Source organism: Oryctolagus cuniculus, chromosome 18 (assembly GCF_051225735.1).
Source record: "Oryctolagus cuniculus isolate XC-2025 breed Fujian yellow rabbit chromosome 18, ASM5122573v1, whole genome shotgun sequence".
NCBI lineage: Eukaryota > Metazoa > Chordata > Mammalia > Lagomorpha > Leporidae > Oryctolagus > Oryctolagus cuniculus.
The window spans coordinates 29,734,453-29,803,958 of record NC_142884.1 but is presented as its reverse complement, the minus strand read 5'-3'; the positions used below and the strand labels follow the sequence as shown (position 1 = coordinate 29,803,958).

Genomic DNA, 69,506 nt, shown 5'->3' with positions numbered 1-69,506 from the left:
AGTGACCCGAGGACTCCGAGGCAGAGGCAGGGGCAGGGGCAGGGGCAGGGGCAGGGGCAGGCGCAGGGGCAGGGGCAGAGGCAGAGGCAGAGGCAGAGGCAGAGGCGGGCTCAGTGCTGAGGGGCAGGTTCCAAAGCCCTGAGGTGAGAACGGGCAGAAGGCACATAGGGGAGCTGTGAGGGGCCATGTTGGAGCCAGACTTGGAGCCAGAGGGCGAGGGAGCTCCTCTGAGCCTCAGATGGGTGGCAAGCACCCGGAAGGTTTTAACTGAGAGATGGTTGCACAGGAAGCCCCGGGTCAAGGAGGCCTTCTGCCGCTCTGGCTTCTGGGGCAGGGCCCAGATGGAAGACGTACATGGAAGGTGCTGGAATGAGTGGAACGAAGGAAAGAACAAATGCACTGGCAGACGGACACACACAGAGGGCACCAGACGCGGCTCCCAACGGCCCAGGTTCTAGGCCCAGGCCCCGGGCGCTGTGACCTTGGGGACATCCCCGCCCTGACACGCAGGGCCCGGAACCCGGCGTCTCAGGGGCGGGGAAGACGTGCCAGGCGGGACGGTGCGCGCGCGGCAGCGGCGGCGGCGCGCGGAAGCCCCGGGGACAGCGGGTGCTGTGGGCCGCACGCTCTCCCGCATCGGCCACGCCAGACGCGCTGGGCCCGAACCCGGCCGCTCGCCGTGTTTACATTCCACCCGCGCCCGCCACGCGGCTTGCTGCCACTCCGGCGCCGCTCGGCCCCGCCCCTCCGCGGCGCTCGCGCCAGACTTCTCCCGCGTTGCGCCCGGCGCGGCCCCGCCCTTCTCCGCGCGCGCCGGCCCGCTCTCCCGCGTCCCGCCCCGCGCAGGCCCCGCCACGGCCCTCTGGCTCCGCCCACCACGTCCCGCGTCCTGTCCGTCTGGCGCGCAGGCCCTGTCACTTGGCCCCGCCCCTCGCGGCATCTGCGCGAGGCCCCGCCCCGCGGCCCGCCCCCGGCGGTAGCCCCGCCCCCGCGGCCCGTGCACCTCGCTGGCCGGCGCGGCGGCGGAGGCGGTTCTGAGGGCAGCCGCTGGGCGGGCCCGCGCCCTTGGGCTGGCTCTGAGGGGCTCGGAGCCGGGACGGGGCGGGGCGGAGGCTGCGGGGAGGCGCGAGGGCGGGCCGGGGCCGGTTCCGCGCGCAGGGATTTTTAAATGTCCCGCTCTAAGCCGGGCGCAGGAGCAGCCGGCTCGGCCGCCAGCGCGGTGTAGGGGGCAGGCGCGGATCCCGCCACCGCCGCGCGCTCGGCCCGCCGCCGCCTCCCGGCTTTCCGCTCGCCTGCCGCTTCCAGCCTCCTGGCTCCTGCCCCGGCTCGTGCGCCGCTGTCTGCCGCCGGGACGGCTTCGGGTAAGCGCCCCGCCGCGGGCTGCTGGGACGGGCGCCGCGGGGCGACTTCGCGAGCGCCCGACCCGGGCCGGGGTGGGGGTGGGGGTGGGAGTGGGGGTGGGGCGGGTCGCCGGGTCCCGGGGGCATCAGCGCGGGGTGCCCCGGGGCAGGGTGGCCCGGAGATGGGGTAGGGAGAGGTGTTGAGGGGAGGCTGAGGCAGCCCCGGCCCCTAGGGAGGTGATGGGTTGGCGAGGGGGGGGGGTCTCGGGATATCCAGGGCCTTCCCCATCCCGGGCTCGGACCCGGGATCGCAGGCTGCGGGCGGCGCGGCGGGTGACAGGCCACCCCGGGCCCATCGGCCATTTTCCCGGCCGGCCCGGGAGGCTCCCGCCGCCGCCGCCACCCGCGCGGGAGGGGGAGGGGTGCCCGGGGCCAGCCCTTAGGCTCTGGCCCCCGCGGCCTGCGGCGCTCACCTCGCTGCCCACTTGGTGCCCCCAGGCCCGAGGTGCTAGCTGGAGCCCCGCGCCATGCCGAGGGAGAGGAAAGAGAGGTGAGTGGCCCGGCCGCAGTGGGACAGGGAGGGTGTGCGGCGGTGGGGGAGGGGCGGCCGGGGTCGGGGGAGGGCTCACCCCTGCCTCGGTGCCACCCTGGCTCTGCAGGGATGCGAAGGAACGGGGCACCATGAAAGACGACGGCGGCAGCGACTTCTCTGTCCGGTCCAGGAAAAGGAAGGCAAATGTGGCCGTTGTGAGTACAAAGGAGACAGGTTGGGGAGAAGTCCTAACCCCTCCATCTTACCTGGGTACCAGGCTGGGGTTTGCCCCGGATTTGCTGCAGGGGGTTGAGGGTGTGGGTGGGCTCTTTGGGGCAGAAACGGTGCTCACACTCTAATCGACTATCCCCCCTTTTCTCTGTGTGTTTTTGTCTTTGGGTTGTTTGGTGTGCGTCCTTGGGGGGTGGGGGTGGTTCTGTGTTAGTTTTTGCAGGATCCAGATGAGGAAATTGCCAAGATTGACAGGACTGTGAGAGGCCAGTGCGGCAGTCAGGTAGGTGTGCTGGAGGCTTGGGCCTGCCTGGAGGGCCTCCCACGACCCTGAGTCCAGAGGCCTTCCCAGGTCTCCTCTCCTGCTGAGGACCCTGGCTTAGAGTTCTTCCCTGTGCGTACCCACAGTGTGCCCGAGCATGCGCTGGTCTTGGGATTCCTGGCTGGTCCTCTCTGAGGGCGCATGGTGTGCCGGGAAGACCCAGAGTGGACCTGGAGTCCTCTCTGTCCTCTCCTGTGGCCCAGGAGGAAGCAGAGTCCTGTGCGGGGGCAGTGTTGGGCCCACCACCTATTCCCCACAGCCAGTGAATTCTGTGTGTGTGAGCAGCCACCGCTCCTCTGTCCACACCTGTGGCTTATGGTCATGGTGCTTTAGGACTTCTCCCATCCCCTTTAGGTCAGGTTACAAACTGCTTCCCTTTCTGGCCCCAGGAATTCTCGCAGCCCATCTAGCGAGGACCTACATGGATCCGTGCTGCCCGGGCCTTGCCCTGGCTGCAGCAGGAGTGTGATGTGTGTGTCTCAACGCTTTCCTTATTGACGACTGCATTTGTCTTTCCCCTCCTCAGGGAGTTCCTGCCAACTTCCCTGCATGCAGCGTGATATCGTTGTAATATCAGAAGTTCCGTGCAGAAAAAGCTTGCATTATCTCTTTACCTCCAGAAATGGCTGGAGACTGTAGTTACGGCCCCAGTGTGGGAAGGAGCCTATCTCCAAGCTAGCTGGCCAGGCCTTCTGACTCTGCCACTGATAAAAGCTGAGCGGGACGCGCTTTGACCTGAGTGCACTGGCCCCAGCTAGCTTAGCAGTGGGCAGCACCTCGCTTTGTTGAGATCAGGAGCCATGCGCCTGGTTTCAGGCATGAAGGGCTTCGAAGGGTGGGCCATGTTGTTGCAATGGCATTTGTCACTGTGCTAAGACTCCACTAAGCACTTCTGGGGAGGACCCAAAGACTATTGAAAAGGGGTGGATTTCCTTGTCTGTTGGAAATACTTAACTCTAGCAAAGGAAACAAGACAGCACATCCCCAAATATTCTCCTTTTTCCCCCCATTAAAAAAAATAAACTTTTAATCAAGCAGGTTGATTTTGTGGGTGTTGTAAAATGAATCTGTACTTGGTGAAATTCAAGGTAAACCCCAGGGGTGTTTTGAAGAGAAGACAAATTTGCAAGTGAAGATGAAGCAGAGCCATCCATGCTGAGTTCTTGGAGTTTTGTTAGAGCTGTGTCTGTTCTCAAGGATAACCTGAGCAGCCCTGGGGTGCCCGAGACAGGGCTGGCTCTGCCCTGGATGTTAGGGAGGTGATACCTGCGACACAGGGATAACCAGGCCATCTCCATGAGAAGGCGGGTTCATGGTTGTGCATGCTCATGTTAGCAGGTTTCTGCACACTTTATGGAGAAGACAGCTTGAAAATTATCCATGTGTCTTTGGTATTTGTGAAAACTCGTAGAGCTGGAGTTTGGGGTTACAACAGAGCCTATTGCCTGTTTACGCAGAATTTCGCTGTGGAGATTCACAGTTCAGCCAACTATTAACAACCTTGAGCCGCTAAGAGCTAGCGTGCTGAATTGAGTGTGTCTGCTCCATGGCCACATGCAGCCTTTGACCGTTGTCATTTTAGGTTGTTCTGAAGATCCTTTTGTCACATCTCCTTAGCATGTCTGTTTTGTTAAGTTGTACGTGAGGCCCAGCTCTTGTATCTGAAGCAGAATCTAGACTATTAGTTCCTTCTCCGAAGCTTCTGCGTGAGGAACAGCGGCACTGAGAGATGGGGTTGGTCAGGAACTCGCAGCGGGGCTCTTGCTGTTAGCCCGTCCCTTCCTAAGTGCAGTCAGAGGGGTTGTGCTTCCTGTGAAACTTGGTGTAGACCTAGTTACAGAACACCGACTTCATTATCCTCAGCCACTGGTTCCGAGAAAGGCCAGCTTCAGAAACCATGACTGCTTGAGGTCCACCTCGCTTGTCTTTGGGCCTTGCTTCGTTAATCTCCAAAGCCTTGTTCTCAGAGGTGCCATCTTGCTGGGGGCAGTGGTGCCCAGCTCGTACCTTCCAAACTGAAACTCCTTGGCTGAAGAGCAACTTCTAGCAGGTGTAACGTGAGCCTCTTCGAGTCCAGGAAATGCTACCAGCACAGGATGCTGGAACTGAAAGGAGTGGCCTTTCTCACACAGCTGTTGGCAGGGGCTGTCATGGATAATTTGCATGCTCAATTCTTTGTACGCTGGCTAGGGGAAGAGCTTTATCCAGCTTAGCTCCTCTCGCTGAAGTGCTGGGGCTGCCTCTGAAGGTGGGGGTGTGCTGTGGTGCGAGCAGGCATTGTCTTTAGGGCCCAGGTGTCCTCTTTCGTGGGTAGTCACCCCAGCTGTCTGCTTTGTAAACTAGTCGACAGTCAGGGTCTCTGCTTTCAGAAAAAATGACAGGGGTCAGACTTTCCCAGTGGGATCAGCTCCCTAGTTACTCTTTTCTAAGTGTCACAAGTAAAACTTTGGGTTCTTTGCAGAGTAGGATGGCAAACAGTAGCTTTAAAAAGAAAATACTGTAAGTGACAACATGACCTTGGTCTTTTCCAAATGTTGATGGTTACAACTGGGCATTTGAAATCTTGCAGAGAAGCCCAGTGCTTCGGTCTTTAATGATGAGTTATGTATCTGATGTGTGAGTGGGGCTCTGGGGTAGGACTTAGGTTTTCCAGGGCACCCAAGTGCTATCTGCATGGACTTGGTATGACCTGTGCCCGTCACATGATGTGATTTTAGCCAGGTGGACGTGCATTTTGTCTTGTCAAGAGTTAAGGAAAACAAAAGGTCTCCATTGTTGAATGTATTCGGCTGGTCCCGTAACTAAAGGAAGATGGCGCATTGGACAGATTTGTTTTTAAAATGAAGATGCTGTATTAAAGATGACAGCCAATTTGTATTTTTGATCTTTTTTAATGTGTGAATATGGGGTGCTATGTAAATATCTTTATTGAAAATTCTGTTTCACTTTTAAGACCTTTTAGATTAGTTGTGTCTGTAAAAGGGCAAGTTTTTGGAGCAGGCATTTAACCTAGTGGTTACGAGGCCCACATTGCACCCTGGAGCGCCTGAGTCCGAGCCCAGGCTCTCTCTTCTGATTCCAGTTTCCCACTGATGCTACTGGGAGGCAGTATTGGGTTCCTGTCATCTGTGTGATAGACCTGGACAGTGCTCCTGGCTTCTAGCTCTGGTCATTGTGAGCATTTGAGGAATGAACCAGCAGAAGAGAGCTCTCTGTCTCTCAAAAAAAGAAAAAAATCTCTAAATTTGGACCAGATAATCCCACAGTGCATCTTTTAAGCACTTGGGAAGTCATGCTCAGTATCTGAGCTGCAAATTCATTTGTGCTTTTTGTTTTTGTAAAATAAGAGCTGCTTACACTTGTATTTTGCTCTCCTGTGTCCATTTTGCTTGCAGAAGAACCTCATTTTTATCCTGATATGGAGGCTAAGATGCTCCTGGTTGCCTGGTTTTCTTGGGAATTCACTGCCTAGACTCTGGAGTTAGTGACAGAGATGAAAGCCTGGAGTCATCCTGCGGCTTGTACTTCCCATGTCATCTCCAGTTTCAACTTCGAACCTCTGGGGAGGGTGACGGAGATATTTTTTGAAGTGCTCGCTAATATAAAACTAGCTGGTTGACATGAAACATTCTACACTTTGCTTTCCCCTGGCAGCCGTGGGACAGCGATGCAGTATGTGCAGACCCCTGCTCCTCGATCCCCACACCCGACAAGGAAGAGGATGAGCCGGTCTACGCCAACTCCACGTTTGATCCTCATAGCTTGGCACCAGCCAGAGCTTCGCCGCTGCCTGTTCTGAAGTGAGTGTTGGGTTTGCCACGTGGCTTCAGGCCTCTCACTCCACGTTGTTAGTCCGTACTGACAGCTGTGTGGTTTGTGTTTGTTTGTTTGTTTGTGGTAGCTGGGCAAATAGAGAGGAGGTCTGGAAAATCATGTTAAACAAGGAAAAGAAGTACTTAAGGGATCAGCACTTTCTGCAGCGACACCCTCTTCTGCAGCCTAAAATGCGAGCGATTCTTCTGGACTGGCTAATGGAGGTAAGCTTGCAGCTTCCCGTTCACTGGAAGCATTGACCATTTCTAGATTTTTCTTTGCTGTTCTGATTCTGTGTGTGTTTGATTCCATTGAGACACTCTGTATCCCTGAAGCTATGTGACCTTTTTTGGTCTACCTTAAAAGAATTTCTTCTTTTTTCCTTTTAAAGATTTATTCATTTGAAAGGCAGAGTTACAAAGAAAGGGAGAAACAGAGACTGAGATATCTTCCATCCACTGATTCACTCCCCAAGTGACCACATGGCCAGGGCATGGCCAGGCCAAAGTCAGAGCCTGGAACTCCATCTGGGTCTACCATGTGGATGTCAGGGGCCCAAGCAGTTGGGCCATCTTCTCCTGCTTTCCCAGGCCATAGCTGAGAGCTGGATCAGAAGTGGAGCAGTGAGGACTTGAACCAGCACTCAAGGGATGCCAGCATTGCAGACAGTGGCTTAATATGCCACATCACAGTGCCGGCCCCTTAAAAGAATTTCTAAAATATCTTTACCCTTTAGATATTTTAAAGTTGGCATCTACTTTTTTTCCATCAAGTTCAAGTAGTTGCAAAGGTATTTCCAATAAATTGTAAATATTGATATTTGAACTTTGTTCATTAAGTTGCTTTTGACTGTATCTGCTGGAATGTGAATATCAGCTGTTTGATAGTGCTATCATAAATTGTAAAAATGTGTGAACACCCTTATCTTTCAAAGTCCGATCTGGCATTGTTCCTCTGTGACTGCTGGGAGTGCATTTCCCTTTCCCTACAGAATGGTATCCTTACAAAAAAGCTCACATCTTTTATTGATCATACTGTTGTCCTTCTGCAACAGTTGATCAAAAGAACAAGTTATTACAGATTACTAAGAGGCTTGTTAAACATACAAAGTGAAATCTTATCAGCAGTGCACCTGTTCCTGGGATGGACTGTGAGTGACTTACAGACAGTGCCTGGAGTAAGGGCTGGGGGGAGCTCCGTGGATACCCCTGTAAGGTGGGTGGGTGAAGTGGAAGGACAGCTCAGGCAGGTCCCTGGAGGAGAGAACACTTGTGCAGATGATGAGGGTCTGGCTTCCTGGAAGTGACCCATGCCATGTGCCCCTTTGCAGTCGGCCATTTCCAGGGCTGTGTGCCCCGCTGTGCTAGTCCTACAGTTGAATCCCCTGCTGCCCCTTGCCTTCAGTGTGCCCTCATCAGGCCAGTCAGTCACTTTGTGGTATTTGCCAGCCATATTTTCTTGGCAGCATTTGTGTGGACTAGAAGCAGAAGAGTTCAGCATTCCTCATACTTTGTAGGAATGTTTCTATGAAGAGCTAAATGTGGTTGGGGCTGGCGCTGTGGCACAGCAGGTTAATCCACCACCTATGACACTGGAGACCCTTATCAAAGCTCTGGGTCCAGTCCTCGCTGCTGTACTTCCAGTTCAGCTCCCTGCTGATGTGCCTGGGTAAGCAGCAGCAGATGACCCAAGTACCTGGACCTCTGCCACCCCTGTGGGAGACCCGTATGGAGTTCTAGGCTCCTGGGTTCAGCTTGGCCCACCGCCACCATTGCATCTCTGTCCATCTCTCCTCTCTCTGTCACTCTGCCTTTTAAAAAAAAAAAAAAGAAGCTAAATATGGTCTCGCCTGGACCTTAGAAATAGGCCTAGGTGATTGATAGAATTTTGTTCTTAATTTTTAAAAAATTTATTTTTATTATGTATTAAGGACAGAATAATGGAGAGAAGAGAGAAAAACAGATCTTCATCTACTGGTCTATTCCCCAGATGGTTGCAATGGCTAGGGCTGGGCTGGGCTGAAGCCAGGAGTTCCATGCAGTCTCCCACGTAGGCAGCAGGGATCCAAGTTCAAGCACTTGGGTCCTCATCTGTGTGAAACACAGCAGCAGGGACTTGAACCAGTGTTCCAGTAGCATTGCAGACAGCCGCTTAACACACTGTGCCATGATGCCTGGCCCCTTGTGGGGTTTCCTGGCAGTATTCTGAGTATGGTTTTTCTGGCTCCTCTTCTGCATGTTCACTCCGTGATCTGCACTTCCATGAGGTAGCTTGGAGAGGAGTGACAACGGTGGTGTCACATGGAGCTCTATACGCATAACCAGGCATTCGATGGTGGGGAACTGAGGTCTGATATTTTCTCCGTCCATTCAATCCCATCGCATGTGCTTTTGCACCAGGCTCTTGTGAGGCGGGCAAGGCAAGCATTGTCCTAGTTTTGAAGTTTGAGAAATCTGAAGTGCAATCCAAGTGAGAGCCAAATCTAAAGCCTGGGTCTCTGGGTCACTTGTTATAGTGCTTTCTAGAAAAGCTTTTGCCTCCTGGGATTTATAGTGGTTTGGGCATGCTGTTGTCCTTACGTACATTTGCATTGCCGCTGTTCGACATTCTTATTGGTATTGCTCAGGTGGGAGGAAATGTCTCCACGTCATAATGAAATTTATAATCCAGGGCGGCGGCGGCGGTGGGGGGCAGCATTCTTTGAGAACCTGCAGTTCCGTTCTGTTTTGGTTCTTTTCCATGACAATTCTGTGGCCCATGAATGTTTGTTCTGTGGTTACATGATCACAGAACACTTTGTCCTTATATCCGAGTTCCAGGTTCTTTGTCATCTCTCGTGATTGGTTATACCAAGTTGTTTTTGCTGTTGTTCAAGTACCTGTTCTGAAACGCACTGAATATTTTTCAGGTGTGTGAAGTCTATAAGCTTCACAGGGAGACATTTTACTTGGCACAGGATTTCTTTGATCGGTACATGGCCACACAAGAAAATATTGTAAAAACACTTCTACAACTTATTGGGATCTCATCTTTATTTATTGCTGCCAAACTCGAGGTAAATCATTTTCAGTATTTGTTCTATAACAATGTGTTTCATGAGCATTGCTAAGATTAGGGCACAAGATCAACCACTTGTCTATTATGTAGGATATGTATTATACATATCCTACATTTTTCTAATTTGAGACACATGCCCAGAGGGCTGGAAACCAGCTGAGCAGAGAGGTGGAGTGAGTATATGGAATACTTAGGTTGATGCAGCTACCTTAACCACAAAATTGTGAAAAGACAGAGAAAAGTGAGCTTTGAACCACCAGGAGCCAGTTTTGAGGGTCAGGCGTTCGGCCTAGCAATTAAGATGCCAGCTGAGGCCCCCACATTGCACACTGGAGCACCCAGATTTGATGCCGATTCTGGCTGCTGACCCCAGCATCCTGCTGGTGCAAACCCTGGGATTTGTAAATGGGTTCCTGCCACCCACGCGGGGGACTCCAGTTTGGCCCTGGCCCGGCCCTAGCTGTTGTGGGCATATGGGGATTGAACAAGCAGATAAGAGCTTTTTTTCTCTCTCTGCCTCTCAGATAAATAAAAATGTAAATAATAACTGACCCTCATGGAAAAAAAAAAGTAAATTTTTGGGTGATTACAGAAGAGGCTATGGGCCAAACTTTCAGACATGTAGTTCAAAAAGATACTGAGAAGATGAGAATTTCAAACTCCAGTCATGAGGACAGCTCGGGTTTATGCGGAGAGAGTGTCCCTTCCTTTGCAGTGAGCGGATTGTGAGGCACCGGCGGGACCCCTGAACTGGTCCCACAGGGAGCCCTCTCCTTCCGGGCCAGGCGGGTGCGGCGGAGGCCGAAGCTGTTTTGGAGATGGGCCTTTTGCTCACCGTCCCGTCCTTTCGTCCTCTTCTAGGAAATCTACCCTCCGAAGCTGCACCAGTTTGCTTATGTCACTGATGGGGCTTGTTCAGGGGACGAGATTCTTACCATGGAATTAGTGATTATGAAGGTAGGTTACAGGTTAAGTTTTCGGCCATTTCTTAAACACACACGTAATGTCTTTTCCTCGTGAGAGGGGCGTGCCTCTGGTGGGTGCTCGCCGGCTGGCCACACTGTGGCATGAAACGTGGCTGTATTTTGAATTTCTTTTCTCAACTGTGGGTCTCCTTTCTGTTTCCCTCTAGGCCCTTAAGTGGCATTTAAGTCCCCTGACCATTGTGTCCTGGCTGAACGTCTACATGCAGGTTGCGTACCTGAATGATGTGTGTGAGGTGCTACTGCCACAGTATCCCCAGCAAATCTTCACACAGATTGCAGAGGTAGGCGGCCACCCCGCAGCCAGGGCGAGGCCCCGCAGGGGCGCGTGCCGGCCGCCCACCTGCCACAGCGGTCTTTTCTTCTCCTTCTCTGTAGCTTTTAGATCTCTGTGTCCTGGATGTCGGCTGCCTAGAATTTTCCTATGGTGTCCTCGCTGCCTCCGCCTTGTACCATTTCTCGTCATCCGAGTTGATGCAGAAGGTGTCAGGTATGTTTGCCTCGCGGTGAGCTCGCAGGCAGGCTGTGTTGAACTTAGCACGCTCGGGCTGAGCCTGCGCCTTCTCTCCATTGCAGGGTATCAGTGGTGTGACATCGAGAAGTGTGTCAAGTGGATGGTTCCATTTGCCATGGTTATAAGAGAGACAGGAAGCTCCAAACTGAAGCACTTCAGGGGGGTTCCCGCCGAAGACGCGCACAACATACAGACCCACATCAACAGCTTGGATTTGCTGGTCAGTGCTCTCCCTGCTTAGTCTCCCACTCACTGTCCTCCAGGCAGGCTCCAGATGCCCCACAGAAACGTCTGTTCTTCTCAGTCCTTGAAAAAGAGAAACTCGGAGCAATAGGCGCTGTGTTCCATGCTGCTCGACCCCTCGCCCACCTCGGGAGAGGCTTCTGGTTGCTGCCACCTGGCCCCGTGCTCCCACTCTGACACTTCTGCCTTTGGTTCTTGTCCACAGGACAAAGCCCAAGCAAAGAAAGCCATATTGTCGGAACAGAATAGGATGTCGCCTCTCCCCACTGGGGTCCTCACCCCCCCACCGAGCAGTAAGAAGCAGAACAGTGAGCAGGGAACAGTGTGACCACCCCAGCATCCTGCACCAAAGACAGCCGTGCGGAAGTGCCTGCTGCGGGTTCTTCGTCTGCTGCCGCAGAGGCGCGCGTTAGCTTTTACAGAGATTTAAATGGAGGAGCACAGCTCTTCCACAGCAGAAGTATTTCTGTGGATGACATTGGACAGGGAGAAGTGGTTTTTATTGAATGCTTAGGTTTTTTTTTTTTTTTACTGAGTGGGTCAAGTACACCAGCCACCTCCAGAACACCAATGAGTGCTCCCGATGCTGCTACGGAGGGTGATACTTGACTTGACTGTTCTCGTGGCGATAAAGGCTTGAAGTTGAGGAGCACCGCTGTTGCAGCTGGGCTCCCCCTGGGTGTTCTGGGTGCATCGTGTGAAGTGGAGCAGGTGGCTGTGAGCTAGCACGGTGACGCTGAGCCCACGGCCAGCCAGGCTGGGGCTTGCCCCCTTCACACTATCAGTCGACAGCGTACAATGCCTCTTATGAACTTGTTTTCTAAGTGCTGCTATGTCTCTCCGTTTTTTAATAAAGAAAATACTGTCTTTGAGACAGCTGGTTTTATGAGCTATGTCTGGTAATTTAAGTAAGAAGTCAAACATTTAGTGTGCCTGTAATCAAATTCTGATTCTTGGCTTCATGCTTCTTGAAGCTCAAGTCTTTGAAGCAAACACATTGGAAAGAAAACCTTGGGAGTGAGCTTCTGGGGTGGCCCTGACTGCCTTCTGAGGCCCCCGGGCTGGGAGCGAGGCTCCTATGTGGTCTTCCTCTCACGGTAGCCTGCTCATCCTGGTCACTGGGCCTCGGTAGCAGCAGTGCTGAGTCATGTCCACATCCGACAGGATCCGTGGGTTTGATTTCTTCCCTGGGACTGCTTAAAGGTCTGCAAGAATCTGTAATTAGTATTATTTAATAACCTTTCGCCCTGGCCCAGATCCTCACCTGAAGAATTGATTGAGTTTTGTTGGAGAACTTGTTAGCACAGTAGCCTGAAAGTATGCTCTTAAGCAGAAGATGCCGAGTGACGTTGCGTGTGGCTCAAGGTCATGATGTCTGCGTTTAGTCTGCGCCCCGGCCGTCGATGAGGTCGCCAAGTGCCTTGCTAGCGGTCCCTGTCCACTTGAAGTGAACAGCTCGCCTTGCTCCTTGTTGGACAGCCCCCGTGGGCTTGTCTACAGTGTGCTGCACTCCAGAGTGCTCTGGTGTGCTTGGGGGGGAGGGTGGGTGAGCAAATAAATACCACTTATTTCCAATTTGTTCTTTTATCTTTGTGAAAATCTGTAAAAAGAGAAGGACGTTTACACCTGTCCAATATTTGTATGAGATTGGAAAGAGCCTATTTTTGACATGGATGTTGTAGTTGTGGCAAATTTTGATACTGTTTTCCTAATAAATGCATTCTAAATCTACCCGCAATGGTATTTAGTCAGATGATACAATTCCGAGTGTTACTTCATCTTGGGTGGTGAATTTGCATTTGGTGTTTCCTATGCAAAAGTGTGGCACTGAAAACATTTCCCAAGTCGTATGATACGCTTGAGAGCTTGACAAACATGAGCTAGCAGCAGTTCAGTCACATCTGAGGTGAGTAGCCACAGAACACTGGGCGAGCCATGACGCTGAAGTCGGAATGTCTCGCGTGTAGCTTGTTGGAAGATCAGAATTTCTGAATTGTGTTGCCACAGGCAGCTGTCAGTCATCTGAGTCCTGGATGGTAAATGAAATCCGTAGTGATCAGTAATTTCCATGGTTCCGTCAAAGGCCGAGAGCTGCTAGTCAGTAAAAGCTGATTCTCCCCTCTTAGAGGAGCCACTTGGACTTACTCATCAGTTTGTGGCTAACTTTGGCCGTTCAACGGTGGGCTCCATGCTCCCATTTCCCAAGTCATTTTCGTTGTGCTATTCAGCTAAAACCAGATGAGACTGGGGGTGAAAGTGGCAGCGAGGTCAGCTTGGGTGAGTTTATGGTTTGAAGCAAAATGCACCTGCAGGAACGACTTGGGGTGGAGATGCTGGGAGCCCCCTTGCTCTAACTTAGGTTAAAGGGGGAGGAATGGAGTGGCCCAGTGGCGGGCCATGGAGACGGATTGGATTGCTGTAAGGAATACCACATCAGTGTGCCCCGCCCTGGCTCTCAGAATTTACTTGACACAACCAGAGCTGGTGTCACTCTGGGTCTTAGGTGGTGGCTGTTGAAATGGTCCCGGAACTTGGGCAGCTTATGGTTTTATGGAGGTTCTTTCATAACTGTTGGGTGAACAAATGATGCTGAGGTTCACGCCGAGTCCCTGAGGCGGATAAGGAAAGCTTTAAGATTAGGAGCCTAGTGCCTGATCTGCTTCTAACCTCTACTCTGACACAAACAAGACTGGAGTTTATTTGGGCAAAATCAGGCTGCGGCTCAGAGCAAGGATGCAAAGAAGAATCAAATCTGATCATGTCTAGTCGTATTTACCCAACCGTGCATTCGCCTACCACACGCTCGACATTTTGAAATTCAAATCACATTTATACCTTGGACATTGTTAGAAGACTATTTTTATCCCTGCTGTAATCATCTAATTTGCTGATTACAGGTCTCAAATTGCCACAGAGAACTCAATTTTTGAAGGAATTGTCCTATTTGATCAAATATGTTATTCAAGCAATGCAGTCATTTGTTCCACCAGGTTACCTGCCAGGCAGAGTTAACCAGGAGTAATAGCATTAGGAGCCTATACTTAAAATCAAGCATTAGCTAATCTGCCTGTGACAATAGAGCCTTAAATATAATTTGCTGCAGATACTTCAGCTCCTGCACTGACAGACAATTGCATTTTGTATTCAATAAGCATAGATTTTTTTTCCTACCCTGTCCTAATTCCAAATGTAACACCAGAAGACTCAGACGGGCTCAGTTTCACAGCTTTGCCAGGTCCCAGTCCCCAGAAGCCTCAGCCAGGGAGTCAACACTACCCTTTATCAAATAAACACTCCCACCCTGCGCCTTCATCATGTTCCTGATGAAGTCTAATGCTGATGCGCCAGACGCCCTCCTGTTGTGTGCCGGGCCTCCCCACTGCAGGAGCCAGAGGCACGGAGGGTGTGGTCCAGGAGTCAGGTGCACCTGCAGGTAGCAGATACACATGAGGGCCATGTGTGAAAGGCCGCCCCTCGGGAGGCGGGCGGTGGAGTCCTCCGCAGCGGTCACGGAGAAGCACCACTGGAGTGGAGGAAGAGGCAGAAGGGACCACAGCGCAAGGAGCTTTTGCCGGTTACACTGCGGAAGGACGTGGTCTCACCAGCCGCAGGAAGCCCAAGATTCCAGGGAGGGGAGAGGGGCCGCGCTCAGGGCCAGCCTTGAGGGAACAAGTCCGGGGCTATGTCTCTGCCACAAGAAAAGCACTGGGCAGGACATGGGGAAGCAGAAGGCAGGCAGTGGGGACACTGGTTAAAAAATCAGCCACATCAGCCCTGATCTCGAAATCGGCCCTGCGTGAGGGGCTGCCCACGTCCCTGCCCCTGCACTGCTGCCCCCACCTGCCTGCGGTGCATCCCACGTGGATCTCTTTGCTGCCACACAGGCTTCAGAACCTTCAAGGGAAGTTCCTTTTCCCTTCCGTTGTTAATAGTCTCATGAAAAACTGGCAGAACACACGGAACATATATGAACGCTCAGTTTGAAAGTCATCAGTGAAACACGAAATAAAGCCGTGAGGTTGTTTCACACCCGTCGAGTTGGCAAAAATTCTAAAATGCTGAGAATAATACAAATGAGTACATGTGGATCCATCATTCAGGTTTGCTAAATGGACTTCACGTCACTTTTTTTTTCCCCAAGGAATATGTTCCAGACACAGTCTGGGGTCCCTTCCCAAGTGCATGCTCTTTCCTTCTCCTAGCAAATAACCACCTCAGGCCTCTGTGTGCATGATTCCCACATTCATTTTTCAGACTTTTATCCTTTATATTTGAATCTATATGCAAAAAAGTGAACTTGCATTGAACACTGCTCTGGATGTTTAAAAAAACTAAAAGAAATGTAATCAAGCCCTATATATCACAATAGCACTTACTATTTTCTTCCCATATTATCTTCAAGGTTTATCCATGTTGATTCACGGACAGTTTAATTTATTATTTTTAGCTGTGGTAGTCTTCTCTTGTGAATATACTACAATGCAACAGGTCTTCAGAGGGTTAACGGAAAATGAGTATGATGAAAAAATTATGCATGGTTTTCAAATTTTTTTGCACCAGAAAAAACTTATCTGTTATTCCATTTTTTCCATGCATCTTTTGAAGTGCCTTCAAACACATATTCCCTCCCGTTCTGCTCCACAAATGGGTTTCCAGATTTTCTCACCGTCGCCAATGGTGCGGTAGTGACCCCCGAGCATGTGCGTGCCATGCGTGTGAATTCCTCCAGGGCACACCCCTGGACGTGGAGTTTCCACATCAAAGGGCATGTGCCTTGGCACCTACTCTAGCCTTTCAGGGAGGCTGAGAGCCCCCCACATCTACTCCAGTGTTTGGGGTTGTGGACTTTAATTTCCATTAAAATTATTTCTGGGCAGGCATTTTGCCCAACAGTTAAGACACTGGTTAAGCTGTGGGTGTCTCGCATCAGAGGACCTGGGTCATCCTGATACCATCTTGCGTATTAATATTTTTTCAGTATCAATAAGCATGTGGGTTCTTGCCACCTATTCAGAGACGAATCCTGAATACTGGCTCGAATAGACCGGACAACATGGTAAGTTTTAAGAATTTTATTCAGTGAAAGAAATGCATAGGAGAGCGAGGGCTTTATCTAGGAGAGAAAGAAAAGTCTAGAAGCTAAGTTGTGGTCCATCCCAAGCAGAGAGCAGGCCAGGAGCAAGCCACGTGGAGCAAGTGTTTTGTTATGAGCAGCCACAAGTAGCTTAGCATGACTAGTGAAGTGAAGGCAGGGAGAGCGATTTTGGGGCTCCTTGCCTTTTATATGCCTTCCAAGGGGGAGTAGTTGCATAGTCTGATGGGCAGGTGGGCAGTCAGGTGAGATCACACAGGGGGCATGGTGGAGGTCTCCAGCTCACAGACCTAATAGGTTTTATTCTATCTGCCTGCCTATATCGATCCATCTACTTGTTCACTTCCCAGAATGGAAGAAATGAGTGGGACTGGGCCAGGCTCAGGCCAGGATCCCAGAACTCCATCCAGGTCTCCCTCATGGAGCAGGGACCCAAGCACTTGGGCCATCTTCCACTGCTTTCCAAGACCCATTAGCAGGGAGCTGGATGAGAAGTGGAGCAGCGGGGACAGGAGCCGGTGCCCACATGGGATGCCGGCTTCTCAGGCAGTGGCTTCACCTCCTACACAATGCTTCCCCCTCCATATTGTTTTCTAAAAGTAGCATCAAAAACTGAGACACGGATTGGAATGAATCAAGCTCCCATCTAGGCTCTGGTTGATTTCTGAGCAAAGCAGTCACACATCATCAAATTCCAGCTCCTGGGAGAGTCGCAAGGGTGGGACTGTGAGGAACAATCCCAGTGGTCCCATCCCTTTCTTAAAAACAGCCCAAAGCTAATGTATTCCAGCAGGCCCAGTTTGAGTCACCCAGAACGTTCTCTGCATCCCTTTTGCTGAGCACCGGCATGTTCAGTCTCTGCAGGATGGAGACCGCTGAAGGCCTGCACCGCCTGCCTCCCTGAGGCTGGCGAGGATTGGATGTGCTTGGTTGCTAAGGGGTTTGACAAGCAAAATGCGGGTCCTGATCCTGGGGCAGCCCTGCAGGCAGGAGGGGCAGTCATGGTCCCGCCAGAGCCCCAGGACTCTGGCCCAGCTCTCCTGCTCCCCTGCTCCCCGGCCGGCCACTTGGTTTTGTGAGCACTGCTTGCACGTCTCCTGCATGATGGCCGGGAAAACCTATTTCTATCCAGATCATCTGACCGTGGTCACTGCATGGTGCACAACGCCTGGACCCTGTTCCTTCGCCTACCTGGCTTGCTCAGGCATGGAGTCTCACTCTAACCCCAAGGTCTGTGGCGGCTGCCTGCTGCTCACTGACCTAATCTGGGCCTCAGTAACCTCATTTGCCTGGTGGGGCTGCAAGCCTCCAGCCAGCAGGCGCAGTGAGAGGCCAGGAGGCCCGGGCAGGTCTCTCTGCACCCAGAGGGGAGGGAGCCTGGCCTTGCAGGGGTTAACAGCTTCTTTCTGCTTCTGCTCTGTCTTCCAGGTGGTGATGAAACACTAGTTTGGGGAGCTTTCTTGGGTTTGCAATCACACCTCTGTGGGGCTGGGGGGGCACTCCACTGCTTCCTTCCATGCAAAGGAGTTTCCTTTCTGTAAATGTCAGAGTGGGTGGGGTGAGGGCCAACAGGGCACAGGGCAGCATCCCACTGGCAAGCAGGGGGCCCACCCCGAGCCTCCAGGCCTCCCAGTGATCCACGGGTGACCTTTGGCCCTAGGCCAGCTAAGGCACCTCAAGGCCAGAGGTGGGGCGGGTGAGATTCCAGAGCTGCAGCCAGAGAGACTGGTCCTCCCACCCCTGACCCAAGATTGTTGCCTGAAGGGTCACTGGCTGCCTGGCCAGGGGCCCTGCCTGCACGGGAATCTGGGCTGGGGGCCTTGGGCCTCCCTCAGAGACCTCCCCTGCGGGGTGGGCTTTGTTCTTCCTCATGTGGACACCCGCACCGTGCCGCTGGGCCCTCTTCTGTCCGATTCTGCCCCTGTGATGCGGAAAACGCACTGGGAAAAGGGCCCAGCCCCTGGGAGTGATTTCTGCTCGGTTCATTTTAGCCATGTCCAGGGCGGCTGGAAGCGTGGCCCGTCTGTGGGATGAGATAGATGCACACGTCAATGAGGAAGCACAAAGGGCGGCGGGGTGGGTTTAATTAATGCCATTTCTTTTATCTTCTTAACAATGGCGTGTCAGGAACCTACACTGAATGTGCCCAATTGATACTAATGATTTCATCCTTTTGTTTCTGCTAAGAAGGAAAAAAAGGCTGTCTGCCCAAGCTCACAGCCCCAGCACGAGCCTGGGACTGGGCGAGGCCCTGGAAACCATGTTGAAGCCCTGTCCCAGACTGCCAGTGCCGGCTGGCCACGTCCCCAGCCCCTGCCCACTCTCTCCTCCGCTCTGCTCTGCTGTAATCCCACACATAGGTCCTCCGACATCGGCACCGAGTCCCTGTGAAGTGGAGTGACTGCAGGCTGTGTGTGCACGTGTGTGTCTGTTGGGGCAGTATTTTTGGACTCGGGACCCCTCTTGCTGAATGCCCCCCCCCAATTGCATTCCTCACATATAGGTTTATTTCGAAGATAGAAAAAAAGAATAAGTTTTGCCTTGCTGTCTTCCCCCAGTCTTGTCTGTAGTTAGAGTCCACCGCTATTTGGCATAAGTTAGAAAGGGGCAGGTGTGGCACCGGCACTGTGGCTCAGCAGGTTAAGCTACTGCATCCCATACAGGTGCCAGTTCAAGTCCCAGACGCGCTACTTCTGATCCAGCTTTCTGCTGTGGCCTGGGAGAGCAGTAGAAGATGGCCCAAGTTCTTGGGCCCCTGCACCCATGTGGGAGCCAAAATGAAGCTCCTGGTTCCTGGCTTCACATAGGCCCAGCTCTGGCTGTTGTGGCCATTTGGTGAGTGAACCAGCAGATGGAAGACCTCTCTCTGTAACTTTGCCTTCCAAATAAATAAATAAATCTTCAGAAAAAGAGAAAAGGGAAGGTGTGTTGAGAGGCACAGTCATGACCACAAGACTCTCAAGTCACTTCTCACTGTGGCCCTCATCCTCTCCAAAGACTGTCCATAGTGACAGGTGTCAAACGCCGTGGCCTTTTCTCCTCCTCCTGGTCCCAGGGCCAACCACACATCTGGCCCAGGAGAGAGGCCCTGAGGGAAGCGTGCAGCCAGGGCGAAAGCTTTCTGCTACAGATGAAAGACAAATGCACACGCCTGACACCCATGTTGTTGGAATGATACTCCGTCAGCACATGCTGGGTGGGCTGTGGCGCCAGCTTTGGACAGCTGTTAAGATGCCAGAAGGAACTTTGAGAATGGGGTCTTGGTGGCTTCCAGCCACCTCCAGGGTGGCCCTGGCTATTGCGAGAAGACCCCAGCTTGGCCATCTCTACCTGCAGCACACACGGGGCAGTTCTGGGATTTCCAGGCAGGGGCTGGAGGGTGAGCCGCTGTTCACAGCGAGGGCCGTGAGCACGTTCTGAGGGTGCGTGTGCACCTGCATGCTCATTATGGTCATTGGGAGGGACTGATGGCCACAATGGGGGTGTCAGAGCCTCCCGCACCCCCATCTCTGACACAGCCTCCAGACACAGCAGGTGGTCCTCAGTCCTCCTGGCATCCTCGGTGAAGCCAAGGCTGCGTGGAGCCTTGCTGAGGTGGCTGACGGCTTCTGGTGCAGCCCCGCATGCACACTCACCCCACACGGCTGCTGGACCCTGGCATGCTATAAATATATCAGCGTTGCCACCCCAGCTCCTGGAGGAGGTCTCAGCATGACAGCCTGCAAAGCCACCCCGCATCTGACTCTCCTCGACAAATCCGGCTTGCTCCAGACAAGCACAAACCTGCACAGATGGCCCCTCACACCAAAAAAGTAAAAATAACAAAGCTTGCGATTCTGGGCCTCCCTGTTTCTCTGGGCAGATGTGCCGGCTGCTCATTTTGGGAGGCGCACAGCCTGCATCCTGGCAGCCAGCGCACTCCTCCTGTGCGTTCTCTCACCCCTTCTGGCATACTGGTACTCTTGCAAGTGTTTGGGATGGGGGACCCAGAGGGGCGGCTTGGTGTGGACAACACATCCCTTACACAACTTGCCAAGACTGGCCACACGGCCATCCAGAAGACAGCCAGGGAAGGGGCTCCAGGGTGGAGCCAGGAAGAAGAGGGGGCAAGGGGCTGCCTCACAGAGGCCAGGATGTGCTAAGGGCAAGTGGCTGACTGGGACAGGATGCTCTAGACGCACAGGTATGTTTGAACCGCCCAGATCCCAGGCAGCTGGAGGAGCCTCGGTGGCACATGAATTCTTTTGATTGCTGATTGCTGAGAGCTTCCTGTCCAGGCCCTGGGTATGGTTACGGACAAGACAGACCGAAAGAGCAGAGGCCCAGAGCACACACAGTCACAGCCTCTGTGGACTGGGTGGCCACAAACTCAACAGTCAGGAAAGCCAGAGCAGGTGAGGAGAGAGGCAGAGCAGGCTGGGGACCCTGGCAGAGCCACTCACAGGCTGGTTCCCCCTCTGATGAGCCCTGGAACTCCCAGGCTCCTCCAGAAGTGGCAGCCACAGCTGGATGAGATAAGGGCATCCAGCTGCGAGTGGAACACAATTCAAACCTCTAGGGGATAAAAAAAAAAGGCATTTCTGGATTCAGAGGTGTCCCTGGCCTCTGGCGAGGCTTCTCAGGGGTCCAGCTCGTGTCACAAGTGTATCCCTTCTCTGATCACTGCGGCCAAGGCAGTGCCGGGCTCTGAGCGGCCAAGCACCTGTCGTGGGCCAATCCTCGGGGCTGCGCTGGAGTCAGCCCAACAGAACTGCCTGGCTCCCCTGAAAAGGGAAGGACACTGGACTGGCACAACCAGCAAGTACAGGAACAACAAAGACGCGCCCAGACGAGTGACAGCAGAGGCAGGCGTGCTATGAAACAGCTGCAAACATCCTGCTTCCAAGAGCGGGGCTCCTCTGGCTGCAATGGGGCATCTACCCCCGTTAACCCGCTCAACGATCCGAACTGCACAGAGCCGGCCTCTGTGCCAGGCCAGAATGCAAGGAGGGCTCTGGACGCCCCTGTGAGGAGGTCAATCTACCACCTTGTTTCAGGGGTGGGAGGTGCCGGTCTCCCCCTCAGCACATGCAGTAGGGCGAGTCCCTGAAGGAATCCGCCTGGGACCTCCCAGAAAACAAACCTTGAGGGAAGCACCGGCGGCAGGGGTGGGGTGGGGGTGCTTGGAGAGCAGGAAAGTGCGGTCCCCGACCACGTGGGCTCCTCCCCAGCAGCGAGGGGCCAGGGACAGTGCAGGGCCCTCCGTCAGCGCTTTTCTCCTTTTGAGTCACTTCGTGCTCCCACAGTCCTACAGGCCCCACGTCAGAGTGGAAACCGAGAGAGAAACAAGGGGGAGGTTCAACAGCTTGCCCAAGGTCACAGGCAGGAAGCCTGGCTTCACCGCCCGCGGTTAGCCAGCCCCGCGCCCTTCCAGCGGGATGCCCCATAAGGAGCTCCTGTAGACCCCAACACTAACCCTCCCTGGAGTCTGGCAGCCCAGCTCCTGCCGGGGCCATGCGCTTCTATAAATCTCTATGCGCTCTAGTTCCCCTCCTAGGCCACCCCACCCCGCCTCCCCCCACTAAAGGCCTCCAGGCCCCAGCCAGTCCGGGCGGACAACTCGGCTAGGCCCCAAGCCGATTCTGCGTGCGGCGCCTCCGGGTCAGTCACGCGGCACGAACGGAGGAGGAGGAGGGGAGAGCAGGGAGGCCTGCCCGGGAGAACGCCGCTCCGGGAAAGAGCTGCGAGTACCCTGGGCGCCGCCTCGGCGGGGGCGCTGCCGACCCCCGGCCCCAGAGCAGTCAAGGGAGGAGGCGCTGTCTGGTTTACCGCGAGGTGGGGCCAGAGGTTCCGGCCCTCTCCATCCCCGCCACGCCTGGGCCTCCTCTGGGGGCGCCACCTGTGCGACCCGGGCCTTACCGGGGAGTCCCAGGCCAGGCCCAGCCCCGAGGCGCGGTAGCGGAACCCCCAGGGCCCCAGCGCCAGGAGCCGGGCTGCCTGTGGTCGCGCCGCTTGGTCGCCACGTGGCTTTAGACAAGGAAAATGGGATAGCAGCTCCCACCTCGCATGGCTATCGCAGGGCTATTACGTTGCCCAGGACAGGACCTGGCAGGATTGCCACGGCTATTATGGGCTTAGCAGAACCTGGAGAACTGACGATGGGTCTGGGGCCCGGCCGCCGCCGCCCAACCCGGCCTCCAAGCGGGCTCAAGCGCTGCGAGCCGCAGCCGGCCCCGCCCCTCCGCGCGCAGGCTGCGCTCCACGTGCTGCGTGTTTACCCACGTGATGCAGCCCCGCCCCCGAAAGGCTCCACCCCCGGCCCGCCCCCTCCGCCGGCGTCACGGCGGCGGTCCGGCTGCCACCTGGCCCTGGCTACACATGGGGCTGCGCCGCGCTGAGCTGAGAGAGCACGGCCTCATGTCGCCCCGACGTCCGCCTGGGCGACTGGAGCTGGCCGCTCACTCCCCAGGCGGGCCAGGGCAAGAAAGGCTTTGCTTGGAGACCCGCTGCTCCGGAGCGCGACCCAGTCAGGCCCAGCGCAGGGCCGCTTGGGGGCGCGCACCATGGAAGGGGCGTGGCCAGAACAGCTGTGGGCGTGGCCGGGCGTGCGCAGGCTCTCCAGCGGCTTCCCCGGCCACCGATTCAGCCACGTGTTCCGTGGTGGCTGGGAGCAGGTGCGCGGGCCGTCTGGGGCTGGCCTTGGCTCTGCCAGACAACCGGATGAAACTCGAAAAGGTACGCGCCCAGATTCCTCGGCAGAGCCACTGCCTCGGCCTTGGTCCTTGCCTTCTGTCTTCCTGGGGCCACCCTCCTGCTGTCTCACGTCCCAGGTTCCTGCTGCCCAGGGCTCAGGCCTCGGGAGCTCTGGATTCCGGGCTTCTGGAACATATCTATCCTTTTAAAAAATTTTAAAAAAGATTTTAAAGGATTTATTTATTTATTTAAAAGGCGAATCAGAGAGAGAGACAGAGATCTTTGGTTTAACTTAGGTGTACCAGGGACTTTCCTAAGTGCTTTGTGAGCATTAACTACATCTGAATCCTTAGCCTCCCGCCCAGACTACTCGCGCTCAGAGCACCATTTTTTTTTTTTTAAGATTCATTTATTTAAAATGCAGAATGACAGAGAGAAGGAGAGACAGAGGGAGAAAGAGATATTTTGTCCACTGGTTCACTCCACAAATGGCCTCAAGGGCCAGAACAAGGCCACGACCAAGCCAGGAGCCAGGAACTCCATCTTGGTCGCCCGTGTGGGTGGCAGGGGCCCAGCATCTGCTGCCTTGCCAGGCACATTAGAAGGAAGCTGGATCAGACGTGGAGCAGGCAGGACTTGAACCTGTGTGGCAGGTGGCAGCTTAACCCGTGGGCCGCAAAGTGTGCCCCAAGGCACTGAGTTCTTACATCCACCCTCTTTCAGAAGGCCTCCCCGAACCCGCCTGCGTGAGGTGCAGTCCCTCTTCCTTCATCTTTGCAGTGAGGGATGTGCTGGCTCCACTAGCCCCAAACAGGACTTCAGTCTTTCGTTGTTTAAATTGTTTTCTAGTTTATTTATTTGAAAGGGGGCGAGAGAGAGAGAGAGAAACTCCTTATCTCCAAATGTCCCCAACAGCTGGGGCTTGGACCAAGCTGAAGCCAGGACTCAGGAACTCAATCTGGGTCTCCCCTTAGGAAACCAAGGGCTTCGCTGGCCCCCTGCTGCCTCCCAGGGTGCGCATTAGCTGCAAGCTTGAACCCAGACACTCCCATATGGTAGGAGGGTGTCCCCAGCGGCGCCTTCACTGTGACACCAAACGTCAGCCAGGGCTTCCGTGTTGACCCCTCGGTGTCCTCAGCCCCGAATCCCATGCGTCCTGCCCCCCTCCACCATGATTCTCTGCTATACTCATCTCCGTGCCTGGAAAAGCCGCAGCATGCCTTGCCTGGGCTCAGTCCGGATCCGTTGTCCTCCTCCTGTCTTTTCTCCCACAACGGCAGGGATCTTTTGTAAGCGTTAGTCTGAAACCTGAACCTCTTCAGCTTGGCCAACAGCAGAAAGAAGAGAGGGGTAGATGCCTTTGGGCCCTGCCCCTGTGAACACAGAGCTTGAAAGTCCTGGCCAGTGCCAGAGGTGAGAAACCGACCGAGGCAAGGAGTGGAAGCAAAAGGCAATGTGGTAAGACAGTGTGGCTTATTTTATTTAAGATTTATTTATTTATTTGAAAGTCAAAGTTACACAGAGAGAAGGAGAGGCAGAGAGAGAGAGAGAGAGAGAGACAGAGAGACAGGTCTATCCACTGGTTCACTACCCGGTTGGCTGCAATGGCCGGAGCTGAGCTGATCCAAAGCCAGGAACCAGGAGCTTCCTCTGGGTCTCCCACGCAGGTGCAGGGACCCAAGGACTTGGGCCATCTTCTACTGTTATCCTAGGCCATAGCAGAGAGCTGGATCAGAAGTGGAGCAGCCAGGACTTGAACGGGCGCCCATATGGGATGCCGGTGCTGCAGGCAGTGGCTTTACCTGCTATGCCACAGTGCTGGTCCCGTCACACGATGTAGTTTGTTAAGATCAGAGCATAAGGGCTGGCTTTGTAGCGCAGCAGGTTAAGCTGCTGAATGTGATGCTGGCGTCCTGTATGAGTGCCACTTCAAGTCCCTCCCAGCTGCTCCTCTGCGATACAATTTCCTGCTAATGTGCCTGCAAAGGCGGAGGATGACCCAAGTGCCTGGGCTCCTGCTATCTGCACGGAAGACCAGAATGGGGTTCCTGGCTCTTGGCTTTGGCCTGGCGTAGCCCCAGATGTTACAGCCATGTGGGGAGTGAACCATGCATGGTCACTCTGTCTTTCAAATAAAATAAATAAATCTGTAAACACAAAGCAAAACATTTGGCAGACAAACTGACTTAATGAAAAAGTTGAACAGGCGGTTTAAGATTAAGAATATGGGGCTGGCCCTGTGGCATGGTGGGCTAAGCCTCTGCCTGTGGGGTTGGCATTCCATATGGTGCCGGTTTGTGTCCTGGCTGTTCCACTTCTTATCCAGCTCTCTGCTTATGCATGTGGATAAGCAGTGGAAGGTGGCCCAAGTGCCTGGGCCCCTGCTCCCAGTTGGGAGATCCAAGAGAAATTCCTGGATTGTGGCTTCAGTATGGCCCAGCGGTGGTCATTGTGACCATTTGGGGAGTGAACCAGTGGATGGAAGACCCTTCTCTCTGTCTCTTCATCTCCCTGTCTGTAACTCTGCTCTGCAAATAAATAAATATTTTTTTTAAAAAAAAAAGAAGATGAAAAGGGGCCAGTGCTGTGGTGCAGTGGGTTAACACCATGGCCTGAGGCTCTGGCGTCCCATATGGGTGCCGGTTCGAGACCTGGTTGCTCCACTTCCAATCCAGCTCTGCTGTGGCCTGGGAAAGCAGTAGAAGATGGCCCAAGTCCTTGGGCCCCTGCACCCACGTGGGAGACCTGAAAGAAGCTCCTGGCTCTTGTCTTTGGATTGGCGCAGCTCCTACCATTGCGGCCAATTGGGGAGTGAACCAGCGAATGGAAGACCTCTGTCTCTGCCTCTCCTCTCTCTCTGTGTAACTCTGACTTTCAAATAAATAAATCTTTAAAAAAAAAAAAAAGATGAGAATATAAAGTTAATAATAGATTCTTTTGCAGTAACAATGCATTTCTTAGGAATGTAATAAAAAGATATCCTGTACAATCCTGAAGTATTATGCATTAACCTAATGAAAAATACCCAAGTGTTTTTTTTATTAAAATATTTATTTTATTTATTTGAAAGACAGAGTTACAGAGAGGTAGAAAAAGAGAGAGGTCTTCCATCTGCTGGTTCACTCCCTAGGTGGCCGCAACAGCAGGAGCTATTCTGATCCAAAGCCAGGAACCAGGAGCTTCTTCCGGGTTTCCTACACAGGTACAGAGGCCCAAGGACTTGGGCCATCTTCTGCTTTCCCAGGCCATAGCAGAGAGCTGGATCGTAAGTGGAGCAGCCGGGACTATATGGGATGCCAGCACTTCAGGCCAGGGCTTTAACTTGCTGCACCACAGCGCAGGCCCCTACACAAGATCTTTAAGAAGAAAATTTAAAATTCTAATGCATCGATTTAAAAACACCTGATTTTTTTTTTTTTTTTAAAGAGAGAGATCTTCCATCTGCTGGTTCACTCCCCAGATGGCAGCAATCACTGGGGTTAGGCCAGGCCATAGCCAGGAGCCAGGAGCCTCATCTGGGTGTCTCACATGGGCGAGGGCCCAAACAATTGGTCCATTTTCTGCTGCTTTCCCAGGCGCATTAGCAGGGAGCTGGATCAGAAGTGGAGCAGCGGAACCGCATTGCAGGCGGTCGCTTTATACTCTATACCACAACTCCAGCACCAAGACCTGGGATAATGTCTTAACTTTAAATAAATTTAAGTTTTCTACCAAATAATCTGTATAGTTAATTCAATTCTGCTAAAAATTCTAGCCTAACGTTACTGGAACTTGAAAAGTAAATTCTGGGGCTGGTGCTGTGGCATAGCGGGTGGAGCTGCTACCTGCAGCACCAGCATCCCATATGGGTGCTGGTTCGAGTTCCGGCTGCTCCTCTTCTGATCCAGCTCCCTGCTGGTGCACCTGGGGAAGCAGCAGAGGATGGCCCACCCGACTGACCCACCTCAGGAAGCCCGATGGTGTCTGGTGCTAGGAGAGACTGTTAGTGTGTCAGCAGGTGTAGCAAAACTGCTCACATGCACACCTAGGGCTAACTGGGGTAAGCAGTGCAGCAGAGACGTCAGGAGGCGTGCACTGTTGGGTCAGCCTCCACTTGCGTGGCCCTGTGAGGCCCATGGCACCTCCTTGTCTCACCCTGGGCCCAGCCCTGCACCTGGGGCAGCAGCAGTTCCAGTGTTGGGTTTACTCCTGGAGCGGCTGCTCAGAGGCCTCCAGTGGTACTTAGGAGCACAGAGTTGTGGGTGTCTCCTGCAGTGGGCCTCGTCCCGTAGAGTTTGGTGAATGAAGACAGCGATGGGGGCTTTCATGGGGGACAAAATTGTTCAGTTCTTGACCTTTGGGGGGGGACTTGGGGAAGCTGGTGAATGAAAGCTGAGAGCAAAAGGCAGTCTGATTCTCCTCTGCTTTCTCAGGAATGAGACCAAAGATGGTATCTGTGTCTGCCTTTGGGAGGGTTTTATGGGTTTCTGCATTTTTTTTTTTTAAAGATTTCCTTATTTACTTATTTGAAAGGCAGACTCAGAGAGAATGTATCTCCCATCTGCTTGTTCACTGCCTAAATGCCCACAACAGCCAGGGCTGGGCCAGGCTGAAAGCAGCAGCCAGGAGCTCCATCTGGGTCTCCCATGTGGGTGCAGGGTCCAAGGACTTGGGTCATCACTGCTGCTTTCTCAGGCGCTGGGTCGGTAGTGGAGCAGCCAGGATTTGAACTGGCGCCCCCATGGGATGCCACATGCCAGCCCTGGTCTCTGAGCTCTTGTCACTGATTCCCCTGCTCCTGCCCTCAGGAAGTGACTTTGGACTTGACTGGGGAGAGAGTAGGTCAGTAGCTGGGCTAGGGTCGTCTGCACAGGTTAGGTGTGTTTGTACTACACCTGTAAGGAATCAGGGATCAGAGGGCTCGAGATCAAAGCAGACAGGACTTAGAGGGCAGAGCCTTGGCCTTGGAGTGTACACACCTATGTCCTAGACCCTTTTCTACTTCTAGAGATGTGAGCTTGGGCAGGAGACCCTGCCACATAAGTCTTGGTTTTCTTCCCAATGAGTGGGGAATAAAGATGAAGCCTAACTCAGGGGGTTGGAGTCAAGGGGAAGAAGATATTCGAAACCAGTTCTCTCCCTTCTTCCCTCTCTCTCTGTCTCTTTTTAAAAAAGATTTATTTATTAATTATTTGAAGGCAGAGTTACAGAGAGACAGAGGTAGAGACAGAGAGGTCTTCCATTCACTGGTTCACTCCCCAAATGGCCACAACAGCCAGAGCTGTGCCCATCTGAAGCCAGGATCTAGGAGCCTCTTCCAGGTCTCCCACGAGGGTGCAGGGGCCCAAGGACACTGACAGGTGGACATTCTCATTCCTTGTTTTTTTTTGTGTGTGTTTTTTTCCCCCACACACTCCTTATTACCAGAGTGTGGAGACCCCTCAAAAGCCGAGAAGCAGAGCACGTATTAGAGCCGGTTAACTCGAGTCCCGGTCCCATGTGGCTTCAGGATGAGGCTGCCCTTGGAGCTGTGGGAGCGACGAAGCAGCCCTTGGGGAGGGAGGGAGAGAGGTGGAGCAGGGACCATAGGATGGTTCATTTCCCCAGTCGACCTGACCAGGCTAAGGGATGCCCACACAGCTCAGTGTGTCTGTGAGGGTCCCTGCATTTGGAGTCAGCCCGTCACCCAACCTGGGTGAATGTTGTGCAACCCGCCGACGGCTCAGACAGAGCCGAAAGTCTTGCCGGGAGAGTGCCTGCCCCCCTGAGCAGGCTCGCGCAGCTACCGCCACCTTTGGAGGCGGTTGGAGCGTCTGGATCTCTGCTTGCAGACAAGGACCCAGAGCTGCGCCCCTGGCTCCCTGCCCCTGGGGACCCTGAGATGTCCTGGCTCTCCAGCTTGCCGACCGCAGCCTGGGGGACTTGGGGCCTCGGTAGACAGGTGAGCCAGTTCCGGTGACGCATCCCCGCATGTCCCACTGGCTCTGTTTTCTGGAGAACTGGAATGCGCAGGGTGGCTCCTTCTGCTCATCCAGAATTCTGACAGTTCTCACTTCAGTTACATTGATTTATATTTAAAAGGGAGTATTGCAATGATAATAATAGTAGCAGTCACAGGCTGAGCATCCAGGGCGGATGTCTGCTGCTTCTGCCTTCACCCTTCCCTGTCTCCCCTTTCTCACCCCCATTCTCAGACTGTAGGCTTTGTGTTGGGTTGGGCACAGACCAGCACGGTCATTTATGGGGCCCGGAGCAAGACGGAAGTGTCATGGCCTGTTCAGAAGTTACTGAGGGGCGGGTGTCGTGGCACAGCTGGTTAGACCGCTCAGGACGCCTGCAGCTCCCATCAGAAAGCCAGATCAAGTCATAGCCACTCTGCTTCCCATCCAGCTCTCTGCTAATGTGCCTGGGAGGGCAGCAGACGGTGACCCAAGTGCTTGGGGCCCTGCCATGTACTTAGGAGGGCAGCATAGAGTTTGAGGCTCCTGGCTTTGGCCTGGCCCAGCCCTGGCCATTGTTGGCATTTGGGGAATGAACAAGTAGATAAGATATCGGGCTCTCTCTCGCGCTCTCTCTCTCTCTCTCCTCCTCTTTGTCTCTCTGCCTTTCAAATAAATCAGTCTTTTAGCAATTACTAAGAATTTCAAGGGGCAGCCTTTTGGCACAGCACTTAGGGTGCTGCTCAGGACACCAGCATCCCACACTGGAATGCTTGGCTTTGTACCCTGGGGCTGCTTCCAGTTCCGGCCTCCTGCTAACGTGCGCCCCAGGAGGCAGCAGGTGGTGGCTCATTGTGTGGGCTTCTGCTGCCCACGTGGGAGTTGTGGTGGCTGAGTTCTGGGCTCCTGGCTTTGGTCTGGCCCAGATCTGGCTGTTGCAGGCATTTGGGGAGTGAACCAGCAGATGGAAGGTTGTCTGTCTCTGTTTCTCTGCTTTTAAAATGAATAAAAGAATAGATTGAACTGAAAAAAAAGGAAAAAGGAGTTTCAGGATTGTGACAGCAGAACTTTAAATCAGGATCCTGTGAGGCTGCCTAGGCTGCGCCGCCATGAAACCAGTGCCGGGTGGGGCCAAACCCAGGCTTGGCCAGTGGGGCGTGGAACTTCCCCCCGAGAAAGGCTCTGACTTCCTGGGACTGCCCCCTGTGGCGGGCCCTGGCTGGGAAGACGCAGTCCAGTGGGTGGGCTTCTGAGACCCTTGAGCTACAGCCCTCAGCAACGCAGGCCAGTGTACTGCATCTGCACATGAGTGTCGGAGGCCCAGCCGGGAATCGTGACTCCTAGAGCCTTTCATTCTGTCTTCTGCATTGGTTCACTGAGTGGTCGTCATACAGCACGTAGGTGACACTTGAGCGCATCTGGCATTGTCGCATAGGCTGGAATTGCCTCCCCAGGGCTTGTGTATTACAGAATACTTCCATGGACAAGTGTGGTTGTGCAGGGGGGTAAGCCTGTGTTACGCATCCCACATTGCAATGCTGGTTTGAGTTCCAGCTGCTCTGCTTCCGAAAATCCAGCTTCCTGCTAACGTGCCTGGGAAGGCAGCAGAAGATGGCCCGAGTGCTTGGACCCCTTCACTCATGTGAGAGACCAGGATGGAGTTCCGGGCTCCTGGCTTCAACCTGACCAAGCTATTTAGGGAGTGAGCCAGCAGGTGGATGACCTCTCCTTCTGCCTTTCAGAAACAATCCTTAAAAAGAAAAATTACCTCTGTGATGAGGACCACAGGGATGGGAGTAGAGAGATGTGGGTGGAGGGTCAGACATCCCTAGGAAATGTTCAGTGTCGGCAACTGGCATTTGTCCAGCACCCTCATGTCGCAAATGGGGAAACTGAGGCCCAGAGAAGGAAAATTGCTTACTCCAGATCACTCAGCAAGCTAGCGCAGAGCAGATGATGCCTGGGACCCGGTCTTTAGTGTTTGGATGCTCGTTTGGGGCAGCCTTCGCCATGCTCTTGTGAGCTTCCATGACACTACGTGTAGAACAGCCCTGGCTCCGGTTAGGACTGCACGCCCCAGTGACTGCAGCAGACAGAAGCCTGGGGATGCATCCCCCTCTCTGTGCTGCCCTTCACAGCCCGTCCCTCAGGACCCGGGTGCAAGGCTGTCCCCGTCCTCCCAGCTCAGCGACACGCTCAGCTCCCTGCAGCCTTTGCACAGAGCGCCGTGGTATCCACCTGCTGAGCGTTTAGTTTACACTATAACAAGCTCTTATGTGGTTATTGCTGCTGAGGTTTTCTCTCTCCATTTTTAAGTTTATTTATTTTAAAAATTCAAGCCACACGTACACTTTAAAATTTCTGGGTTATAATTTATAAAAAGATATACTCATTTCAAGTAAGGTTTGTTTTTTTTTTTTTTTAATCTATTGTAGTTATTTGAAAGACAGAGTTAGAAAGAGGGAGAGAGAGGGGGAGATCTTCCTTCTGTTGGTTCATTCCCCAAACTACCACAATGGACAATCAGTGCTGGGCCAGGCTGGAACCAAGAACCAGGAATTCTCTATGGTTCTCCCATGTGGGTGTGTTACCGGAAAAATTGCAGGGTTCTTGTCTTCCCACAAGAAAGAACTCAGGCGTGAGACAGAGAGTAGTGGGAGATAAAATAGCAAGGTTTATTAGGGAAGGGACATCTGTAAGGATGGAAGGGCACCTCTCCAGACAGGACCTGGGAAAGAGTGCAGGGCCGGGGTGGGGGGCGGGAGGAGGGGAGGAAGGAGCAAGGTTACATGGTTGAGTGGAGAGAGTACACCTGGCCAGACCAGGCGGGCTGCTCAGCAGAGAGGCAGAGGGCTGAGCTAGGCGGTGTGTGTGTGTGTGGTGGTGGTGGTGGTGGTGGTGGTGGTGAAGGAGATGGGTCTTGCTTCCCCACCTCTGCTCCTCTTGGAACAAAGGACTTTTTGGATGTAAATAGAAAAACTTCTGAGTTTTGCCCTGAAGGTATCAGACAGGAGGAAGCCTGGCTGGTGCCATCCTGAGTTTAGAGGAAGGGTGAGCAAGACCCCTGGAGAATGGGGATCTGGAGCAGGGTGTTTGAAATGCAGATACTGGGCTGCACCTGGGAGATTGTGGAAGATTTGTCAGGCAGAAGGGGCGGGGACCTCCACCTGGCAGGTTATCAGGTAGAAGGGGGCAGGGCAGGATGCGAATACCAGGCTGCCCCTGAAACATTGTCAGGATGACTTTGAGATGCCGATGCATATGCTGGACTTAGATGTCTTCTCTTTAGGCCTTTATGTCACACACACATAAGCTCATAACTGACTTCCTACCTAACAGGTGCAGGAACCCAAGCAGTTGGGCCATCCTCTGCTGGTTTCCCAGGCACATTAGCAAGGAGCTGGATCAGAAGTGGAGCAGCCGGGTCATGAATCAGCTCTCTGTTAAGGGGTCCAGCACTGCAGGCCACAGCTTAACATGCTATGCCACAACACCAGCCCTCAAGTCAGTTTTCAGAAGATCCAGGTGTGGGCATTTGGCACGGTGGTTAAGTTTGTGCTTGGGATGTCCACGTCTCGTATCAGGAATGCCGGTTCCAGTCCCAACTGCTTCACTTCTGATGTAGTTGTCTACCTGTGTATCCGGCTAATGTGTATCCTGAGAGGTCAGCAGATCCTTGCTCAAGTACTTGGGCCCCGTCACACGTGCGGGAGACTCCTGGCTCCTGATTTTGGGCTGGCCCAGCCCTGGCTGCTGCAGGCATTCGGGGAGTGAACCGGTAGGTGGAGATCTCTGTCTGTTTGTCTCTCTGCCTTTCAAATACAATGAAAATAGACCCCAGAATAACCACTGCCACAGTTGAGATACAGAGCATGTCAGTCACCCCTCCCCCAGATTTCCCTTGTGCTCCTTTGTGGTCAGGCCCCCTCCCCCCACCAGCCCCAGGCAAACACTGGTTCACCATCCTACCATACTTCGCTTTGGCTTCTCCAGGTTCCTGTAAATGGAATCCTACTGGACCTATTGTGCCTGGCTTCTTTTCTCTGGGAATAAAGTCTGAGATTTGTCGGGGCTGTCATGTGTCTACTGGATTCTCCGTTTGGAGGGAGTGTTGTTCTTAGTTCTGGGACACATTTATCTGTCCAATTGTTGACTGATATTTAGGTAGTTTCCAGTATGGTGTGATTGTGAATAAAGCCACCATGAACAGTCATTGGAAGACGTCATGTTGGCATATGTTTTACACCTGGAAATTTCTGGAACAGGATTACTGGGTCACATAAGTGTTTGTGTATTGGGCATCCTGTTTTCTGAAGTAGTTGTACCATTTGACACCCCCACCAGCAGCGTGAGCATCCATCCGCTCCCATCCTCCCTGCTTGCCATTCGGCCAGTGTCTTTGTCATTGTAGCTGTCCTAGTGAGTGTGCAGTAATTCCCCAGGGTGGGTTTACCTTGGATGTCCTTGAGCAAAATATCTTGGCTTTTTTTTTTTTTTTTTTTAACCGAAAGACAGAGATGTCCCATTCTTGAGCTCACTCCCCAAATGCCTGCAACAGCCAAGGCTGAGCTGGGTTGAAGCCAAGCGCTGGGGGCTCTCTCTGGGTCTCCCAAGCCCGTGAATCATCCCTGCTGCCTCCCAGGGTGGGCGTTAGCTGGAGTGGGGAGTCGAGCAGGGGCTGGAACCTAGGCCCTCTGAAGCAGAATGCTGGCGTCCCCAGCAGTGGCTGAACTGTGCCGGCTGCCTGCCCCTGTTGCTAAGTGTGTATCTTCTGTGAACTGACTCTTCAAAGCGTTGTCCTGTTTTGTTTGGAGAGACAGACAGACGGAGCTCCTATCTCATGGTTCTTTCCCTCAGTGCCCACAAAAACCTGAATTAGACCAAAGTCAGGTGCCAGGAACTCAATCCTGATCTACAGGGGTCACAAGAACACGAATTATTTGAGGCATCACCACGGGCTCCCAGGTGTGCATTAGCAGGAAGCTGGAATGGAGTGTAGAGTCAGGACGTGAGCCCCAGGCGCTCTGACATGGGGTATGGGCATCTAATGGTTTCTTAACAGCTAACTCAAAAGTCCACCCGCCCACTTTTTTTTTTTTAATTATTTTTATTTGACAGGTAGAGTTATAGACAGTGAGAGAGAGAGAGAGAGAGAAAGAGAGAAAGGTCTGCCTTCTGTTGGTTCACTTCCCTAATGGCCACCACGGCCAGTGCTGTGCTGATCCGAAACCAGGAGCCAGGTGCTTCCTCCCGGTCTCCCATGCAGGTGCAGGGCCCAAGCACTTGGGCCATCCTCCGCTGCACTCCTGGGCCACAGCAGAGAGCTGGACTGGAAGAGGAGCAACTGGGACTAGTACCCGGGTTCCCAACCAGGACTAGAACCTGGTGTGCTGGCGCCGCAGGTGGAGGATTATCCAAGTGAGCCAGGGTAGTAGCCCTCCTGCCAACTTTTCAATTGGTTGTTGATCTTCCTTGTTTTTGAGATGGATACCAGGGATGCTGTCCTTTAGCAAGTAGATGTATTGACATTATTTTCTCTCAGTCTGTGGCTTGCCTTTTTATTTTCCTAAGTCTTGAACAGCAGGCTTTACTTCTTTATGAAATCTAAATTTAGGGGCTAGAGCTGTGGTGTAGGTTAAGGCTCTGCCTACAATGTCAGCATGTCAGCATTCCATGTGGGCGCTGGTTTGAGTCCCAGCTGCTCTACTTCCTGTCCAGCTCCCTGCTAATGCATTCTGGGAAAGCAGCGCAAGATGGCCTAAATGCTTGGGCCCCTGCAACCATGTGGGAGACGCAGAAGCTCCTGGCTTTGGCCTGGCCCAGCCCTGACCATTGTGACCATCTGGGGAGTGAACCAGGGCATAGAGGACCTTTCTTTCTGTTTGTAATTCTACCTTTCAAATACATAAATAAATTCTTAAAAAGAAAAGATTTATTTATTTATTTGAAAAACAGAAATAGAGAGAAGGAGGTGGATTCTGGCACCGCAGGCGGAGGCTTAGCCTACTACACCATAGCGCCAGCCCCATAAATAAATCTTAAAAAAAAAAAAAAGGATTCTAAATTTATCATTTTTTTCTTTAATGGTTTGTGCTGTTTTGGTTTATTTAGAAAATCTTTGACTAATCCAAAATCACAAATGCTTTCCTCTTATAGTTTGATAGATAGTTTTATCTTTTATGTTTAGGTCTGTGGACTCCTTTGAGTTAAAATTTTATACTTGGGACTGGTGCTGTGGCGTAGCGGGTAAAGCCACCGCCTGCAGTGCCAGCATCCCATTTGGGTGCCGGTTTGGGTCCTGGCTGCTCCATTTCCAATCCAGCTCTCTGCTGTGTCCTGGGAAAGCAGTAGAAGATGGCCCACGCCTTTGGGCCCCTGCACCCATGTGGGAGACCCGGAAGAAGCTCCTGGCTCCTTGCTTTAGATCGGTGCAGCTCTGACTGTTGCAGCCATTTGGGGAGTGAACCAGCGGATGGAAGACCTCTCTCTCTCTCTCTCTGCCTCTGCCTCTCCTTCTCTCTCTGTGTAACTCTGACTTTCAAATAAATCTTTAAAAAAATAAAATTTTGTACTCTATTCTGTACTCTGTTCCATTGTGTATTAATATACTATTTTGATATTTCTAGATATTATATTTATATACTGTTTTGGTTACTTCAGAATTATAATTAGTCTTTTTATGCTGAGATTTAAAAAAATTTATTTAAGATATACAAGCTTTATGTTTTTCCTTTGTACAGATTTAAGAACATAGTGATACTTGCCACCCTGCCATCCCTCCCATTCATGCTCCAACCCTTCTTTCTCTTCCCTCTCCTATTCCCACTCTTAACTTTTTTTTGAATGTATAACTATTTATGTTTTCTGTAAATACAACTTTAGGAATATAGTGATTCTTCCCCCCCATACCCACCCTGTCACCCACATTTCCACCCCTCTTTCTCCTCCCTCTTCTAAGATTTTTTTTTACTAAGATCTATTTTCAGTTAACTTTATGCACATACGATTAACTCTATAATAAAGTAAAGAGTTCCACAAATTGTATGTGAAAAAAAAACTGTTCCTCAACAGTCAAGACAAGAGCTGTTCAAAGTCATTACATCTCGAAGTGTTATTTTCACTTCTATAGATTACCTTTTAGTTAGGTACTCTGCTGTTATCACAGATCAGGGAGAACATATGGTATTTGTCCTTTTGGGACTGGCTTATTTCACTAAATATGATGTCCAGTTTCATCCATTTTGTTGCAAATGACAAGATTTCATGTTTTTTCACCACTGTATAGTATTCCATGGTGTACATATCCCATAGTTTCTTTATCCAGTCTTCAGTTGATGAGTGATGGTATTTGTGTTGATTCCATATCTTAGCTATTGTGAATTGAGCTGTGATAAACATGGAGGTGCAGATAGCTCTTTTATTTGCTGATTTCATTCCCTTTGGTAAATTCCCAGGAGTGGGATGACTGGATCATATGGTAGGTCTATATTTGGATTTCTGAGGTATCTCCAAACTGTCTTCCATAGTGGCTATACCAGTTTGCATTCCCACCAACAGTGGGTTAGGGTACCCTTTTCCCCCATACCCTCACTAGCATTTGTTGTTTGTTGATTTCTGTATGTGAGCCATTCTAACGGGGATGAGGTGAAACCTCATTGTGGTTTTGATTTGCATTTCCCTGATGGCTAGTGATCCTGAACGTTTTTTCATGTGTCTGTTGGCCATTTGGATTTCCGCTTTTGAAAAATGCTGTTTAAGTCCTTTGCCCATTTTTTTTTTTAAGATTTATTTTTATTTATTTGATAGAGTTACAGAGAGAGGTCTTCCACCCACTGGTTCATTCCTCAAATGGCTGCAGTGGCCAGAGTAGAGCTGAGCTGATCTGAAGCCAGGAGCCAGGAGCTTCTTCCAGGTCTCCCACATGGGTGCAGAGGCCCAAGGACTTGGACCATCTTCTACTGCTTTCCTAGGTGCATTAGCAGGGAGCTGGATTGGAAGTGAAGCAGCCGAGACTGGAACCAGCGCCCATATGGGATGCCGGTACTGCAGGCGGAAGCTTTACCTGCTATGCACCAGCACTGGCCCCGAATCTCTCCATTTCTTCTAGGTTTCCTCAGTTGTTGGCATACAGTTCTTTGTAGTAATTTCTGATGATTCTTATTTCTGTGGTGTCTGTAGTTAAATTTCCTTTTTCATCTCTAATTTTATTGATTTGGGTCTTCTCCCTCTTTTTATGCTTAGTGGGGTAAATGGTATATCAATTTTCTTTATTTTTTCAAAAAAACAGCTCTTTGTTTTGCTGATCTTTTGTATTTTTTTTTGTTTCAATTTTATTTCTTCTCTAATTTTAACTATTTATTTTCTCCTACTAGTTTTTGGTTTGGTTTGCTGTTGTTTTTGTAGGTCCCTGAGATGCATTGATAGCTCATGTATTTGGTGCCTTTCCAATTTCTTGATATAGGCACCAGCTGCTATAAACTTTCCTCTTAACACTGCCTTTGCAGTATCCCATAAGTTTTGATATGTTGTATTGTGATCTTCATTCGTTTCCAGACATTTTTTTATTTCTTTAATGACCCACTTTTCATTCAGGAGCATGCTGTTCAGTCTCCATGTATTTGTTTATGTTCTAGAGATTCTTGAGTTGTTGACTTCCAGCTTCATTCCATTGTGGTCGGAGAAGATGCATGGTATGATTTTGATTTTTTTGAATTTGCTGAGACTTGCTTTATGGCCTAGGATGTAGTCAATCCTGGAGAAAGTTCCATGCACTGCTGAGAAGAATGTGTGGTCTGCATCTGTAGGATGTAAAGTTCTGTAGATACCTGTTAGGTCCATTTGGTCGATAGTGTTGATTAACTCTGTTGTTTCCTTGTTGATTTTCTGTCTGATCTGTCCATTGCTGAAAGTGGAGTATTGAAGTCCCCCATTACTATTGTATTGGACTCTGTCTCTCTCTTTAGATCCATTAACATTTCTTTTAAATAGCCAGGTGACCTGTAATTAGGTGCATATACGTTTATAATAGTCATATCTTCCTGTTAAATTGATCCCTTATCATTACATAGTGCCCTTCTGTGTCTCTTTTAACAGTCTTTGTGGTAAAGTCTATTTTGTCAGATATTAGGATGGCTATACCAGCTCTTTTTTGGTTTCTGTTAGCATGGAATATCTTTTCCAACCTTTCACTTTTCAGTCTGCATGTTTGTTGGTGAAATGTGTTTTTTGTAGGAAGCAAATAACGGGTTTTATTTTTGAATCCATTGAGTCAGTCTGTGTCTTTTAACTGGAGAGTTGAGGCCATTTACCTCCAAGGTGACTACTGGTAAGTAACAACCTGACTTGGCCCTGCCATTTTTCCATAAATATTCCTATTGTTTCCTTTGGATTTCCTTTCTACTTTCTACTGGGAGATTTTCTGCCTTCACCTTCTTTCATAGTGAGGACTTTGTGTGTTTCTAAGTGTAGCACATCTTTAAGCATCTTTTGTAGGGCTGGACAAGTGCTGACAAATTCTTTCCATTCCTGTTTGTTATGGAAGGTCTTTATTTCACCTTCATTCATAAATGAGAGCTTTGTAGGGTACAGTATTCTGGGTTGACAATTTTTTTCTCTTAACACTTGGAATAAATCTCACCTTTCTCTCCTAACCTGTGGGGTTTCTGATGAATAGTCAGCTGTGAGTCTAATTGGAGATCCTCTGAAAGTAATCTGGTGTTTCTCTCCTGCTCATTTTAAAATCTTTTCTTTATGTTTTACTGTGGAGAGTTTGACTATAGTGTGTCATGGTGAAGATCTATTCTGGTCACGTCTGTTAGAGTTCTATGTGTTTCCTGTATTTAGATGTCCCTTTCTCTCTCCAAATTAGGAAAGAGTTCTGTTATTATTTCACTAAAAAAAGCCTTCTAATTCATTCTCTATTTCCATGCCTTCAGGAAAACCTAAGACCCATATGTTGGGTCATTTGATAGTACCCCATATGTCTCCAACACTTTTTTTTTTTCAGTTTTCTAATTTCTTCTTTTTTTTTTGATCTGATTGTAAAATTTTCAGAGATTTATCTTCTAACTCAGTTATTCTTTCTTCTGCCTCATCAAGTCTGTTCTTAAGGCTTCCCACCATATTTTTATTTGTTCTATTGAATTCTTCATTTCCAACATTTCATTTTGATTTCCCTTGAAATCTCAATTTTGTGGGAAAACTTTCATTCATGTCATGTACAGATTTCTTTAGTTCATGAATTTGCTTCTGATCTCTTCTAAGTAATCCTAAGTAATCAGTTTTTTGAATTCCATTTCTGTCATTCCGTCAGTCTCTTCATCCTCACATTCTAGTATTGAAGTGTTGTGTTCTTCTGTGGCATCATGTTGCCTTCCTTGTTTCTTGAATTGCTGTGTTTATTATTAGGTATTTGTGGTGATATTTGTTGGCTTTTTTTTTTTTTTTGTATATTTGGGATTTTTCACATATTTTTTTTTTTATTTTTTTATTTTTTTTTTTTGACAGGCAGAGTGGACAGTGAGAGAGAGAGACAGAGAGAAAGGTCTTCCTTTGCCGTTGGTTCACCCTCCAATGGCCGCCGCGGCCGGCGCGCTGCGGCCGGCGCACCGCGCTGATCCGATGGCAGGAGCCAGGAGCCAGGTGCTTTTCCTGGTCTCCCATGGGGTGCAGGGCCCAAGCACCTGGGCCATCCTCCACTGCACTCCCTGGCCACAGCAGAGGGCTGGCCTGGAAGAGGGACAACCGGGACAGAATCCGGCGCCCCGACCGGGACTAGAACCCGGTGTGCCGGCGCCGCAAGGCGGAGGATTAGCCCAGTGAGCCGCGGCGCCGGCCGGATTTTTCACATAGACGGTCACCTGTGAGCGGTCAGTCTGAGCCTTCCTTCCTGATCTGTTTGCGTGTCTCTTTCGCTGTCTGATTTCCTTGGTCTGGACTTCTAGGACAGTGCTGAGTATGAGTGGAGAGGGAAGCCCATCGTCTTTGCCTGACCTTAGGACACCATCCTCTCTTACCCTCAATGGTGATATTGGACGTCGGCTTTCCAAAGATGCATTTTTATCAGGTTGAGGATGTTTTTTCTTTAGCCACAAATACATGTTGAATTTTCCAAGAGCCTTTTCTGTATCCATTAACATCATGAGATACTTCTGTTATTGAGTAATGAGGTTGACTATCTTGATTTATCATTTATTTATTTATTTGACAGGTAGAGTTATAGACAGAGAGAGACAGAGAGAAAAGTCTTCCTTCTGTTGGTTCACTCCCCAAATGGCCGCTACGGCTGGCACTGCACCGATCTGAAGCCAGGAGGCAGGTGCTTCTTCCTGGTCTCCCATGCAGGTGCAGGGGCCCAAACACTTGGGCCATCCTCCACTGCTTTCCCGGGCCACAGCAGAGAGCTGGACTGGAAGAGGAGCAGCCAGGACTAGAACTTGGCACCCATATGCGATGCCGGCACCTCAGGCGGAGGATTAACCAAGTGAGCCATGGCGCCGGCCCCGATTTATCAATTTTGATCAGACCTATCCCTGTGTTGTGATAAAGCCTACTTTTACATATTTCTAGATTTGATTTGTTAAAATTTTGTTGAGCTTTTGTACCTGTGTTTCAAGTTATATTGGTCTGTGTTATATTTTTTTTTTCTTGTAATGTTTCTATCCTGTACTACTGGCCTCATAAAGTGACTTGGAGGTACTGCTTCCTACTCTGTGTTTGCAAAGAGTTTCTGTGGGCTTGGTATTATAGTTCCTTTTTAAATGTCTGACAAAATTCACTAGTGAAGCTCCCTGAGCCTTGAGTTTTCTTTGTAGGAAGAATAATTTGAATCCAATTTTAAAATAGATACAGTACTGCTTAGAATTTCTGTGTCTTGGGGCCAGCACTGTGGCATAGTGGGTAAAGCCACTGTCTGCAGTGCCACCATCCCATAGAGGTGCCAGTTCAAGTTCTGGCTGCTCTATTTCCCATCCAGCTCCCTGCTACTGTGCCTGGGAAAGCGGTGGAAGATGGCCCAAGGGATTGGGCCCCTATACCCATGTGGGAGACTTGAAAGAAGCTTCTGGCTCCTGGTTTGGGCCTGGCCCGGCCACTGTGGCCATTTGGGGAGTGAATCAGCAGATGGAAGACCTCTGTCTCTCTGTATCTGCCTGTCTGTCACTCTGCCTTTCCAATAAATAAATAAATCTTAAAAAAAAAATAGAATTTCGGTGTCTTCTCTATTTGGAAGGCAGAGTTGTAGAGAGAGCGAGTGAGCGAGCGGGAGGTTCATGGAGCTCTTTGCCCCTTTCCCCACCCTGTCCTCTGCATCTCTTCCATGCGCCGTTCATCCGTGTCGTGTTTCCTGCTTTAGGGAGTACAGTGTTTTCCGAGTTCTGTGGGCTGCTGGCGTGAGTTACTTAGCCTGAAGGGAGGGGTCATGGAAGTCTCCATTTTTAAAATAGAAGTGCGCTTGCTACTGTCATCTGCAGCGGGGAGGGGCCGGGCCCAGGCCTTGGGGTTTGGCGCTGCTTCCAGATCGACAGCGCCAGGATTGGAGTGAGTTAGCTCGTCCCCTCTGAGTTGTCCCACTGGTGTGTGGGGAGAGCTCACATCTGGTTTCAAAGGTGTGTTGTGGAAAACGCTTTGTTATTCCTTAAAGAACTAATTTTTTGATCAGTGTATCTAAAATTGTATCATATTTGCACCTCTTCAAAGAAGGCCCAATTTCAAATATTTAAAGTTTTCATTTTCTTTCATATCTTACTTGTTTTAGGTTAAGTTTTTTTTTTTTTTTTTTAATTTTTTGACAGGCAGAGCAGACAGTGAGAGAGAGAGAGAGAGAGAAAGGTCTTCCTTTGCTGTTGGTTCACCCTCCAATGGCTGCCGCAGCCAGTGCACTGCGGCCGGTGCACTGCGGCCGGCGCACCGCGCTGATCCAATGGCAGGAGCCAAGTGCTTCTCCTGGTCTCCCATGGGGTGCAGGGCCCAAGCACTTTGGACAGGCAGAGTTAGACAGTGAGAGAGAGAGAGACAGAGAGAAAGGTCTACCTTCCATTGGTTCACTCCCCAAATGGCCTCAACAGCCAGCGCTGCACCGATCCGAAGCCAGGAGCCAGGTGCACTCCCAGGCCACAGCAGAGAGCTGGCCTGGAAGAGGGGCAACCGGGACAGAATCTGGCACCCCCACCGGGACTAGAACCCGGTGTGCCGGCGCCACAAGGCAGAGGATTAGCCTAGTGAGGCACGGCGCCAGCCTTAGGTTAAGTTTTAAACTTTATAAATGGGCCAGCGTCGTGGCTCACTAGGCTAATTCTCTGCCTGCGGCGCTGGTACCCGGGTTCTAGTCCCGGTTGGGGCACCGGATTCTGTCCTGGCTGCTCCTCTTCCAGTCCAGCTCTCTGCTGTGGCCCGGGAAGGCAGTGGAGGATGGCCCAAGTGCTTGGGCCCTGCACCTGCATGGGAGACCAGGAGGAGGCACCTGGCTCCTGGCTTCGGATCGGTGCAGCGCTGGCTGTTGAGGCCATTTGGGGAGTGAACCAATGGAAGGTAGACCTTTCTCTCTGTCTCTCTCTCTCTCACTGTCTAACTCTGCCTGTCCAAAAAAAAAAAAAAACCTTTATAAATGGCTTTAGGCCTTGATTTCTATTACGATCTTTTTAAAACGACGTATTTATTTATTATTTGAAGGGCAGAGGGACAGATTTTACATCTGCTTGCTTACTCCTCAGATGGCTACAAAGATTTATTTATTTATTTGAAAGACACCATGACAGGGGGCAGAGAAAGTTCGTTCATTCACTGGTTCACTGCCCAAATGACGCTTATGGCCCAGGATCGGCCAGGACGAAGCCAGGAGCCCAGAGCTCTATCCAGGTCTCTCATGTGGGTGGCAGGGGCCTGAATACGTGGGCCATCCTGCACTGCCTTCTCAGGCACACTGCCAGGGAGCTGGATTGGAAGCAAATCAGCACTCTATTACAGGATGCCGGCATTGGAGGTGGCAGCTTAGTTCACTGAGCCACAATGCCAGTCCCTACTCTGAGCATTTAAGGTTATGAATTTCCTTTGAAATACTGAGTTGACTGCATCCTACAAATTTTAGTATGTTCTGTTTTCATTTTCATTCATTTCAAAGTATTTTTCACTCTTATGATTCCTACTTGATCTATCACAAGTTTGCTGTTTAACTTCATTAGAAATATGTTATTTAGTTACCAAACTGGGAGATTTTCCAGATATGTTTTTGTCACTGAATTCCAAGTTAACGAACATTTCTGCATGCAACTGAATGAAACGTGTAGGGTGCAGTGTTCTGTAAATGCCAACTAGTTCAGTTGTTGGATGGTTTTGTTCAAGTCTTTTATGATCTTAATTTCTGCTTGTTCTATCAATTACTGAAAAAGGAGGATTGACACCTCCACCCTAAATGTGGAGCTCCTAAATGAAGCACTGAACGAAGCTCCTAAATGAAGCTAAAGGGGCACCCTGAATGAAGACGCTCCTGGCTCCTGGCTTTGGATCTGCTCGGCTCCAGCCATTGCGGCCATTTGGAGAGTGAGCCAGTGGATGGAAGACCTCTCCTTCTGTGTCTCTATCTCTGTAACTCTGTCTTTCAATAAATAAAATAAATCTTTAAAAAAGCTTTCTTGGGGCGGGCACTGTGGCATAGTGGGTAAAGCCACTGTCTGCAGTGCCGGCATCCCATATGGGCGCCAGTTTGTGTCCTGGCTGCTCCACTTCTGATCAAGCTCTCTGCTATGACCTGGGAAAGCAGTAGAAGATGGCCCAAGTCCTTGGATCCCTGCACCTGCATGGGAGACCCGGAAGAAGCTCCTGGCTCCTGGCTTCGGATCAGCACAGCTCTGGCCGTTGCAGCCAACTGGGGAGTGAACCAGCAGATGGAAGACTTCTCTCTCTCTCTCTCTCTCTCTGCCTCTCCTTCTGTCTTTGTGTAACTCTGACCTTCAAATAAATAAAGAAATATTAAAAAAATAAAAAAGCTTTCTTAACAATAAGTGTTTTTATTGTTTCTCTTTTTCTGTCTTTGTACTTTTAACAGTTATAATTAACATGTTTTTTCCTAGATAATAATTATTTTGATTTTGCTTTTTGTCATATCTGTCTCTGCTTTTTAATTAGAAAGTTTAGACCAATTACATTTAGTGTAATTACTGGCGAGTTGAATTGAAATTTACCAATTTTTCTGTTTGTTTTGTTTGTTCCATCAGTTTTGGGTTTCTTACTTCTCTTTTCCTTTTTCTCCATTGAGGAAAAAACATTTGATCTTCACTGTTGGGTCATGGTTTCTCATCTGCATGGGACAGGCAGTTTTGGATTTTGTCCTGGAAATTGTGATGAAATATTGCGGAGACTCTGGATTCTTTGTTTCTGCTGAAGAGCACTGATTGCCTGCCACTCCCCCTTTCATAAGGTATAATGAACAAATACTGTATATATTTGCAGTATACAAAATAATGTTTTAGAATATGTATACATTGTAAAACGCACGCTTAAGATGATTAAATCAAGCTAACGCATTCATCACCTCATCTGTTATGTCTGTGTGTGGGTGAGAATTTTTACTTAGATCACTTAGCAGTTTTTAAGCGTGAAGAATATTGATTTTTGTTCAATAAAGTTGTTTTCAACCCGTACACTGTCTCCTGCAGAGCACAGTGGTTGAAATCTCAGCTGAGTGTTCTTTGCCTCAGCCTTGCTGTTAGGCGACTGTCTTACTTGTATATGGTTCTACAGTCAGCAAGAGCTTTGGGCATTTGGTGCTCGGATTGCGGGGCTCCCCTTCAAAGACCCCCCACCCCCCACCTGTTTTTAACTTCTCCAGTCACTTACTTTGCGGCTGTAATTCCCTGCACTTTAAGCCAGGGAGGTGGTCCTGTTGCAGGGAACGTGCCCAGTGCTGTTCACCAAAAGCTGACTGTCCACCGAGGCCTGAGTCGGGGTTAGACCTTGTGGTGTCTGGTCTACAGAATCGGTCATCTGCGCGTCCCTTGGCCAGGATCAGACAGAGCCTCCGAGGAAGGACCCTGGGTGACTGAGAAGGGTCCCCCGTGACTGTCAGCCTCTGGAACTCAGGAGGAGAAGAGCGTGCCTGGGACAACCTGGAGGTGACCTCGCCTAAGAGGGAAGTGCATCCCTCAGCTGTAAGCGCAGTACGGATAATTCCCGATTGTGTCTGGAGCCTGAACACATCTCCCCACTGCTGTCAATGATGGAGAGACTTTGCGATGGTAAATGGGTTTCCATCAGGGTGGCGGGGGGGAGGGGAGAAGGCCCAGAAGGGTCCCAGGTCCCTGCAGCTGTGACGCCGGTGACCTGTGCTTTTGATGAACTTCTGAGGCCTTGATGGCATGTCATCCTGTGAAAACAGGGTGTGCCTCGAGGGGCCCAGGGTCAGGGACCCCTCCCTAAGCAGCCTCCCCCACCCATACACATAGTGCTCCTAAGGTCACGGCCCGCTGACTCACTGCTTCCCCAGCAGAGGCGCTTTGGGCCTGCAGGCAGAATTGCAGGCGGTCAGGGAGGGGCAGCCCGGCATTCCTGGGGCTCTCGCTCTCAGATGGGGCAGATCTGCGTCTCTGAGAGGCTGCACCTGACCGGCTTGCCTGGTCTGCTTTTCTTTCGTGTATAGGGTTTCAGTTTCTGCCGCTGTGTAGGAGAGGTGGGTTGGCCCTTGGGGAGTCTACATCTGCCCAAGACTAGGTTAGCAGTGAGCTCCACACTCCCAGTGTCCCCAGTCTGTGGGATAAAAAGACTTCCTTATTATTTCCAGCAAAAGTCTCAGAATTGAGCCTCATTGGTCTGTTGTGGGTCGTGTGACTGCCCTGGAACCAGTCCCAGAGGCCAGAGAGATGCAGGCCTCTCATTGGTCAGCCTTGGTCATGACCACCCCAACCCCAATCGCTGGGACAGAAAGGGGTTCCGGAGGGCAGGGGTGCGTGTGTTACCAAGAGAAGGCAGAGAGGATGCCGGGTAGGAAAAAATCAGCAGTAAGAAGCCTTTCTCCAAAGGAGAAAGGAGGCAGGTGTGCCCTGTGTCTGGTGCTGCTCTAAGCCCATTGTTTGAGCTGCTGCTGCTGCTGCTGTTATTTATTTTTTTAAGATTTATTTATTTATTTGAAAGGCAGAGAGACACAGAGAGAGGTCTTCCATCTGCTGGTTCACTCCTCAGATGACTGCGCTGGCCAGAGCTGCGCCAATCTGAAGCCAGGAGCCAGGAGCTTCCTCCAGGTCTCCCATGTGGGTTCAGGGGCCCAAGGACCTGGGCCATCTTCTGCTGCTTTCCCAGGCCATAGCAGAGAGCTGGATTGGAAGTGGAGCAGCTGGGTCTTGAACTGGCGCCCATATGAGATGCTGGCACACAGGCGGTGGCTTAACCTGCTACACCACAGCGCCAGCCCCACGTGGGCTTCTTTTATCCTCACAACAGCCTGTGAGGTTGGGGGCTGAGGGTCAGAGAGCCTAGTGCCTTGCCAGGGTGGGCTGGCCCTGGCCTGGCTTCCAGCCTCTTCTCCTGAAAGCGGGTCCCCGGGCTGCCGCTGGTGACCTGGCCCTGCCCGCCTCCCACCCTGCCTTCAGTGCTGACACGGGGGAGATGGCTCGTGTTTCCAAAAAGAGGGAAAATTGGCACTAGCCATGAGCTGAGACGACTTGCTAAAATATTTCTTGTTTTCTCGAGTTTACATAGACCAAGTTTTCACTGTTGCTATGGGGTGGGCTGGCAGAGAGATGAAAATAAATCTGTGTCATTTCAGTTTTTCTGCGCGTCAACTCTGTTTCCGCTTGCTGTGCACACACGCACGCACACACACACAGACGGGCGCACACGTGCAAGCACATATAGGCTTTAATAAAATACTTACACCCCTTTAATGCTCTCCGTGGAAGGAATTAATATGTACTGTACTTTCAACTTCTGCTCTTTGAAATACCATATGGTCCGCACCGCGCGCCTCCAGTACCCATGCAGCAGATAGCCAGGTGCAGGGGGCCCGCCACTCTCACAAGGTTAATTAAGCCTTTAAAATGGAGCGCAGAGGGGTCCCCGCGTGAGGAGCACGGCCCGGTGGCCCGTGAGGGGTTGAGCAGTGAGTACAAAGGCGGCAGGCAAGGTGGGCTGGGCCGGCAGTGGCCTCCCTGCCCGGTGGCGCCTTTGATGAGCGGGCTCAGTCACTCGGATACACAGGGTTTGCATAATCAGGGCTAGCAGGCTGATGGTGTGCATGAATAACTAAGTTTGTCATTGTGCTTAATTTTCCCTCCGAAAGAGCCCCCCCCCGCCATGGCTCCGGCCCAGTGCATGTTTATAAAGGGCAGAGAAACAAGGCCAAGGAGAGCCATGAGGTGGCTGCCACAGGGAGGGGACGGAGGTGCCTGGACCCTGAAGCCTGGGGGACCAGGTTTGCGCCAGGGCTGGCCGCTGACGGAGGTGCAGGGCCCTTGGAGCTTGGAGGGGCAAGGGCCGGCCTAGTTTACCAGGCCCTGTTAGGATCAGCCTGTTCCTGCTACACCCTCCTGGGGGCTGCTGGGTCCAGGTTCTGGAGTCCCAACCCCCATATGAGGTCAGTCCCAGAGGCAGAGACACCCACCCAGCCACCGGACAGCCTTAGGGGTGTGGCTCCTTCTGGAGCACACCTGTGCCGTTCCAGGAAAAAAAATCAATGGCTTTCAAATTAAATCCTTCAGTTGTCTTAGGAAAAGCATAATGGGGTTGCACTGTACATACTTTGGTATGAAATGTGTTGATTTTTAAATCAGTTTGGTGGTTTTTTTTCTGACTCTTTTCAAATAATATCCGGGGACCCTCCTCCTCCCCTTTTCCCCTCCCCCTCTTATCCCCTCTCCCAGGTCCCATGCTGTGTAGGAAGCCCAGGTAGGAGAGGTGGGAGCCCTTCCAGGGAACCTTCGGGTCTGCTGTTTCTGGTGCACTTCCAGACATTTCTCTCAGTGGCCAGTAGGTGGCAGTTCTGAGCCTTCCTCTTGGCCGCCCTCCTACCCACTAGCTTCCCTTGCTTCTCAATCCATACGCAGCAGGGTCCAGGGTGCCTACTGGGAGCTCTGTGCATCCAGGCCCTGGGGTGTGCCTGGAGACCAGAGGGGGCCATCCAGCTGCCCCTGTGTGGGGCTGCCTGGCCATTCCTCCAGTCCCTGAGCCAGGGGAGCTTGCTGGGGGAGTTGACTTTCTGAGACCTGAAGAACGATAAATTTTAGGCAGAAGGAACAAATTACACCAAGATCCAGAGAGCCCAGCCCTGGGGGTGTCTGGGGCCTCCACAGGATGCTGGATCCCTGGGGACCGGGCAGCAGGACCAAGACAGCTGGAGTGTGGAGTGCAGAGTCTAGGCTTTATCTTGAGGCCAGCAGAGAACCCCTAGCCTCTCCAGACTGTTCAAATCACCCTGTGGAGAGATCACTGTGGCTGCAGCCCGGTGGCTGCTTATCACTCCCCAGTCCCTATCCCTCATATCTGGGCTCCCACTGGGCCGGGCCCAGGTGGGATCCCAGGGACTAGGCGACAGCAGACCTACCTTGCTGTCTCCAGCGACCTCAGCCATCCTCGCGGTTGGCCGGGGTCAGGGGCTGAGTGCCCCAGAGGCTCCTGGAGCACTAAGCCAGGGCGATCTGGAAGGAGCAGGTTCCCCCATGGGGGGGGCAGCTTCCCTCCTTCCGTCAAGGAGCCTGTACCCCTCCCAGGCAAGGGAGGGGCACAGGACAGGAGCTGAGGAAGCCGTCTGCAGCCGTTGTGGTTTGGGATCTGGGTGCTGTGTTTGGAAGAGGCGGTGGCAGGGCTGTGTGTGTGCATCTGGGTGATTGCAGGGCAGATTTTGCCATCCAGGAAAGGAGACCCTGCCTACGGCACTGTCCTGTATGTTGGTCCTGGGACCAAGCAAGAGAAGCCCTGCCAAGTGACACATGGCATCCTGCAACAGCAGCGCCCGTGCAGCCCCCAGCGGTGATTAATTAATGCTGCTCCCCAGGTGTCTCCCAGAGTCTGTGTGCACGTGGGGGGCGGGTGCCGAGGCTGCAGAGGCTCCCTTCAGAGGCCTGATGAATGACTAATGGCTGTGGAGATATAATGTCCACTAAGTCACATCTGATTCTGTATTTAACGTTTAAATATTTAATTAATTAAATGTGCCAAATATTTAATTAAACACCATCAAAGCCACCATGACACTCCACTCTGCATAATTCAAAGGCAAGCCAGCTTTCTCTGCACGCTCCCCACCCTCATCCTGACGGTGCTGTCAGTGCCCCTGCCTGGAGGAGTCTTGCCTGAGACCGGGGTGTGCCCTGTCCTGGGCTCTGTTGTCTGATTAGACACCAGGCTGGCTGTGCTGTCCGTGGAGTTCCATGCTTTCCCCCAGTGAGTTCTCCCCTCTCGTCCTCTCCCTCCCAGGTGGACAAAGGTAAGACCGACTGTAGGGGCCTGGGCTGTGGCACAGCAGGTGAAGCCACCACCTCCTATGCCGGAAGTGCTGTATGAATGCCGGTTCAAGTCCTGGCTGCTCCACTTTTGATCCAGTGCCCTGCTAAATGCACCTGGGAAAGCAGTGCAAGGTGGCCCTGCACCTGCGTGGGAGACTCGGATGGAGTTCCAGTCTCCTGGCTTTGGCTTGGCCAACTTCTGGCTGTATGGCCACTGGTGGAATGAACAAATAGATGGAAAATTGATCTCTCTCTCCCTCTGCAACTCTGCCTTTCAAATAAATTTAAAAAAAAAAAAAGTGTTCCCCTGGAGGCCACCTCTGCACCAACCTTCCTGCCTGTGACAACAGATTCTGGCCTTGGCCACGTGGGCAGACGTGATGCACTCTGGGCCAATCAAGTTCCTTCCCCAGGACTTTTTACAAGTGCAATCAGAGAGGCGAGGCTTGGTGGCCACGTTCCCTGCCACTCAGAGAAATCTGACATGCAAGGAGAACGAAGTCCAGGACAGTCCCACAGTCTTTATTCATTCATTCATTCATTTATGTGTTTATTTATTTAGAGATTCCCATTTTCATGTATTTGAAAGACAGAGATACAGAGACAGAACTCTTCGATCTGCTGGTTCATTCCCCAAATGCCTGTAACGGCTAGGGTTGGGCCAGGTTGAAACCGGAAGCCTGGAATGAACTCTGGGTGTCCCGTGTTTGCGGCAGGGGCCAAGTACTTGGACCATCATCTGCTGCCTCCCAGGCTGTGCATTAGCAGGAAGCTCCATTCAAAAGCAGAGGCGGGACTTGCCCGAGGCAGATGTCCCTAGTGGCATCTTAAGCGCTGTGCCAAGGCCCACCCCAACCCTGCGGTGTTCTGATCTTTGCACCTGGCTCTTCCAAAGGCAGGGCTACCCCGTGACACGCTGGGTGAGTTAATAAGCGCCCTGGGTGTTTGTGCCAGTTGGAATCAGTTTCCTGTCAGTTGTAAACAAGTGAGGCTGATCAGGACACACAGCCCCATTACAGTCACGTGGCCTATATGCAAAAAAAAAAGTGGCGGTTAATTATTTAACTTGTCGGTGACACCTGTCAGCAGCTCACCCTCAAGGACCTGCCAGCGAAGTCTGTTAAAGTTTCCCCAAATACGTCCCGTGCTCTGAGGGACACAGGGGCCACCCAAGCCTGCCAGGACGAACCCTCTGACACCTGACTTCTGCTCTTGGTGTGAGCCTGCTTCTGGGATGTCACCACCTGCCTTCCCCTCCTCCCCTCCACACTCCATCCCCCCCCATCCCCCATCTCCGTCTCTAGCTCTCTGCTGTGTTGGTCTCATTCCCCGGCAAACCTTCTTTCTTACAGCAACCCTAGCAGCTCCAGGCTTCCGTTACCCTTGCAAGGAGAAATCTCCCTGCCAGAGGGACACATTCTTCCCTGTGGAAGCCTAGAAGCACTGGGGTTTGCTCTGATGGGAGCCCTTGGGTTCTGTGCCCGACCCTGAGCCGGGGACTGTGGCCACTGTTGGAATCCCCCAGGCAGAGGGACGGGGTGGGAGGTGAGATGGGGAGCTTCCCGAGCAAGGTCAGGGTGCTGTGCTCACCACAGGAAGAGTGAGTGGCTGTGAGTGGAAAGGGGAGCAGGTGGCCACAGGACTCACCGCGCGGGGCCCTTCCCTACCTGGCAGTGCGGTGTCCGGGTGTGGAAGCAGAGGGAGGCTGGCACAGGAAGGGAGGGGGCAGGAGCAAATCTGTCCCCGAGTTTGCAGAAGCAGAAGCGTTGGGTTCATCCTGAGTTACTCGTTTCTCTGGTGGCAGAGTGCGGGTGGGAGGGAGGGAGATGGGGGAGGGTCTCTGACCGCGGTGAGAAGGCAGATGGACACTGGGCGAGCTCGGCAGCAGGTGTGGGCACTGCATTCCCCAGAGCGGGAGACCTGGTGGGGAAGGTGCTGATGTGGGGCTGCTTAGTCCAAGAGAAGGGAAGGAGGGTACTTACGGATCCCAAGCCAAGGAGCTGGGAGTTGCTGACACCTGATAATAAATAGTATTATAGTAAAAAAATATTGGTTGTTTATTATCAGGCTCCTCTTGTGTTTCGGTTACATGTTGGTGCAACCACCCCATAAATCACTGGCTTAATACAGCAGCAATATTTTTTTAATTTATTTTATTTATTTGAAAGAGCTACAGAGAGAGGTAGAGACACACAGAGAGGTCTTCCATCTGCTGGTTCACTTCCCACATGGCCGCAACAGCCAGAGCTGTGCCCATCCAAAGCCAGGAGCCAGGAGCATCTTCTATGTCTCCCACGTGGGTGCAGGGTCCCAAGGACTTGGGCCATCTTCTACTGCCTTCCCAGGCCATAGCAGAGAGCTGGATCGGAAAAGGAGCAGCCGGGAATGGAACTGACACCCATATGAGATGCCAGCGCTTCAGGCCAGGGCTTTAACCCACTGTGCCACAGTGCTGGCCCCAGCAGCAAGTTCTAATAACCATGCATTGGCTGGGCTCAGCTTGACAGTTCTTCTGTTGTCCACGATACTGGCTGGGGTCTTCCTGATGGCTGCACTCAGTGTGGAGCTTGGCCAGAGCTGGAGAATCAAGACGGCGTTGCTCGCGTGTCTGCTGCCTCCACTGGATAGCCGGAATGGCTGGAGGCTGGCTGGGCCTTTCTGGGCAGGTTTTGAACTTAACCTTGTGGATCTGGGCTCCGAGACACCAAGACCACAAGCTGCCAGTTCTCCTAGGGGACAGGCCTCAAACCTCCCGTGTGCCCACTCTGTGGTCAGAGCAGGTGACAAGGCCAGCCAGGATTCAAGGGGAGGGGAATTGGAGGTGAGTGACATTTTGCTGGAAGGAGCTTTGTGTATTTGCAGCGGCAATGGGTCGTCGTTGGCTGCTGTGTTTGCAGGTGACCCCTGAAAACTCCCCATGGTTCCTAGTGCAGAGTAGATAATCAGTAAATAGTCAGTGAATGGACTGGACCTAGCTCTGCTAATGTTCAGTTCTACTGAGACACAGGCCCGGCATAAAACGGTTTCTCCATGGGGGTGGGGAGTGGAGGTTGGAGTACGATGACGTGCTGCTCCCAGCCCGTGGGTGAGAGTCTGCGGCGGCTCCCTCCACACACACACAGGCTGAGAAAGAACACAACGGGGGGCCGGCATCGTGGCGCAGCGGGCTGTGCCGCCACTGGTACGGCCAGCATCCCATATCGGAACAACGTCCCGTGTCGGAGTGCTAACTGGAGCCCTGGCTGCCCTGCATCCTGTCCAGCTCCCTGCCAGTGTGCCTGGGAAAACAGTGGAGGGTGACCCGAGTCCTTGGGCCCCTGGCACCCAAGGGGGAGTCTGGGGGGAGAGTTCCTGGCTCCCAGCTTCTGCCAGTGGCCAGACTGAACCAGACTGAACCACTGGATGGATGCTCTCCTCTCTGGTTCTACCTTTAAAATGCATACATATGCACATGCATTACGTTCCCTGGCAGCTTCCGCCCTGGGTGCTGGGCTGGGCCCTGCGGGGGTCCCTGTCCCCTGTGGGCCTTGGTTTCTCTGTAAGGCACGTGCGTGCGTGAGTCTTGCTGCCTAAATGGGCCTGTGGGCCTTTCCAGGGCTGTGTGTAGTTTTTCACTCGTGTTCAGATGCAGAGTTGTTCATTCGTTTGCCTTTCAGTGCTGCGTCAGGCCTGCTAGGTGCTGGGCCACGGAATGGTGAGAAAGTTAGGGACCACCCCTGGACATGCCACCAGGAAGGGTGGGCTCAGGTAACCTTCTTCGGCCAATGGTTCCGTCCCTGCAGCCCAGCAGACCGGCCTGTGTAGGCAGTGAACACGCTCACGCTGCCATCCCCAGCGTTGGAGGAGTTGACTAATTGCCCTAGGGCCTGGGCTGGGGTTCCTCAGTTTTAGAAGCTTCCAGGCAAATCTGATACAGCCCCAGGCCCTCTGGTGGGGATTGCAGCCCCTGGATCTCATGGTTCCTTTTGGCTGTGCTCAGCCACCACACAACTCAGTGCAGGGAGCAGGCCTGTCCTCTCCAGTTACCCCCAAAGGGCCCCTCCCCTTCCTGGAAAGCGCTCAGCAAGGCCAGCTTGCAGCAGGTGCTAGGAAAGGAGCAGGCTGGCCTCTCCCAGCCCCGCCTCGTGGGAGTCTCTCTCTCTGTGTAACTCTGACTTTAAAATAAATAAATCCATTTTTTAAAAAGATTTATTTATTATTTTATTTATTTGAATGACAGAGTTACAGAGAGAGGTAGAGACAGAGAGAGAGGTTTTCCATCTGCTGGTTCACTCCCCAGATGGCCACAATGGCCAGAGCTGTGCCGATCCGAAGCCAGGAGCCAGGAGCTTCCTCCAGGTCTCCCGCATGGGTGCAGGGGTCCAAGGATTTGGCCCGTCCTCCACTGCCTTCCTGGGCCCCACAGCAGAGAGCTGGATCGGAAGTGGAGCAGCCGGGTCTTGAACTGGCGTCCATATGGGGTGCCGATGCTTCAGGCCAGGGCTTTAACCCACTGTGCCACAGCGCTGGCCCCATAAATCAATCTTTAAAAAAAAAAAGAAGACTAACAGACACGGAGCACCAGCCAAGGTGTAGGTTCTAAGCATTTGTGTGTATTAACCCTTGCAGTCCCTACCATAAACTGCATCATGGTCATCACTGTGTACTTGCTGAGATGACTGTAATAATGGCCCCCGTGCTTGTACATGTGTCCCTTCTAATGTTACTTTGCCACTCCTCCTTTTTAGAGGTAGAGTCTATTTTTCCATCCATCGACTTTAGCCTGGGTTTGTGACTTGCTTTGACAATGGAACATGGTAGAAGTTGTTTTTTGTGGGGCCAGCCCTGTGGCATAGTGGGTTAAGCTGCCATCTGCACTGCCAGCATCTCACATGGGTGCTAGTTTGAGTTCCGGATGCTCCACTTCTGATCTAGCTCTCTGCTAATGTGCCTGGAGAGCAGTGGAAGATAGCCCGAGTGCTTGGACCTCTCCATCCACATGGGAGACCTGAAGAAGCTCTTGGCTCCTGGGTTTGGCCTGGCCCATCCCTGGCCATTGCAGCCATTTGGGTAATAAACCAGCAGATGGAAGATCTTGCTCTTCTCTCTCTCCCTCTGTTTCTCTCTCTCTGTAACTTTGAGTTTCAAATAAATAAATCTTCTTTTTAAAAAGATTGTATTTATTTTATTTGAGAGGCAGAGTCAGGGAGAGATAGAAAGGTCTTCCATACACTGGTACAATCCCCAAATGGCCACAATGGCCAGAGCTGGGGCAATCCAAAGCCAGGAGCCACAGATTCTTCCAGGTCTCCCATGTGGGTGCAGGGGCCCAACTACTTGGGCCATCTCCCACTACTTTCCCAGGCCATTAGCAGAGAGCTGGATGGGAAGAGGAACAGCCGGGACACAAATTGGTGCCCATATGGGATGCCAGTGCTACAGGCGGAAGCTTAGCCTACTGTCGCTCCCCGTCTTCGTGGAGGAACGACACAGGACCCTGCGCTGTTCTTTCGTCTGCTCGGCCCTCCCCGGGTTTGCTGCTGGTTCTTCCCGGGTTGGCTACCGTCCCTTCCACCTCCATGGAAGGGCGGTTCCCCCTGCCACCTTCCCCACTTCCGCGGGGGAGCGGCACACCGCCGGCCGGCTCTCTCGGGGGCTGCACAGGTGTTCCTTCAGATAGATGTTCCTGGTGCATGTTGTCTCTCTCCTCCTTTATAGTCCTCTTCCACCAATCCCAACTCGGCTGCCCACACGCTGAGTACGCTGCTCTCCTCCAATCAGGAGCAGCTCCTGCAGCTTGTCAAGTTGGTGAGAGGCAGCTGGGTAGAAGCTGTTTGCTCCTCTCCCAGCGCCATATTGTGGGAGAGCAGATGTATAGAATAAGTCTTAATTCCAGTAACAGTATAGTCCGAGTTGCTCCCAGTTGCTCCCCACAGCCTACTATGCCACGGCACTGGCCCCGTAAATAAATCTTTAAAAAGTTGCTTTTTGGCAGTAGAAGGTGGCCCAAGTCCTTGGGCCCCTGCACCCGTGTGGGAAACCAGGAATAAGCTCCTGGCTCCTGGCTTCGGATTGGTGCAGCTCTGGCCATTGCAGCCAATTGGAGAGTGAACCAGCAGATGGAAGACTCTCTCTCTCTCTCTCTGCCTCTCTTCTCTCTGTGTAACTCTGACTTTCAAGTAAATAAATAAATCTTAAATAAACAAATAAATCTTAAATAAATAAATTTTGTGGCCTCTGAGCTAAGGTTCAAAAGACCTTGCAGCCTCCACCCTTGTTGTTTTGGAACACTTCTGCTGAAGACTGGTGGCCAGGCGGCAATGAGCAGGTACAGGTGTGTGCCGTCTTAGACATCCAGCCCTGCCTGAGTTGCCAGATAACTGCAGTTGCATGAGCAGCCCAGCAGCACCAGCAGAAGAACCGCCAAGCTGAGCCCCAATCGCTGACCTGCCTGAGAAAATGAAATGGTAGTGGTTTAAAATTTCTTGATTTATTTTACAGAAATAAGTCACTGCTAAGCCACCTCCATTTTACAAAGGAGGAAGTAGAGACACAGAAAGGTTGAGTAATCTGCTCACAGCTTCCCAGCTAGCTGGACATGAAGCCACTGTTTGAGTCCAGGTACCAATGAACTGAGATTTTGTAGAATGACCCCTTGCTCAAACATCCCCCCCCCCGCACCAGGTTCCTGTTAGCATCTGCCGTGGGCAAATGCATCCGCGGTTTTGATGGTTAGCCTCTTGTTAGTCATAGAAAGCACCCATATGGGGCCAGCCTGTGGCATAGTAGATTAAGCCTCTGCTTGTAGTGCCAGCATCCCATATGGGTGCCGGTTTGAGTCCTGGCTGCTCTACTTCTGATCCAGCTCTCTGTTGATGTGCCTGGGAAAGCAGTAGAAGATAACCCAAGTACCCACGTGGGAAACCAGAAGAAGCTCCTGGCTCCTGGCTTCGGATCAGCTCAGCTCTGGCTGTTGCAGCCATTGGAGAGTGAACCAGTGGATGGAAGACCTCTGTCTGTCTCTGTCTCCTCTCTAACTCTGCCTCTAAAGTAAATAAAATAAATATTTTTTAAAAAAGAAAGAGCCCATAATATGATGGAATCCAACTCAGATGCAAAGAGAAAGCACAAATTCTGAACAAAAAGTGGGATTTTATGAAGTTTTCAAAAGTAGTATGGGAGAATTTCTCAGTCACATGCAGAACCACTGACCAAGTGAGATTGGTGAAAAATGGAGAACAGAAATGATAATTGTTTGCATTTTCATTTTATTTTTATCAAAGGCAGAGAGCGACTTGGCATGTGCTGGCTCACTTGCCTGGTGCCCACAGTAGCCAGCGCCGAGCCAGATGGAAGCCAGGAGCTCTGCACTCAACTCAGGTCTCCCACATGGGAGACAGGGACCCAGCTTCTGCCTCCCGGGGTGGGCCGTAGCAGGAAGCTGGAACCGGGAGCAGGCAGGACTGGAGCGAACACATGTTGAGATGGGCCTCCCCGGCAGCATCTGAACGGCTGTAGCAGACGCCTGCCTCAAAGAGAAGGGAACTCATCCCAGGAAGAAAAATGTCTCACAAGAAAACGGTTCGATGATTGTTCCAGAGCTGTCAACCGTGACCTCCTGTTCTTTTCCCACTGACAGAAACCTGCTTTTGCTCAGATGTCTTGTAGTCAGTTAAAAATTCTCCCCTCCCAGACCCCTTTGCAACCAGGTGGGGGTAGCCAGGTGATGATGTGGTTGTGTGAAAGTTCTTGTTTTCGTCACAGGCTAAGCCTTCCCAAGTGTCACCGCCGTCCTTGAGTCGGAACATGGGTGTGAATCCTGGGGACACAAGGAGGCGGATGATGCCTTAAGGATAGCAGAGCCAGAGCCGGGGGAGCCACAGAGGCTGCGAGGCTTCCTGTGGGCAGTGGTGTGGCCCGTCTGTTTGCCCTTGGACTCTTAGTCACATGAGAAAAATAAGCTCCCCTCGTCAGTTGCTAAATTGGGTTTCTGTCAAATGCAATGTGACTGATACAAATAGCAAAGATTAAGAGAGGCCCTTAGGACAAGAGCTGAACCATCAATTACCATTTGCAAAACATACTGGTAATACAAAAGTCAAATGTGGAGCGATGGGTGCGCCATCAGACTATCACACAGTTTTATTGGAAACACTCTACTTCCAAAAAGTCAACATTAGACTTAACAGTGTTTTTTAAAAACTTTGTTTATTTGAAGGGCAGAGAATCAGAGAGAGAGAGAGAGAGTAAAGGCAGAGCACTAGAGAGAGGCAGGGAGAGAGAAAGATTGTCATCAGCTGCTTTGCTCCCCAAAGGGCTTCAACAGCTAGGACTGGGCCAGGCCAAAGCCGGGACCCGAGAACTCCACCCAGCTCTCCCGCATGGGTGGCAGGGACCCAGGTGCTTGGGCCACCACCTGCTGCTTTCCCAGCCTCATTAGCAGGGAGCTGGCTCGGAAGTGGAGCGGTGGGGACTCCAACGGGGGCTCCAGTTTGGGATGCTGTGGTGCTGCAAGTGGCAGCTTAACCCTCTGTGCCACAGTGCTGGCCCCTGGATTTTTTGTTGTTAAGCAAACATTTAGGCCGGCACCGCGGCTCACTAGGCTAATCCTCCACCTTGCGGCACCGGCACACCGGGTTCTAGTCCCGGTCGGGGCGCCGGATTCTGTCCCGGTTGCCCCTCTTCCAGGCCAGCTCTCTGCTGTGGCCAGGGAGGGCAGTGGAGGATGGCCCAAGTCCTTGGGCCCTGCACCCCATGGGAGACATGGATAAGTACCTGACTCCTGCCATTGGATCAGCGCGGCGCGCCAGCCGCGGCGGCCATTGGAGGGTGAACCATCGGCAAAAGGAAGACCTATCTCTCTGTCTCTCTCTCTCTCACTGTCCACTCTGCCTGTCAAAAAATTAAAAAAAAAAAGAAAAGAAAAAAAAAGGATCCTGTTAAGCAAACATTTTATTGCAGTATAACTACATATAGGAAAGTTAGCTGATACACATTTGTATAAGAATTTTAAAATTATTATCTTATTAATTTTTAGTTTAATAATTTTTAAAACTATTACTTTGTTGCATTGTAACCTAAATTTAGTAAATGTTGGCTGAAGTAAACTTGTTTTCATAATATTGTGTTTTCTTATAATTTCATAATTAATGCCAATGAAGCCTTTTTATGTTATGCGTGAAAATTCGCCTTCCTCCAAGTGGATCCACTTTAAACTGCCTTTTCTTTTCCCTCTAGTGCAACTGTTCTTGGGTAATGATGATGTGCTATATCCCTTTCAGACAGTGGTAGATCTTAGCATTCGGAGGTGTAGAAGATTTGAGTAATAGTTAGAAGCTTAGTTACTTGCGGTGGGTTTTACTCTGTATACAGAGAATATCCATTCTTCCCTCTGTCTCCTGGACACTCCCAGACACCAGGCAAGTCCTTACCCACAAACAGCACCTGAGGAAGTCCCAGTGAAACTGAGACTCCAGAGGTCACAGTGAAAACAGCAGCTTAAACGATCCCCTCCCCGCCAAAGAAAAAATTGTTAAGGAAAACCCAGCTGTAATATGTGGAAATTAAACAACCTTTTCCCTAACATGGATCAGAAGAGAAATTCAGAAGAATATTTTCCTCCAGAACTGAAGAACAAAGCTAAAGCTGCAATCAGAGGAAATTTTACAGTAAATCAGTTCTTCTGTTATTGAAAACTGAAGCGAAAAAAGAACCATTTGAGTATTTAATTTAAGATGTTAGAAAAAGAACCAGGAAATAGGCCACATAGAGGGAAAGCAGTGCATAACACAGGTAACTGTTGTCAATACTGAGATCAAAATTGGAAAGCATATAAAGGTACAGGAGGTCAAATATGAGCCTTTTATAAACCAGTTAAAGACTTCCAGAAAGTCTGATTTTTAGGAAAAGAAGAAAACAAACAAAAACAATTAGAAATGAGAAAACTGAAGTGCAGACTTCTTAGTGTGCCTGGTAGCGAACTCAATAATCTAGAGGGAAATGGATAATTTGTAGAAGATTGTGTATTTCCAGAGTCAACCCAAGAGTCGTCAGGAAAAGCTCTAAGCTGAGCAAGGACCACAGAAGACGTGAGCCCTGGTGGAAGGCGGCCTGTGACTCCACGTGGCCTCCCAGTAGGACTCATGGGAGGGCAGAGAGAGGGAAAGCAAGTGCAGCCCTGAAGGCAGAGACCGGCGTGGTTCCGACTGAGATGCGATTCTGGGTCGCATTGCTGTTTTACTGTAGTAAGTCTTCCCATCCGGAAACATGCCATAGCTTGCAAATGAGTCTTCATAAGATCTAAAAACTGTCTCCTCGTAAGTACGTTCCTGGCTAAATTCATTCTCTGTTGTTTTCTGGATTTTGGGAACACTGTGCATGGATTGCCCCAACATTTCTATTCCTAATCATTTATGGTGGGCCTTGAGAAGTCACTGATTTTGGTATATTTATCCAGAATCTCAGAACCGCATCAAAATCTCTTTACTTTTTTTAAAAGACTTTTATTATTTATTTGAGACATAGAGTTACAGACAGAGAGAGGGAGAGACAGAAAGTTCTTCCATCCACTAGTTCACTCTACAAATGGCCACAATGGCCAGAGCTGAGCCAATCTGAAGGCAGGAGCCAGGGGCAGAAGCCAGGTCTCCCATGTGGGTATAGGGCTCACTTGGGCCATCCTCTACTGCTTTCCCAGGTCATAGCAGAGAGCTGGATCAGAAAAGGAACAGCCAGGATACAAACTGGTGCCCATATGGGATGCTGGTGCCGCAAGCAGCTTAGTTCACTATGCCACAGCACAAGCCCCAATCTCTTTAAATTTTAGTAGTGGGGCTGGCGCTGTGGCATACCAGGTAAAACCTTTCACCTGCAGTGCAAGCATCCCATATGGGTGCTGGTTCAAATCCCAGCTGCCCCATTTCTGATTCAGCTCTCTGCGATGGCCTGGGAAAGCAGTAGAAGATGGCCCAATTCCTTGGGCCCCTGTACCCATGTGGGAGACCTGGAAGAAGCTCCTGGCCCCTGGCTTTGGATCAGCCCAGTTCTAGCCATTGTGGCAACCTGGGGAGTAAATCAGAGGATGGAAGACACCCCCCCCCCGCCTCTGCCTCTGCCTCTCTCTAACTCTGCCTTCAAATAATAAATAAATCTTAAAAAAAAAAAAAAGCAAATTTTAGGAGCTTTACTAGCACCCAGCATCTCACTCTACACAAACATCAGCTCAAATTGGGTTAGAGACTTTGGCGTGTAAGGCCAGCATAAAACATAGGAGAAGTGCTTCGGGGGCTCGGTGTCTTGGGTAGGGCCATAGAGACAGACAGATGGCGTTCTATCAGAGACCTCCTGCCCAGCAAAGGGAGGCTCAGCAGGGCAAGGGCACACTCTGTCTGTAATCTCTCCACCTGATGAGGGGCTAATCTCCAGAATATATGAAGCCCAATAGTAAAAAACAAAACCAAAAATACTCCAACTATTTCAATTAAAAATGGGCAGAAGACCTGAACACATATTTCTCAAAAGAAAACATTCAAATGACCAACAGGTATATGAAAAAAAAAATGCCCAGCACCACTCGTCATGGGGGAGTGACCATGAGAACCACAGCGTGCTGTCAGCCACCCCAGATAGAATGGCTGGTATCAAAACGACGAAAGATGGTGACTGCTGACAAGGACATGGAGAAGGGAACTCTCCTACCCTGCTGGCGGGACTGTAACTTAGTACAGTGATTCCCGACAACAGCAGGGATGTTCCTGTGAAAATGAAAGCAGAACAATGGCAGGAGGGGCCGGCGCTGTGGCTCAGTGGGTTATTGCCCTGGCCTGAAGCGTAAGCATCCCCTATGGGCGCCGGTTCAAGACCCGGCTGCTCCGCTTCCTGTCCAGCTCTCTGCTATGGCCTGGGAAATCAGTAGAGAATGGCCCAAGTCCTTGGGCCCCTGTACCCATGTGGGAGACCTGGAAGAAGCTCCTGGCTCCTGGCTTCAGGTCGGCGCAGCTCCAGCTGTTGCGGCCATCTGGGGAGTGAACCATCGGATGGAGGACCGCTCTCTCTGCCTCTCCTCTCCTCTCCTCTCCCCGTGTAATTCTTTTCAAATAAATAAATCTTTTTTTTTTTAAAGAACAATGGTAGGAGCCAGTCATCCCACACTGTAGCAGTGTTCACAATATCCAAGGCACAGGGCCAGCCCAGGTGTGCTCCAGCACATGAATGGAGGGAAAATGGGACATACATGCACACAGGAATACCACTCAGCCATAAAAAGGATGCTATCCAGTCATTTGCAGCAATACAGCTGAACCTGGAGGACACATGTCAAGTGAAAAAGGCCAGACACAGACGGACAAATACTGCATCATCTCACTCCTGTGTGGAATCCTGAGCTGATCTCACTGAAGGAGAAAGTAAGAGTTCATCAGAGGCTGGGAGAGGACAGGGGAGGGGAAGCCGGGAGAAGCTGTTGAGTGGGCATGAAGTTCCGTGAGGAGGGGTCAGCCCTAGTGGTCTCTTTCACCATGAGCAATTATGCATATTTCTAAATGGCTGCAAGAGAGGACTTTGAATGCTGTCACCACAAAGATGATAAGTGAGGTGAAGATATGTAATGATGCTAAGTTGATCATTACACGGTGTGCATGTGTATCATCAAGTTGTACCCCTTAACTACATACAATTACGTGCCACTTACAAATAAAAAGTTAAGGGGCTGGGGCCGGTACTGTGGCATAGCTGGTAAAGCTGCCACCTGCAGCGCCGGCATCCCATACAGCGCCTGTTCGAGTCCCGGCTGCTCCACTTCCAATCCAGCTCTCTGCTATGACCTGGGAAAGCAATGGAAGATGGCCTGAGTCCTTGGGCCCCTGTACCTGCTTGGGAGACCTGGAAGAAGCTCCTAGTTCCTGATTTGGATCAGCACAGCTGCAGCCATTGCAGCCAACTGGGGAGTGAACCAACAGATGGAAGACCTCTCTCTCCCTCTCTGCCTCTCCTTCTCTCTCTGTGTAACTCTTTTAAATAAATAAATAAATCTTTAAAAAATCTATATATTTATTTGAAAGGCAGTTACACACAGAGAGGAAGAGACAGATCTTCCATCTTCTAGTTCACTCACCAAATGGCCATGATGGCTGGGGCTGAGCCAGACCAAAGCCAGGAGCCAAAAACTTCATCCAGGTCTCCCACATGTGCTCAGGGTCCTAAGCACTTCTACTGCTTTCCTAGGTGCATTACCAAGGAGCTGGATTGGAAGTGGAACAGCCGGGGCATAAATTGGCATTGCAGGGATGCCAGGGTCGCAAGCCATGCCTTAACCCGCTGCGCCACGGTGCTGGCCACTCCATGGAACTTTCATTTATATCCCCATGTGGATGGCCGCTCAGGTTGCTTTCCCTTTGATTGCCTTACATGCGATGCTGCAGGAAGTACTGCCACTCAGTGTATTAGCTTTCCATTGCTTTAAAGTCCCTGTGAGGAGCATCTTGGGAAGGAGCAAGCCTATTTCTGCCAAGTTTGGAGGTGCACAGTTTAGGATCTGGGAGCTCCCTCAGTCTCCATCAGTGTCTGGCTGAAGCTAGCTATGGTGGAGCAGGTGTGGAGAAGCAGTCACAGGGTGAGCCAGGATGCAGAGACCAAGCTAGGCCAAACACAGCTTCGATAATGAGCCCTCTTGGGAGAGCTTCCTTCCGAGGGCACACCCCCAGTGACCTAAAGACCTCCCACTGGGGCCGGTGTGTGGTGCAGTGCATCCCATACGGGTGCCAGTTCAAGTCCCAGCTGCTCCACTTCTCATCCAGCTCCCAGTTAATGCACCTGAGAAAGTAGTGGCAGATGACCCAAGTGCTTGGGCACCTGCACCCAGGTGGGAGGACTCAGATGGAGTTCCAGGCTTCTGGCTTCAGCCTGGCCCAGACGTTCGGAGAGTGAACCAGCGGATGAAAGATTTCTCTCTCTCAGTCTCTCTTTTTGCTTTTCAAATAAATAAATCTTAAAAAAAAAAAAAAAAAGACCTCCCATTGACCCCACCTGTCAGATGGCATAATCAGATCAAGTCTGTCTCCACCCTAAGCCCATTAGACCCTTAAGGTAAGACTTCGATGTTTAAATGTCCGCATGAGTTTGGGGCCACAGATATTTTATTTGCTGAAATTTTCAGAAGCGCCTGCAGAGTGGGGTTGTAAGGTCAAGGACATTGTATGCCAAGGCTGTGATCCTGGGCTATGCAGGATGGAAACATAGCTTTCCATTAAAATTTCAATTCCATAGACAACTAATCTTTGTTCATTTGAGGGTATCCCTTTTCTCTGGAGTTGGGCCTCAATTCAGACCTGCAAAAATGCCCAGGCATTGGGGGTCAGTGGTGGGGAACGTCTGGTTCTCAGCCATGGGTCCACGCCGGCTGCAGTGGCCCTCGGGGCTCCGCAACCCTTCCATCCAGGCAGGTCCCCTGGATCTGTGTGGTGGGGATGAGGTGGGGTTTGGGGTGGTTATTGTCCAAGGACTTCTGCCAGCTCCATCCACAGCCCAGCATCTGCAGGAGAGGGCTGCCTACTGCAGGAGAGCAGAGTGGCCGGCAGCCCTCCCTGCTGTCTCAGGGCCACTTCTTGGATGTCACTACACCCCCTGCTGTTTCTGCTCTCCCCAGCAGGCCACGCCCAGGGAACCTGTACTGAAGGCCAGGGAAGGTCAGGGGTGGAGCTTCTTTCTGAAATCGCTTCCCATGTCCAGGTGCTTTCTCTGTTCACCTGGGCTTTGATTTTCCAAAGCTAGAAAATTATCTGCACGTTCCCACGGCTCTCCTGAGATAATGAGCAAAGAATGCCCCAGGGGCAGGCAGCCTGCTGGTTAGGATGCCCCCAACCTATGTCAAAGTGCCTGGGTTCAAGTGCTGGCTCCCAACTCCAGCTTCTGCTAATGTGCACCCTGGGGAGCAGCAATGATGGCTCAAGTGCGCGGGTCCCTGCCACCCATGTGAGACTGAGTTCCCAGGTGCCAGCTTCAGCCTGGCCCATTTAGGGGATGGACCAGCAGATGGGAGCACTCTCTCTCTCTCTCTCTCTCTCTCTGCTTTAAAAAAAAAAAAAAAGTCCTGGGGCCATTGCTGTGGCAGGTGAAGCCGCCACCTGCAGTGCTGACATCGCATGTGGGCACTGGTTCAAGACCCAGCTGCTCCACTTCCGATCCAGCTCTCTGCTATGGCCTGGGAAAGCAGTAGAAGATGGCCCAAGTCCTTGGGCCCCTGGGCCCATGTGGGAGACCTGGAAGAAGCTCCTGTTCCTGGCTTCAGATTGGCGCAGTTCTAGCTGTTGCAGCCAATTGGGGAGTGAACCAGCGGGTGGAAGACCTCTCTCTCTCTCTCTCTCTGCCTCTCTCTCTTTCTCTGTGTAACTCTTTCAAATAAATAAATAAATCTTAAAAAAAAAAGTCCAGCTGCTTGCAGGTGATGGGGTGGGGGAGGCCGTGACAAGTGGATAAAAATGAAACATAGGCTAATAGGTTGAAAAATATTTCCTGCCACATTTAAATCATAATAAGTAATGCAGTTACTTTGCAACAAAACCTGTAGCAATTTACCCTGCCAGCTGGAATGACCTGGATAGGTGGGCGCCTCCCACACCTGGCGGCCCCACATGCTGTGAGCTGCTATCACGGTGGTGGTGCTGAACCTACAGAACTCTGGAAACCAGCTCCTCCTCCCTGACTCGTCTGGGCCCATTTTTCTATTGGGTGGTTTGCCCTTTTGTTACCCATCTGTAGCAGCCCTTTGCTCAGTGGAGATCTGAGAGTAGGCACAGGTGCTGAGGGGGTGAGTGCCTCCTGAGGCAATGGCAGATCAGATTATCTGATAGAGCCAGGGCTCACAGACCCACTGCCCTGCTGCTCACAGCGCAGGAGCCTGGGAGGGCTGGCAGGCAGCAGTGTGCAGGCCTAGGGCAGGTCAGTCCAGTGCTTGGACCAAAACCAGGGAAAACAACGAAACACAATGCAATAGAAAGTAAGATACAAACGAGGTGAGAAAATAAATGATTGAAAGAAGGCAGTGTATCCTGGGCAAGACCCTGAGAACAGGTCGCAGGGCCTCCCTTTGCCTTCAGCAATCCTGTGGAGCCCCAATTTCTAGGTGATCCAGAGACGCAGAGCCTTCCGCCTGCACCTGCAGGAGCGGGTGACAGAGCTGCGACTGGACCTGGAGGCTGCCGGTGCCCCTGCACGCCACTACCTTTCCAACTTTTGGTTTTCTTATTCCCTTTGTATTTTGTTTCACCCCATTGGTTTTACTCCTTTTCTAACGACAGGTGTATGCACATGTGTGTGCACACAGTAAGAGGCCGATCACTGCCCGTGTAGCTCTGCCCCTGACCCGCGGCCTCCCCGCCCCTCCCCGGCTGCTGCTGCAGGTGCGGCCCGACCCGGCCCTGGCGCCGCACGCCGTGCGCAACCTAGGCTGCAGGCGGAGTCCGGCCAGGAGGTCTCTGGACTGCCTGGCCCCCGGAGCCGGTTCTTAGTAGTGGGTTTGACAGCGCTCACTTAGAGACCCTGCACATTCATTTCCTGGGAGGCCACAGCAGGAGCCGGCTCCGCAACCCCCACCCCCCCCCCCCCCGCTTTCCCGTACCCACCCCACCCCCACCCCGGGCGCGCGCGACTCTGCGGATTGTGGGGTATGACTCGGAGGGCCCCCAAGCCCCCTGGATCACGCAAGGCACGTGTGCCCTCACTAGCAGGTTTTGGGCTCCCGGGTCGTTGTCCCGGGGCGACCCGAGCCTCCAGCCGGTTTTGCTCAGGCCGCGCATGGGCTGCCGGTGGCCTGACCGCCGTCTGTTCCGAATTGGAGCCCGGCTCGCCTCCTCTCTCTGCAGCCCCTTCCCCCAGGCACCCAACTGAGCCGGCTCAGAAAGTGCCTCTCCTGTGCTCACGGGGCCTGTCCAACTGTTGGCCAGACTGGTCCTCTCTAGCGCCCTAGGTCGAGCTGTGGGCGCCGTCGGGAATGATGGCCTCGCGGGGGCTCGGCTGGGGCTGTGGAACGGGAGACTCCGGGCAAGGTCCCGCCCTGTCATCAATGGGCCACCTCCCGTACCACTTTCCAGGGGGCCGAATGGGGTGACAGCCCCCTCCCGTGGGAAGAGCGTGACTGCCCCCGCCCGTGCGCTTTGGCCCCGCGCCCCCTGCCCACCGGGGCTGATTGCTCGTCGGGCTCCCGGGGCTTCCGCCCAAGCCAATCAGCGCGCTCGCTCCCGGCACAGCATGAGGCGGCGGACAGAGGACGCGTGGGGAGGGGGATCCCGGCAGAATCCCCCGCGGCCGGAGCGCCCCACTGCGGGCGGCGCAGCCCAGCCCGGCCGGAGGCAGCCCGGCTCCTGGGGGCTCCGCGGGTGGGCTCCTACGGCCAGGGCCCCGGGCCCACTCGCTCCAGGCGGCGCAATCGCAAAGCGTATGCTGCCATCTGGCGGCAGCGTCGGGTCAGCTGCGGCGCAGAGTGGAGAGGACCAGGCCCGGGGCGCGGGGCCCGGGGCGCAGATACCCTCACCCGGAGGCTCTGCCGCGGGCGCAACCCAGCCGGGGTGCTCCGCGCCGCCTTCTCGAGCGGTGCTTGGCAGAACCCGAGCCGCAGGCGTGCCCACTAGCGAGCCGGTGTGCGCGGTGGTAGGCGCCAGGCTGCCAGCTCGCGCCCTGTCCCAGGGGAGGGCCATGCAGCAGGGCCTTCTCCCCTGAACCCCGCTGTGTCATCTGCGAAGTGGGAGAAGTGCACGCCTCGTGCGGCCTTTGCCAGGACTGCCTGGGCGGACGCAGGTGAAGCCGTGGGCCCCGGGGAAAGTGCGCACAGAGTGTGAGCTGGAGCTCTGGCTACATCAATAGGGCGGTCAGCGGAGCCCTTCTGACTCCCGTCACTCACAAGCTCGACTCGGACAAGCGTGCGCCAGGGTTGGACACTGGCCACGGCGCGCGGGGTGGGGTGGATTTTTTGTTCCCCCTTTGGAAACCGAGGGTACCCGTGCTGGCCTCCACGCCTGGGTGCAGTTAACTGGTGCTAGGACGGCTCGGACACCTGCGGACATGTCCCGGGCTTCCCATGATCGCCTCTGCTGGGGACACAGAGGCTCCCCGAGCTGCGCCCACACCAGCCCCCATGCCTTAGAGGCAAGGCCTGTTTTCCGAGCTATGGAGAACTGGGTGGCTTTGCCGGGAACCCCCTCCCTAGGGCCACAGACTAGAGGGTGCTCATAGGGGACCGTGCACCCTGACCCTTGCCAATAAAGGCGCCTACTGAGACAGAGGACGCATTTCCTTCAGCAAGGCGGAGGTATACTTTACGGAAAAGAAATAGACGTTAAACTGTACAGACACACCAGGCGCTGTCCCCGAGGGCAGGCACGCCGTTTAATTACTTCTCAGCGTGCAGCTGGAGGTGGCCGGGGAAGCCGAGTGCCAGCCAGGTACAGCAGCGAGCGAGCGAGCGAGCGAGCGAGCCGTGCCTCTCGCGTAGACGCGGCGCTGCCTGTGAAAACGGCGGCTCCAATTCAAAGGTATCAAATATTTGCCTAGCTGTTCAACATTTCTTCAAATAATATACTCACGACTAATTCATATCTAGACTGGATGTCTTCATTCCTCCCAGGCCTCCCTCCTGGATTAGCGGGGCTTGTCTATTCTGGGAAGGAGTTGGCCTACATTCTAAAAATAGGCCCGGAGCCCGGTCAGTAGCCAGCTTGCAGGCAGAGCGGGTTTTATTTATTTATCTTGAGAGCTGGCCTCTGGGGACGGCTCCTGGGGTGCCTGGGGACACTCACCACCCAGCGAGAGGCCGGGGCTCAGGTGTGCGGAGAAGGCTCCGCCCCTTCTGAGAAGGCGGTTCCCATAGAGGCGGGGCGCGGCTCCCTAGGATACCCTGTGCCTCTGAAGGGGGTGCAGCCTCTCACTTCAGAGGTGTGGGTCTCTCTCCGCGCCATATATGGGTCCCCTTCCCTTCCAGGGGTAGGAGCCCAGGATGTCCCTGTGTCAGCAGGAAGCAGGTGGTATGCTTGTTTTGGCCATCTGGGGCATTTCATAAAACAAAGGGGGGCCCAGGAAGAGAAGGCAGCACCCTGGGTCGGGGGCACTGGGGCCGTTGCCATCCCTGGGGCTGCAGGGCTGGGGAGGAAGAGTTACTGAAAATGAAGGCCAAGGCAGCTGTGTGGAGAGCACCCCCTGCTGGGAGGGGTGGTGTCAGGATGGGGAGCCTGCGGCTAGGTCCCCTGTCACCAACCTGGAAGCCAAAGAGAAGCACCTGTGTGGGGGAAGTCCTTGGAGGAGGAGGGCAGAGAGCAGGGGGAGCTGGCCAGACCTCGCCAGCCTCCTGCCGTTAGGCCTTGCACACTCACCTATCTCTTTGTCACTGTCGCCCTCTGTCTCTCAACAGCTCACCTTCTAGGTGTGCAAAAGGTGTGTGTGGGGGGGCGCCAATCCCCCTTCTCAAGAGAGCCAGTTGCAGGGGGCTCTCTCTCCTGTGACCTGCCGCTCTCTAAGGGGACAGAGGTGCTGAGCCCTGGGGACAGGCTTCATTTCTGTCGGCTGAAGCTGTGGTGTAGAAGGCTAAGCCTCTGCCTGCAGTGCCGGCATCCCATATGGGTGATGGTCTGAATCCCGGCTGCTCCACTTCTGATCCAGCTCCCTGCTAATGTGCCTGGGAAGGCAGCAGAAGATGATTCAAATACTTGGGCCCCTGCACCCACATGGGAGACCCCGAAGAAGCTCCTGGCTCCTGGATTTGGCCTGGCCCAGCTTTGGCCATTGTGGCCATTTGGGGAGGGAACCAGCAGATGGAAGATTCTCTCTCTCTGTCTCAGTCTCTCTCTGTGTCTGTCTCTCTCCTTCTCTTTCTGTATTTCTGCCTTTCAAATAAATCAGAAAGAAAGAAAGAAAGAAAGAAAGAAAGAAAGAAAGAAAGAAAATTTCGTCTGTCCCCTGGGCTCAGTGCCTCTGTCCCCTTAGGGAGTGGTAGGACAGAGTTACAGATGGAGAGACAGGGAAATCTTACACCCAGGTTCACTCCCCAAATGGCCGCAAACCTGGTCCAAGCCAGGAGCCAGGAGCTTCTTCTGGGTCTCCCACGTTGGTAAAGGGCCCCAAGCACTTAGGCCATCTTCTGCTGCTTTCCCAGGCACATTCGCGGGGAGCTGGATTGAAAGTGGAGCAGCCGGGACTCGAATCATCGCCCACATGGGATGTTGGCCTTGCAGATGGGGGCTTAGCCCGCTGCACCTCAGTGCTGGCCCCGGCAGGTTTCAATTCCTTCATGGCCCTTCCTTCTCGCAACTGCTCTACATGAAGGCAGTCAGGATTGCATTCATTTCATCTCACCGAGGACTCCCTCACCCACTTCCTCCACCCCTCTCCCGCTGGCCTGGCAT

The 69,506-nt window shown here is 52.1% G+C and overlaps 1 protein-coding gene and 1 long non-coding RNA gene across 4 annotated transcripts; both read left to right on the top strand.

Moving 5' to 3' along the window:
• The first annotated feature begins 1,156 nt into the window (after nt 1–1,156).
• Nucleotides 1,157–12,766, top strand: CCNE1 (cyclin E1). Of its 2 annotated transcripts, XM_002721146.6 has the most exons (12): nt 1,157–1,361; nt 1,839–1,890; nt 2,000–2,087; nt 2,318–2,386; nt 6,080–6,225; nt 6,327–6,462; nt 9,147–9,293; nt 10,157–10,252; nt 10,428–10,562; nt 10,657–10,768; nt 10,855–11,012; nt 11,241–12,766. In XM_002721146.6, exons 2-12 carry the CDS (start codon nt 1,868–1,870, stop codon nt 11,361–11,363), a joined length of 1,233 nt encoding a protein of 410 aa, XP_002721192.2. In that variant the 5' UTR covers nt 1,157–1,361; nt 1,839–1,867; the 3' UTR covers nt 11,364–12,766. The 2 variants fall into 2 exon arrangements, with proteins under 2 accessions (XP_002721192.2, XP_069918120.1); XM_070062019.2 differs by lacking the exon at nt 1,839–1,890 and having other exon boundaries at nt 1,192–1,361.
• Nucleotides 12,767–22,443: 9,677 nt separating this feature from the next.
• LOC127487532 (uncharacterized) lies at nt 22,444–44,248 on the top strand. 2 transcript variants are annotated; one of them, XR_016224651.1, is made up of 3 exons: nt 22,444–22,841; nt 24,080–24,257; nt 43,102–43,697. It is a non-coding gene; the product is annotated as an uncharacterized LOC127487532 (long non-coding RNA). The 2 variants fall into 2 exon arrangements; XR_016224652.1 differs by lacking the exon at nt 43,102–43,697 and adding an exon at nt 43,968–44,248 and having other exon boundaries at nt 22,476–22,841.
• The last annotated feature ends 25,258 nt before the right edge of the window (nt 44,249–69,506 follow it).

Bases quoted from the DNA above. Each gene is read 5' to 3' on its own strand.
- CCNE1 (XM_002721146.6), top strand. From the start codon at position 1,868: ATGCCGAGGGAGAGGAAAGAGAG. The intron at 2,088-2,317 runs GTGAGTACAAAG...GTTCTGTGTTAG, and splicing joins GGAAGGCAAATGTGGCCGTT to TTTTTGCAGGATCCAGATGA. The intron at 10,563-10,656 runs GTAGGCGGCCAC...CCTTCTCTGTAG, and splicing joins TCTTCACACAGATTGCAGAG to CTTTTAGATCTCTGTGTCCT.